General features: G+C 49.9%; 4 long non-coding RNA genes across 4 annotated transcripts; 1 reads left to right on the forward strand and 3 right to left on the reverse strand.

Annotated features, from left to right (window-relative positions):
• Positions 1-1629: 1629 nt before the first annotated feature.
• On the forward strand, positions 1630-5999 carry LOC126042049 (uncharacterized). The gene is made up of 3 exons (XR_007507050.1): positions 1630-1892; positions 3916-4016; positions 5880-5999. It is a non-coding gene; the product is annotated as an uncharacterized LOC126042049 (long non-coding RNA).
• A 28442-nt stretch (positions 6000-34441) lies between these two features.
• On the reverse strand, positions 34442-36510 carry LOC126042048 (uncharacterized). The gene is made up of 3 exons (XR_007507049.1): positions 36442-36510; positions 35456-35591; positions 34442-34618 (listed from the first exon to the last, which is right to left on the reverse strand). It is a non-coding gene; the product is annotated as an uncharacterized LOC126042048 (long non-coding RNA).
• A 1689-nt stretch (positions 36511-38199) lies between these two features.
• LOC126042046 (uncharacterized) lies at positions 38200-47418 on the reverse strand. The gene is made up of 4 exons (XR_007507047.1): positions 47353-47418; positions 46367-46502; positions 45375-45542; positions 38200-38354 (listed from the first exon to the last, which is right to left on the reverse strand). It is a non-coding gene; the product is annotated as an uncharacterized LOC126042046 (long non-coding RNA).
• A 920-nt stretch (positions 47419-48338) lies between these two features.
• Positions 48339-60123, reverse strand: LOC126042047 (uncharacterized). Its single transcript, XR_007507048.1, has 4 exons — positions 60075-60123; positions 59089-59224; positions 58096-58263; positions 48339-49278 (listed from the first exon to the last, which is right to left on the reverse strand). It is a non-coding gene; the product is annotated as an uncharacterized LOC126042047 (long non-coding RNA).
• Positions 60124-60948: the final 825 nt, after the last annotated feature.

Below are 60948 nucleotides of genomic sequence, written 5' to 3' on the forward strand. Positions count from 1 at the left end.
GTTCCCCCGAGGAAGGGGATTACGTACCCAACAATCTGATAAATTTAGTGTTGGAGCAGCGGAGGAATGCACATAAGTCGACCCAATATGAGTGATAGAAGTGATTCAACTTTATTTGCACGGATAGCTCATATTTATACAGTTTGCGATAATTATGCCTACTAGTCCTAATATGATTGGTACATTGCTAATGTTTATTCATTACTAAAACACACCCACTTGTGATTTGCAGCTATGCGTGTTCCGTAACTTTCTCATAGGAACTTCTTCAAAAGTTACTTATGAAGTTATGCCAAGGTCATACCGTCCCTGTCTTTCTCCTGATAACAGTGAGACCAGCTGTTGTTTTTCTCCTGATATCAGCAAAGCCAGCTATTTTCGGCCAAGGCCTAGTCTTGCTGCTCAAACTGACATTCTTTCACACAGAACTCTGCTTGCACAACTTTTCTATAGACCCATGTCCATCTTCATCAAGCGAATTCCCAACAATTCCCCCTTTTTCTTTTTGTGCGATTAGAGCTTGGTGTGTCAGCCTTGAGACTCCTCTCATCATGTACCCATACGCAATCCTGACTATTAGTCAGATTAATATCAATATACCTAACCATCGTAAGGCTTCCTTAATCCATGCCATTAGCCATGGTGTTATCCCGCCGAATATTGACTGTAACACCCCATCAAACCAACTAGTTTCTTGCTGGATCTTTTGTGTATGTTTTTTCAGCCAATCTATTTGTTTGTGTATAGATTGAGGTAAAATTTTAACACCTGCTGTATTGCGCTTTGCAAAGATCTATGAGCACAATTAATTAAACACAGTAAAACCAACATTATACCTAATAAAATACATAAGAATAAAAGACTGTTCAGGTAATGCCAATGACACAAAAAAAGAGATTTGATTAATAGCTTTAGCTAGTGACACACAAACATTCTTACTGTCCCACGGCATTAACCGATGTAGATCAATCACCGGTGTCACTGTCATGCTGCTTACTACAATCAGTGTGTTCCATATCAATCTCAGCATAAGGTTTCAAATTTATGGGTAAATCAGGAACGTATCTGCCAGACATGGATGATGTGATTTTTTTTTTTGTCCAATTGCTGCCAAGGCTTGCCGTCCCGGTGCACTTAGTTGTCTTGTAGAAGTCAAGCTATCGCTGCCCCGCGATAAATCCAGCAGCGTGTTGGGAAGTGGCTTGCTGAAAAAGGACATGGGCCTGTGGAAAAGTTGTGCGAGCAGAGTTCTGTGTGAAAGAATGTCAGTTTGAGCAGCAAGACTAGGCCTTGGCCAAAAATAGCTGGCTTTGCTGATATCAGGAGAAAAACAACAGCTGGTCTTGCTGTTATCAGGAGAAAGACAGGGACGGTGTGACCTTGGCATAACTTCACAAGTAACTTTTGAAGAAGTTCCCATGAGAAAGTTACGGAACACGCATAGCTGCAAATCACAAGTGGGTGTGTTTTAGTAATGAATAAACATTAGCAATGTACCAATCATATTAGGACTAGTAGGCATAATTATCGCAAACTGTATAAATATGAGCTATCCGTGCAAATTAAGTTGAATCACTTCTATCACTCATATTGGGTCGACTTATGTGCATTCCTCTGCCGCTCCAACAAATGGCGCCCGAACGGGGACCGAAGAAAGGGGAATTGGAGCGACGGACACTGAGAAGCACCGGTAGCAGCAACCGGGGGGCAAAAGATTAACCGAACGCTGATCGTCTTGGTTGGTGTGTTAACTCTCATGCCTGGACCGTCCAAAAGGGGTTCGCCGTCAGTGAGGGCTACTGGAAAAAGGCTGCAAAGACTTTTTAACCGAGGTGCCTTAATCAAGGTAGCACCCAGGAGTATCAAGAAGCCGGCCGGCAATGGATCAAGAGGTAGCCCTAAAATTATTACTGTGCTTTTTAGAAAAGCGGGGGGTAAATTGCGTTAAGCAAGTTTTGGGATTAGTTGCTTTAGGTCGTGTTAAGGGGTGCTTTAAGAATCCGGATTTATTATTTGAGGAGAGTGAATGGTGTAGATTAGGAGACGTATCATGGGATATGGTAATTGACGATGATAAATCAGCTAAAAAACTATGAAGCAAGGACAGAAACCTTTCAATTAGTGTGGGTTCAGCTTTTGAGCTTAGTACCTGGAATGCTATCGGAACCTCCCTATGGGATGAAATTAGTGACGGGTCCAAAGAAGTTAAAGGTCTTGCAACTTTATGGAAATTGATTAAGACAACTCTGTAAGAAATGAAAGCAGATCGTAAAGCGTCTGCGTCTGCTTTTGCTGCTCGCTCTCTCCAACCGCAAGCGAAAGGGAAAAGCGGGGAGAAAAACATAATGCAGCGAGAGAGACTTTTTGGAGCTTGTTCGCCTGCTCTTGTGCCCTTGACTTCTGCTCCACTCCCTGGGACTGCCGATATTAATCAGCCATCCGACAGTTCCCAAGCCTCCCTAACCGTACGATTAAAGGAAACCCTACAGAATCAGGGAGTGAGTAAAAATCTGCCTACGAAAACACAGCCCCCAGATACCACCGTTCAACATGAACAAATTATACCTAGCATACACCCTGATTCAAATAATGCAAACAAGGACTTGGCTACTCTAATAATAGAACAAAAAGAGACAATGTTAGAATTGTTAAAGGAAATGTGGAAAAGAGACGGGGAAACCAACCGCGCCCGTGATAGACACGGAGCCGCTTGTAATAGCCGCTGCAGAAGAAAGGCAGAGACATTGGAGGGATGTAATAAAAGATGCCATTATAGAAGGGACTATGCTCCAAGCATTCCCAGTTATTGCATCAAATGGACAGAAAAAATGGGAGGCGTTTGACTGGAAGGTTATTGAGAAATTAAGGAATGCTGTGAGTCAGTACGGAATCAAATCTGCGTTAACTCACCAAATACTGCAATTCATTTTTTCTGCTGATACGCTGATACCTCAAGATATTAAACAGCTAGCACAATTGATTTTGACACCCGCCCAAATGTTAGTGTTTTTCCGGCAGTGGGAGACGTTCTGTGATAGGGAACAAGCAACATCACGACAACAAACAGATCCCCTATGGGGAGTAACCACGCAGATGCCGATGGGTACTGGACCCTTCGCATCAGGGAACGCTCAGTTACAATGTATCACTGAGGTTCATCATCTATCACAGATCTTGGCGTATCAAGCTTTTCTTACCGTACCAGACAATATGTACAGCCATGCTTTTACCCAGGTGAAACAGGAGAATACAATTTACGACCACCCTGACATGAACGAGGGCATAAAAGAAAACATGTTCAAAATATTCAGCTTTTGAAAATGCTGCTGAAAAGACACACAAAGCATTGTGTAATTTGCCGAAAAATGCAGACGTCGTTGATATGATAGAATACGTGGATCGATCAGTGGACTCACAGAAAGTAGCCTACGCTGCCACAGCTCTCCAAGGAACTACAAAGAAACACGAGGCCAGTAAGACACCCTTGGTCAAGTGTTCTAACTGTGGCAAACGTGGACACATTAGGAGCAAATGTACAGGTACTGTTAACAGTAAGCGCTGCAACAAGTGTAAGAAAGATAACCATACCACCAAGAATAGAGGAAGAAGGGAAACTTTACACCGACCGCGGAGACCCCTCGCGCGACGACACGAATGCAAGGGGCTTGAGCTGCCAGCCCTCAGGCAGCCTCGCAACCACCAGATCCGCCACCGCAGGAAGCTCTGGAGTGGATGTGGAAACCGCAGTCAACATAAAGGGACCATTGGGGTTTGGACTTAGTGCATTTTTAATGGGGCAATCTTCAACAGCTCTAGAAGGAATTCTGGTGCTCCCAGGGCTTATGGATGCAGATTATTGTGGGACTGTGAAAATTATGATTCATGTTGTAATCCCTCCTGTTTCTATTCCTAAAGGTACCAGAATAGCACAATTAGTTCCATTCAGGTCGTGCGTTCCGAACCCAGGTGAAGTACAACGTGGAGATGGTGGATTCGGCTCCACAGGGAAACCGCAGGTATACTTTGCCATGGATACAACAAGAGGTAAACCAGAAAAGGTAGTGCAATTGGAAGGGCCCGATGGAGTTGTCGTCAAGAAACCGATGACAATCAATACAGGAGCTGATGTTACGATTATTTCACGATGCATTTGGCCTCCATCATGGCCATCGATCAATCCAAATTTTGGTATTGCTGGGATAGGGGGCACACAAGCCACCTTAGTAAGTCAGCTACTGATTACATTTGTGTTCCCCGATGGTGAACACATTACGACGTGTCCGTATGTCATGACTACCCCAACTGAATTGTTTGGCCTCGTAGGCCGTGATTTATTGAGCCAAATGAAGGCAATGTTAGTGACGCATCCTTTTTAGGAGTGGTCACTGAGGGGTAGCCAATCCTGAAAATTAGCTGGAAAACAGATGAGCCTGTTTGGATTGATCAGTAGCCGCTAAATTCTGAAAGGCTGCTAAAAATACAAGGGTTAGTTGAGGACCAATTGAGAGCGGGACATGTTGTTCCTTCTACTAGTCCATGGAATACATCAATATTTACCATTCCCAAGAAAAGTGGGAAATGGAGACTGTTACATGATCTCAGAGCTGTGAATGCGGTGATGGACAGTATGGGAGCCCTGCAGCCAGGTTTGCCTTCTCCAGTTATGCTTCCAGAAGAATGGGATTTGTTAATTAAAAATCTAAAAGATTGCACCCAGATGGCGCTGAACGGTTCGCCTTTCCGGTACCATCGATTAACAAGGCAGAACCCTATAAGAGATACCATTGGGTCGTGTTACCGCAATGAATGCGCAATTCCCCCACGATGTGTCAGGTGTATGTGGCCTGGGCATCAGAGCCTGTAAGAAAGCAGTTTCCTCAGTAACTTGCACAGGATGAAATTTTAACTTAATTGCAGGACATCTTTAGCCATCACGGAGTAATAATCACTCCTGAAAAGGTGCAAAAGGCAGCACCTTGGAAGTATTTGGGGTGGCACATAGATGCTAGCAATGTTAAACCTCAGAAGGTTCAAATAACATGAGAAATTTCAACGTTACATGATGTCCAGAAGCTTGTGGGAGATATCCAGTGGGTGCGGAATCTTTGCGGTATCACTAATGGCAATATGACTCCTCTGGTAGAACTCTTGGGTATGAGAACACTGTGCAGATGAGAAACGGGAAATGACAGAGCTGACCAATTGGTTGCAGCGCCATGGGAGCCTCCTCCAGGGAATCGTTTTCAACAAAGCACAGCAATCATATGCGTTCTTGCACCAATCCTCTAGGATGTTAGCAAAGCAATTTGACTTACCGCTTACTGATGCCCAAGGTATCTTTAAAGCATGCCCTGATCGTCAAAAGGAGGGGCTCGGCTTGGGCTGTGGGGTTAACCGACAAGGTCTTTTGCCATTGCAGTTGTGGCAAATGGATTTCACCCATGTCACGTGGTTTGGTGCAAAGCGTTCTGTGCATGTGTGTATTGATACCTATCCTGCTGCCATGTGGGCCACGGCCCGAACTGGAGAAAAGGCCTTACATATTGAATGACATCTTCATGCTTCTTTTGCAGTACTGGGTGTGCCTAAAGAAATTAAGACGGACAACGGCCCAGCCTATGGTTCTACACGATTTGCTCAATTTTGTAATTTGTGGGGAATTCACCGTGGTACCGGTATTCCACATCTTCCCACAGGACAGGCTATTGTCGAACGGGCCAACCAAACCCTAAAAGAACATGCTGCAAAAACAAAAGGGGGGAACCCAGGGCTTACTCCCAGAGGAACGATTGGCCAAAGCCTTATTTGTGCTAAATTATCTTAGATTGACAGGTGATCACAAAGACCCACCAATGGTAGTGCATCATGTTCTTTTACAGGCAGAAAGGACGCAACAAAGTACAGGAATCATGGTAATGTGTAAGGACCCAGAATCCGGGAAATGGTGCGGATCAGCAGAAGTAAAACTTACCGGGAGATCCCGGCTAAGTGGGTCAAGCCATGGCTTCGCATTGACGCTGGACCCGGAATTGTCCCAATGGCAACTGGCACGGCACTGGCAGGTGCTGAAGCCACTGATCCGACAGATTCTAACTAATAGAGTATTACTAGCGGACACTGAGTCCTTCAGACAGGTTTTTAGAACAGCGTGCCTTATTGTATATAGAACTTGCTTTAGGTAAAAAGTGTGTAAAGCATAATTTGATTAAACATAGTGTGATTACGGGAAGACAGTGTGGGGTAAATGTAAAAGTTAGTTAAAGCCAAAATTAGGGGTAAGGTCTATTTCCATTAATAACCTGGGAACGAGGTTGATTGTGTTTCCACAGATACAGGCCCACGACGGACTCCTGTTCGATTTGCACGACCATCATCATCTGGAGCATCATAGATGATGTGACAATATGAATACTACCTCAGCCAAAAACTAATGTATAGGTCACCTTGGCTAACATAACAGGTCAAGATTCTCTGTGCATTGCAACTGTATCATAAAGCCCACGAACCAATAGACAAGATGGCTATGACTCCTGCAGCGCGCCTGGCCAGCGAGCGCATGTGTCATAGATTGCAACAGAGGCGGACTTTTGGCACCCGCTGGCCATGTGTGCTAAAACCCGTTCCTCTGCAAATGTATAAATACCAGGATTTTCCGAAGAGCATCGGGCTGGTGTACGGTGAGGCCATCGTTGCCTCTGTGGGGATGCCCACGGAAAGCTGGCACCTACTGATTGCTGGGCTGAGTTCGTGGAGCAAGATGGCACAAGAATGTATGGATGGTTCATTTTCCTCATAGTCCTCATGGTCTGGGTCATTAGGGGTAACAGGTTGGCTCAAAGAATTATGGGCATTATTGTAGTTACTGTGATTTTAGCTATTGTAATAGTTTTACCTTGTTCAGCTTATTAAGGAAAATGGCATCCCAAGTTATTAAGCAAGCCTGGATTGCTCAAAAACAAAAAGAGGGAGAAAGATTTAAATGGAGACCTACAGTGGATTCGACCTTGTTGTGGTATTACAAATACAGACTTACAGCCGCTGCTGTTGGAGCGGCGGAGGAATGCACATAAGTCGACTCAATATGAGTGATAGAAGTGATTCAACTTTATTTGCACGGATAGCTCATATTTATACAGTTTGCGATAATTATGCCTACTAGTCCTAATATGATTGGTACATTGCTAATGTTTATTCATTACTAAAACACACCCACTTGTGATTTGCAGCTATGCGTGTTCCGTAACTTTCTCATGGGAACTTCTTCAAAAGTTACTTATGAAGTTATGCCAAGGTCACACCGTCCCTGTCTTTCTCCTGATAACAGCAAGACCAGCTGTTGTTTTTCTCCTGATATCAGCAAAGCCAGCTATTTTCGGCCAAGGCCTAGTCTTGCTGCTCAAACTGACATTCTTTCACACAGAACTCTGCTCGCACAACTTTTCTATAGACCCGTGTCCTTCTTCATCAAGCCAATTCCCAACAGCTTAGTACCATCAAGATACTCTCTGTCATATTTAAACAAGTATTTCGATCCCAAGCCTGCCCCTTGCACAAGGTCCAACTCGGGAACGTAACAATCAACGTCTCACCAATTTGAGCGTCAAAGGTCCTTTTTCTTGTGAAGTCCATTGTCCTTTGGGTGCCTTCTTCACCCTAGCGTGATGGATCCAGGCGTTCCGTTCCTTGATCGTAATCGTGGTGAAGGAGGCAAGTAGTACTTGAAATGGTCCTTCCCATGGCAGCTCCAGAGTTTTTTCTGTAAGAGACTTTATATACACATAATCTCCTGGCTGTATATTATGCACAGGCCCATCCAAACCTCTCCCTCGAGACCCTACCGCATGCTTCCTGATTTTATTAAGTTGCTTACCTAACGCCACCATGTAAGAAGTCATAATTTCATCCCCCGCTTGTACAGACACCCCTCTCTGTATCCCATAGGGTTGTCCATACAGAATTTCAAAGGGGCTCAGTCCTCCTTTCGCCCTTGGTCTCGTTCGTATACGCAGAAGGGCTTAAAGGGAGAGACTGAGGCCATGTCAAATTTGCTTCTCGTCCTAATTTCACAATTTGCGGTTTGATTAAGGGGCTCATTTTTTCCACTTGACCGCTCGACTGGGGGTGATATGGAGTATGAAGCTGCCAACCTATACCCAAGTGGCGGCTAATTTGTTGTACTATTTTTGAGACAAAATGTGGTCCTCTGTCAGAGGATACGGTTGCTGGAACCCCAAAACGTGGTATTATCTCTTGTACCGGTATTTTAGTTACCTCCCGAGCTTTAGCCGTTCTTGTTGGGAATGCTTCTGGCCAACCTGAAAAGGTATCAGTTAATACCAATAGATATCGATACCCCCCCTTTTCTTGGAAGGTCTGTAAAATCAATTTGCCATTGTTGTCCAGGCCCATTGCCTTTTACAATCTGGCCCATTTCCAGCTTGGGGGTGCTCTTAGGATTAGTCTGGAGGCAAAGATCACACTGTCGTGTGATCACGCTGTCTCACTGTGGTGTATAAATTCCTAGCCACAATTTCTCCTATCAAATGATTATACAGAGCTTCTGTTCCCCAATGTCTTTCCCTATGTTCCTCCCGTATCAAATGCCATACTAAGCAAGAGGGAACGATTAGCTTTCCCTGTGGGGTATGAGCCCACCCCTCTTCATTATATGACCCTTCTAAACCTGTAATGAGCTTTCGATCTTCCTTAGTGTATTCTGGCTTACCTTCTAGGGAAATCCGCCTATCAGGAATTAAGGCCCCTTCTGTTTTTACCTGTGTTTTGGCCACTTGTTTTGCCTCTCTGTCCGCCAGCTCATTCCCTTTTTCCAAATCTGAGCTCGCTTTCTGGTGTGCCTTAATATGGAAAATTGCCACTTTCTTAGGGAGCTGGACAGCTTCCAGTAACTTCAGAATTTCTTCTGCGTGTTTGATATTTTTCCCTTGACAACTCACTAGTCCTCTCTCCTTCCAAATTGCTCCATGTGCGTGTACAACTCCAAAGGCATATTTTGAGTCTGTATAAATGTTCACAACTTTGCCCTGGGCCAATTCCAGGGTGCGGGTTAGAGCAATTATTTCTGCCTTCTGTGCGGAGGTGTTCGCGGGCAAAGCCCCCGATTCTATTACCTCTTGGCTGGCGGTGACGGCGTATCCCGCGTGTCGATTACCGTTTAGGACGTAACTGCTTCCGTCTGTGAAGCGAGTTTCCCCGTTTTCCATGGGGCCGTCTTTCAGGTCTGGGCGACTGGCGTGTTGCTTCGATGGATTCCAAACAGTCACGATGTACCGGTTCTCCTGTGTTCCTGCTGAGAAAAGAAGCTGGGTTGACAATGTTAGCGACTACAATCTCCACGTCATCCTGCTCTACCAATATAGCTTGATATCTCAGGAATCTCTGTGGAGAGAGCCAGTGTCTGCCTTTTGCTTCCAGTACTGTTGATACTGCGTGAGACACCAGAACAGTCATCTTCTGGCCCAGAGTAAACTTTCGGGCTTCCTTTGTATTTAGTATCACAGCCGCAACCGCCCGCAGGCATCCAGGCCAACCTTTTGCAGTCGTGTCTAACTGCTTAGAGAGATAGGCAACTGCCCGTCGAGACGGGCCCAGGTTTTGTGCTAATATTCCCAGGGCAATGCCCTGCTTCTCATGGGAGTAAAGAAGAAACGGCTTACTCGCATCTCGGAGTCCTAAGGCCGGGGCCGACATCAAAGCCTTTTTCAGTAGCTCAAAGGCTCGTTCGGTCTCCTTATTCCACTCAAGGTGTTTCTGCTCAGTGGCTGTCAACGCATACAGTGGTTTAACAAGCAATCCATAATTATCGATCCACGATCGGCACCACCCTGTCATTCCCAGAAAAGTCCATAACTCTTCTACTGTCTGAGGTCTCCCAGTTTGACATATTGCCTCTTTACGGGCCTGTCCCGAAGTTCTTTGTCCCGCACTAATTTCATAGCCCAAATAATTCACTTTGCCTTGCATTACCTGTGCCTTTTTCTTGGATACCCGGTACCCCTGAAGTCCCAGGAAATTCAACAGACTCGCCGCCCACGTCATACAATCTTTCTCTGTTTTGGTGGTGATCGGGATATCATCCACATACTGCAACAGCTTCCCCTCCTCAGACGGGGCTTCCCAGGATTCCAAGTCTTTTGCAAACCGATTGCCAAAAACGGTAGGCCTATTCTTAAATCCTTGTGGAAAGGCCGTCCAAGTGAGCTGGGTCTTTCGACCGCTCTTGGGGTTTTCCCATTCAAACGCAAGTAAGTTTTGCCTGGCTTCATGGAGAGGGAGGCAAACGAAAGCATCCTTCAAATCTAAAACACTAAACCAAGTCAATTCAGGTGTTAGTACGCTTAACAGGGTATATGGGTTGGCCGCTACCGGGTAAAGATCTTCAGTTATCTTATTCACTGCCCGTAAGTCTTGGGCCACCCGATATGACCCATCGGGCTTCCAAACAGGTAATATAGGGGGATTGAATTCAGACTCACACTCTTTTAATAGTCTCAACTACAAAAATTTTTCTATCACCGGCCGGATTCCTTCTCTGTCTTCCTTCTTTAGGAGATATTGTTTAATTCTTACCGGCTTTTGGCCTTCCTTGATCCTAACTTCAACAGGTGGAGCACTTTTTGCTCTTCCAGGTGCATCGGTAGGCCATACCCCCAGGTACACTTGCTTTAAGATGTCCTCATTAATGCTTTCTTCTAGGGGGAGACTGGTTAAGGTTAGGCTCAATATTTGAATATTTTGCTGATCTTTTACCTCCAGAGTAATTTCTCCCTTCTTGAACACAATTTTTGCTCCCAATGGTTCCAACAAGTCCCTTCCCAAAAGTGCCTTTGGGGAGTTGGGCATATATAAAAATTTATGAATGCCCCACTGTTTTCCTAATTTATATTCTAAAGGTTTACAAAATTATGCCTTTTCACTTTGGCCAGTCGCTCCTTTTGCCGTGACATAATCATTTCCCAGGGGCATCAAAGCCTGATTCAAAACCGAGTATGTTGCTCCTGTATCTACCAAAAATTCTACCTCTTGGTGTGTTTTCCCTAGCTTAATTATAACCAGTGGATCCGCTAGGGTAGATTCCCCAGGTTCTCGTCAGTCTCCCTTCACAGAGGCTACCGTTCTTCCTGTTTGAGCCCTCTGATGCTCCTTGTTCCTTGGGCATTCCCTTTTCCAATGACTGAATTTCTTACACAAAGCGCATTGATCCTTGCCCAGTCGGGGCAAGTCTCGTCTAGGCCCTCTTCCTCTTTCTTCCCGAATAACAGCCATTAATTTCCTTTGCCCTTGCCTATATCCTTCTTCTCTGTTACTAAACACCCTCTGTGCTTTTGTGGTACAGAAGAGAGATGTAGCAAGAAAGGAAAAAAAGGAAGGGAGGGAGAACAAAGGGAGAGAGACACAAAGACTGGAAGAAGAACAAAGGGATGACAGAGGAAAAAAAATAATGATAGGCTACAGGACAGAGATGGAGGAGTTCAACGAAGACACAGGGAGCATGACAGAACGAGAGTGAGAAACAAGGGACAGAACAGGACAGCACTGGAGGAAAAAACAACTGTGATTGACAGGCTGTGAGAGAGATATGGAGGAAGAGAGAAAAGAGAAGGGACAGCTAGCTGGAGAGGGGGATACAGTTAGAAAGGATGGAAGAGGGAAGGGAACAGAGAGAAATACAGAAAAGATCGCAAGAGGAAGCCGGGCAGAAGGACAGCAATAGAAGAAAAGAGGGACAGGGATCTGGACAGATGGAGAAAAAAGCAAGAGGAACAGATACAACATGATACGATGGGACAGGAAATAACACAGAGCAACAGATGATAATAATGACAAGAGATAGAGAGAGACTATGGAAAACACAGGAGGATGGGCAGGGGGGAGAGAGAGATTAGGACCCCTGCAGAGAGAGAGAAGGCATGAATGAAAAGAGTAGGGAGCACCACAAAGGGTCAGAGAAAGAGAAGAACAGGAAGGACAATGGGGACAGTGAGATACCGAATAAACCCCACACACACATATTATAAACATCTTATCCAGTAATCAAGCCCATTTCAGAGTTATACAGTACCTCAGCCACTTTGAGAAAAGTAACACATTGACCGAGCCCTATTCGGCAGCACACAGAACCCGAGCAAATTTCAAACTTACACGATGCCCAAGCACATTTCGGCGCCACACCGCACCCAAGCCCCTATCACAGTTATAGATCTACAGAACCAATTTCAAAGTTGTGCAATCACTAGAGCCAGGAATGCACCCCCTTTCCATTAACTCAGCAGCAACTACATTTACCTCAAGGTATCTACAACTCGCCCTTGGATGCCTAATTCCAACAGACACTTTCACTTACTTCAACAGCTAAGTTTACCTATGGACACATGCTTCGCTCTGCACTTGCCTTTCTGATTGCCATTAGTACTGTGATTCTCACAGCGAGACCTAACTACCTTTTTTTCATTTTTGTTGTTAGTGCTTCATTTGGTCCATTACTCATTCCACATACTTTCAGCTATGTCAGTATTTAAAGTCCAATTCTACAACCTTCTTTTTCTACAATATATAGAAAAGACTTTACGGCCTCACTCGTCAAATATTTGACACTATTAGTTCTAGTCGTCTTCTAATCCTTATTTTTACAAATACATGTAAACTCCAAAAATCTAGCATTACCTTAAGAAGAAATGCTGCTATTCAGTACCTGCAATTCTCTACGGAGTGGTCTTTTCCACATTCCTTGTTCCCATTACATCCATCGCTGCACATCCAGAAGCTTTACTCCCTGAGGTGATATTAGCTGCACGATCCCCGTTCCCGGGCAGCAAACAAGGGAGCTCTGCTCATCTTGACAGACCGTCCACTTCCACACTTCGACAGAAAACCAGAAATTGAAAAATATCATTACATCACAAGCTACAAAGAGCAACCAAATATTTTACAAACCTACCACAGACAAATACAATCACACTCACGCACTTCACAACCCTGGCCTACTCCACGCTGGCCATCTAGTCCAACTCCCCCCACCCTTCGCCCACAAAATCCTCAACTGTCTTCCAAACACCGTCCACCGAACAACATATTTCCCTGTGCTGACTGGCAATTACCAGGTTCCAGGGGAGCATTCCAGAGGAACGCCACTCCTGGGAGCCTTGGAAAAAATCACCCTGCCTGTGAAAACCCAGGCCCGAGCCGAACCCCTGTCCAAACATTGGCGATCAACATTGCCTCATGGAGCAGCTGGGACCAGGGAAAAAAAACACTCCGGGGCAGGGGAGGACACACCAAAAACCAACCCAGATCCCAGCTAGGCTTTTTTATTCTAAGTTTTGGGGTTTTTTTCCTAATTCCCTGAAAAACATCTCAGCTCTACATCCTGAAAGGAAAAAAAAACCCAAAATGTATAAGCCACAGAACCCTACAAGGTTAGACACATTCACAACACACCACTCATTCAGACGACATGCATGCCAGCCCTCACTCTCAACTCATCCATCCTACCGCCCACGGGCCTCGAGAGGACGACACCCCGTGCCTGCGGCAGCAGAGGCCTCAAAAATTGCCCTACCTGCAGAAACCCAGGCCCCAGCCCAACCTCCTTCCAACCTCCCCACAAACTGCCCTTCCGTTACACCAATGTTTCAACACGCACCATCATCTCCACCATCCACTCATGTTCAACCCGATACTGAGCTTTCACAGTACCACATGTCACAGTCCAACCTCCGTAGCAGCCATGTCACCTAAATGCAAGGTTCCTTCAAGCACCTCTCGTGCCCTGTCATCACCTGCAAAAACAACACACAAAGCTTGTCAACAGACACTTCATCCTCGAGAGAGAAGTTAAGTCCTCCACCGCTCCCCTACCCTGCTTCCCACCTATTCCAAAAATAACACATCCTCACAGCCAGTGTCCTCCATGGCACTTGAAAAAAAAAAACAGAGCATCACAAACACAGAGCTCTCCCAAAGTTACCGATCGCTCCAAGACCCATCACGCTGCTACTCAGACCTCAAGGCCTTGACCAGTTCTAGAGACTTGCCACAAAGCGTCCGCATAAACAAGATGAACACCATTGCCCAGTTCCTGCCTTACTCAATGCTAGTTCACAGTCCAATTGCGATCCCCTCAACTCTTTGCATGCAAAGAGCCCAAAGTCATTAAACATTCTATGCTGCCTCTACAATGCCATACAAGACACACACGAACGTAGAGCCATGTAATTCACATGCAAATGTAATGCCATACAAGGCAGTACTCTTACCTCGGTCAAGGCAAAACAACTCAGAGCACTGCCATACCAGACAAAACGGAACAGGGCCAATGCAAGAGACTCTCACGTGACAGTCAATACAAGTACAAACCAAAACAATACAAAACCAATACAGAACCGCAGAAGGCAAGGCAGTCTCAGGTGGCAATCCATACAAGTACAGAGCACTGCAATACAAAACACAATGCAGGGCCAGGCAATGCGAGACAGTCTCACATGACAGTCAATACAAATACACAACAAAACAACACAAGGCAAAGGCAAATACAGACCAATACAATGCAAGAAAACTGCAAAACACAGCAAAGCAAAGCAGTCTCATAGAGCCACCGGACGCATCTTCCTTCCAACTCCACTCACGGACCCACCTCCTTACAGCGCTCTGCTGCCTTTCCCCATCGCTCTGTGGGACGCATCCTGTCCCTCCACATCTGAAAAACAAACACCCCACAAACATATTGAACGAGTCACCTGGATGCAGAGCAAGAGCTTCACAACTCCAGAGGTCTTGATTCCATCTACAAAGTCCATCTGGAGTCCAGCTACAGCCTGTCATTTAAAAAAAAAACCAAAACAAAACAAAGAAACAAAAACAACAAAAAAAAAACACTCCCCCCCCACGCCCCCACTGTAGGGTTCAATTATATGGAACTTAGTTACTGGACCTGAAAGTAGCTCATGGTTGCAAGAGCGTTCCAGACACCTTTGGAAGGCCCTGAACAGAACAAACAAGAAGATAGAAGAAGAAAGATCCCAATTAGAAAAACACAGGTGCACATTCCACGATAAAGGGAACTTGGCACAACTGACCTCAATTCAGGGGCTTATCTCGACCGATTGGATTAAGACAAGTTTTGCATGCTCTAACATCGCCAATTATATCCTGTGTGTATGTGCATGTACAGAGCGAGTATAACTAACTGTATCTTAGGTTTATACGTGTGGACAGTATCGATGTAACCAATCACCGCTTACGCTTGTGCGCGTGGACACAACATGCTTGCGTGCAGCAGCCAATCAAAGCTTCTAAACAACTCAGAGAATTGTATAAGAATGATCAGCTAAGCTCAATAAAGGGGCGACTTTAATCATCATACGGGTGTTCTATCGTCCGGGCCCCGCATGGAGTAACCCTAAATCCTACATCCCACCAACCAGAAAAAAAAAAACCCAGAGCCAAACTTGGAGCCCATCACGTGCAAGTCTTAACACCTTGGAGAGTCAAATCCGCTTCACTGCCCCTCAACAGCCCCTGCCACACGGCTCCAATCGTCGCCGTGAAACACTATCGGCACGGCTGTCCGCGCAGCCCGCTGATGGCTACTCGAGCCCAGATGACTGTACAACCCTCGCCTAAACGGTCTAGGCACATCAACGTTTCACCCGTAGACTCTTATCGCTGTTCCACCTACCCCTGACTCTACATCCCCGGGCAGAGCAGCTCCAAGCCAAGCACACCGTGTGCAGAACGTCACCATGCGGAACGCTACCAACGAGGTGATTCAAAGAGAGAGAAAACTCTCGGCAAGAAGAATGACCCCCGGGCGGGAGGCGCCGTCAGGCAAGATGACCTACGGGGCCGCAACCGCGAGGCCAGGAGGCTCCACGGCAGACCCAGAGAAGTCAAACGGAACGGCCCGTTACAAGACAGCACTGTCAAAGCCCAGACGACAGATGTGCCAGAAGCCTGGCATCGAGACCTAAGGATGTCAGGATGCGGGGAAGAAGTCCCAGTCCGAGAAAACGGACGGCTAGAGAGCAGAGCTGCCGATGCAGCCCGAAAAAATGCTGCCATAGAGCACCGACCGGAACCCGCCGAGACCGATCCATGCTTTAGAGCTCCGAGCACAAGAAAAGAAGCACCCGATTGGCACCGGGCCCATGAGCAAGAGCATTCGAAACCCTAGGGACAGCACCCGAAGCGCATGCCTCGCTCCTCTGGCGCAAAGCGCGACAAGGACATCGAGACCCGAGGAAGGTCTAGGCGCACAAGACAGACTACACAAACTACACGCCACCACGGACACGGGCTGGAACTGCCCGGTCCGGCACACACGGGTCTCGTGCTGAAAAGCAACCCGCCCCCTTCGCCTGCGCAAAGGCGACTGCTTTGGGACAGCCCTCTCTCCTGCACTAACTTGAAAACTCCTCCCTGCAAGTCCCAGCTTTGTCCCTTCCTCCCAGCCTGGTCCCTCAACTTAGCTTTCAGAGGGCCGAGGGTCCAAATCCATCCTCCACAAAACCACACGGGCTAACTGGGATGTGCCTCAAGGGGACACATTGCTCTTCAACATCTGCAATGAAAAAAACACAAACAAAACAGAAACGGGAGTAGGCATCCCGCTGGCCAACGCCAACTACTTCCCCAACTCCCCCCTCCTCACGAGTGCCACTGTGTTCGCTTCCCCGCTCATTCCAGACTCAGACCCTGCAGCCGTCGTCACTCGTGGTACCTAAGGTACTGAGAGAAACCACGTTAGCGTGGCACTCATGAGAAGCCATCGGTCCCACGCTCCTCCTCGCTAATCCACAGCTCACCTCAAACGCTCATCCAGTTCAAAGACAGCCCACACAGCACCTCCACAACAGAAGGTAAACGCTGAACCGAGCAGCCCCATAATACTTTGCTATTCAACACCGACCCGGCCGATGACCGCCTCACCTTCTCGGACCGCTCACCGGCCTGCAGCTTTTCGGGAGACCTTATAGCAGACTTCACAGTGCGTAAAGGGTGCCTATAAGAAACCTGTAGAGGGACTTTTTACAAGGGTGTACAGCCATAGGACAAGGCGGTAACAGCTTTAGTCCTAAAGAGGGTACGTTTAGTTTAGGCATTAGGAAGACGTTTCTCACTAGGGGTGGCGAGGCACTGGAACGTGTTGCCCAGAGAACCTGCGGATGCTCCCTCCCTGGAAGCATTCAAGGCCAAGTCAAATGGGGCTTTAAGCAACCTGGTCTCGCAGAAGGTGTCTCTGGGGGACTTGGAACTAGAGGATCTTTATGGTGCCTTCCAACCCAAACCATTCTATGATGCTATGACATTCAAATCCAACTGCAAAACTCCTCTGAGAAGGGCTGGTGAACCCTCCTCCCTTTCTCCAGCAGTCCCAAAACTTAAGAAACCCCTTTTCTTCTCCTCAACTGTCAGGAAAGGAACCCCACTGCTTCCTGACACCTCCTGCCCTCAATTTGCAACCCTGAACCCCCTTCAGTGGCTACTCCTCAGGAGCCGCTCTTCTGAGCCACATCCCAAATTCTGGGGGCACCACCTAACCTACAGCTCCCCGGAGACTCCGAGCTCTGCTCCATGCCCACAAAATAAAGTCAAGTCCCAAGGCTTGTAATCTACGAGGGGCCTGCCACAAGCTGCAAAGACTCTAGGGACAACGTGGCATTCTGTGGGCAATGAGGAAAGGCATCCCAAACCCTGAAGGGCACTGTGCCTCACGGCCCTTCTGCTTTCTTCAGAAATACTAAAACTCCATATACAAATACATACAAGATGCTCACCCTAACCCCTGCTAAACAATATCACCATCGGTCTCGTTAAGAGAGATATCAACAACTTAGCAGAATTGGTGAAAAAAACAACGTTCCTTCTTCAATAAAGTTGGGAATTTGAGGAAAACACAATGCATGAAGAATAAAAAAAAAAACAAACACCACACCAAAAAAAAAAACCCAAAAACCAAAACCAATGCATACTATTAAACCATCTTTCTCCCCCTGAACTGATGCAGAGACTGACACTAGGCCTAGTAGATGTAGAAATAGAACGTATGTTTAGACTCAGTGTGTTGCTAAATAAAAGACTCAGGAATTTGTTAGAAGGTTAACAACTGCCTCCGTAAGTTGATTTACGTAGACAAGCCAAGGACATAAAGCACAGGATTCCTGTGTCTGTAATGTAAGACAAAATAACATGCCCTCTTTGAGGAGGTATTCTGTTTGATAAGAAAATATGTTGTCTCTTGTGATGACTGAGCCAAAAGCTAGGTGATAAGCAGAGAAGTTGTTTGTGGGGCCCAGAAGGGGATCGTACTGCGCAAACTCATACAACAAAGTCCAAACAGCGGACAAGTGAGGAAGACTATGGAAGACCACCAGAGGACTCCAGAAGACCACCGAAGACCTTCAACACGCATGCGTAAAGGACATTTACATATGCTAATGACTTCTCCGAAAAATCAATGAATATGTATATTATTTCTCAATAATTTTATGAATATGTAAGACATGTATTTAACCTATAGAATTAGTCCCAGCCAGGAAGCACGTTTGGAGGAGCGATCCCCCGTGCTTCCAGCACTACAATAAAGAATACTTAACTCCATCGCCGAATCCTCATTTCGAGAAACAGAACACTCAAAACAAAATTACTGACCTGAAAAAAAGAAAGTTGGGGGGGGAAAGGCTGCATACAAGTGTGTCGTGGTTTCAGCCCAGCCAGTAACAAAGGACCAAGCAGCCGCTCGCTCACTCCTGCCCCCCTCCGGTGGGATAGGGAGGAGACAGAGGGGAGAAAAGGGAAAAAAAAAAAAAATGGAGCCTTGAGGGTTGAGATAAAGACAGTTTACTGGGACAACACAAAACAAAATTGCAACAACAACAACAACAACAACAACAACAACGGTACTAACGAAAGACTAAACAAAAAGAGTGATGCACAGTGCAACTGCTCACCACCCGGAACCCGACGCTCCGCCACTTCCCCCACCGAAAGTCGAGCGCTCCACCCGGCCCGCTCCCCATTTCTATGCTGAGCATGATGTCACATGGTATGGAATAGCTCCTTGGCTAGTTCAGGTCAGCTGCCCCAGCTATGCCCCCCACATCCCAGGTTCCTGTAAAAATTAACTCTATCCCAGCTGAATCCAGGACAAAGTGTTACTTTCTACCACACATGCTGCTGAACCTTGACTGGTCCTGAAGCTCTTACCTCAGGCAGACACCTCTTCCCCAAAGGGCTGAGCCAGCTCAAAAGCTGCAAAGCACTCAAGGAAGAGCTGAGCACCAACACCAGAGAAACCTAGGAGCACAATGAGCTCCCTCAGCAGAGGCTGTGGCTCAAATAGCCCCGAGCCTCTGCCCACCACCCTTAGCACAATCCCCTGGGAAAGGGGAAGGGCAAACCACCAGCAGTTATAAAGTCAGCTGGAGGAGCAGCAGAGCAGCAGCACTGTCCTCACCTGCTTTAAATTTACAGCAAATAAGACCCTGAACAGAGAAAGTAACCCACCCACCCACCCCCCCCAGAAATGACACTACTTGCTCCTGTGCTACAGCTACACCTACACCTATTGCATCAGCAATGGGACCAGGTAGGGAATTCAACTTAATTTGTCTGGGGTGTAGACAGAAAATGATAGATGCCCTTCCAAACTAGGTAGGAAACTCGCTCATTAAATGCAATGACATTGTTGTTATCAAAATTGATGGGCTTCAGTTTCCTATAAAAAAGCCAAAACGCTCTGGGGTTACGCTTCATTTCTAGCAAGGCTGTGCATACCACCTTACTTCTACCAGAACTACCTTCTGGACAGGAATGAATCAAAGAGCAGAATTCGATCCCTTAAGAATTCCATCTCCAAAATATCTCTGGGTTGCAAAACAAATTCTTTACTGTGAATAAGCAATGATGCAATGTCCCTCTGAGCATGTCTCCAGCTGACTCCCTTAACAGAGGTATGTCCTGGGTTCAGCTAGGATAGAGTTAATTTTTACAGGAACCTGGGAGGTGGGGGCATAGCCAGGGCAGCTGATCTGACCTGGCCAAGGAGCTATTCCATACCATGTGACATCATGCTCAGTATAGAAATGGGGAGTGGGCCAGAGGGTGCTCTCTCTTTTTGGTGGGGGAAGTGGCAGAGTGTCAGGTGCCGGGTGGTGAGCAGTTGCACTGTGCATCACTCTTTTTGTATACTTTTTCATTAGTACCGTTGTTGTTGTTGTAATTTTTTCTTTGTGTTTGTCCCAGTAAACTGCCTTTATCTCAACCCTCGAGGTTCCAGTTTCTTTTTCTTTTCTCTCCTCCGTCTCCTCCCCATCCCACAGGAGGGGGGCGGAGGAGTGAGCGAGCGGCTGCGTGGTCCTTTGTTACCGGCTGGGCTGAAACCACGACAGTCCTTTTTTGGCGCCCAACGTGGGGCACGAAGGGTTGAGATAACGACAGATCTGGCCAGAGCGTGTTGAAACAAATTTGCCAAACGCATTTCTTAGATAAATAGATGTTAGTCACAATGTTGTTTCATTTGTTTACATGGTGGCATTTTGTAAGCTCTTATATGCTCTATGTATTGCCTGTAGTTGCGTATCTCATCTCTGGGAGAGTGATTGGGATTATCATTTTGCTGTACTGGGCAATGTCGACTTATGAAATGATTACATCACTGGTCATGAGGTTAAGCTGGTATCTGTATGAGGCAGTGATATCATTTCCATACTTCGGGCACATTCTGTTGGATTTTATTGGTAATTACACCCAATCCATGGGGAAATTAGGGGGGGATACCTCCCCCCGTCCGTTCACCTCCCTTTTCTCCTTCCGACTAATTACAACAGCTTTTGAGAATTTTGAATATCCTTGGGATGCGCAAGCCAGCGTGCTGTTAGTGCTATGCCTCCTGAATATGTTTCATGTCTTCTTTAGGGCTACAAAAAGGCTCTTTAAGAGTACCACTCTGAGATCTCCCCCAAAGCTGGATACTCATGGGTGGCACGGCATGTGGGAGGATGTGGGCAGTTACCTAGAGAACTTCTCACCGCCAGTGACTTGGAAGTTCACTCCCGAACAACTACAGAACCCTCATGAAGTGATAGAATATTTGAAAGAAAAATGCTGTGGCTATCCCAGAGACGCACAACTCACTACATTGTGCTGGGCCCTGGCCAGTATCTACCAAACACTGCTTGATACTAGGCAGCACCCTCAGGGAGAAAAGATGGAAAACAGGACAACAGGCACCGTGGCTACCCCAACCCCGACAACAGGCACCGCGGCTAAACCAGAGAACCAACCTGTGCCAGTATCAGTCGCCCCTGTACAGAAAAAGAAACACACAAAGACATCAGTTCGCTTAGCGAAAGATGAAGATGAACCAGGGTCATCGCGAGAACAGGAGGAAGAGGCAGAACCTGAAATAATTACCCCATCTCTATCCATGAGTGAGTTGCGTGACATGCGAAAAGATTTTAGCCGCCACCCAGGTGAGCGCATTGTTACCTGGCTGCTCCGATGCTGGGATAGTGGGGCTAGTAGTGTGGAATTAGAGGGTAAGGAAGCTAAGCAGTTGGGATCTCTGTCTAGGGAAGGAGGCATCGACAAGGCAATTGGGAGAAAAACACAAGTCCTCAGCCTCTGGAGGCGACTTCTGTTAGGTGTAAAGGAAAGATACCCCTTCAGGGATGAAGTTACATGTCACCAAGGCAAGTGGACCACCATGGAGAGAGATATCCAGTACCTGAGAGAATTAGCCGTGCTGGAGGTGATTTATAATGATCCAGAAAATGCGCAGTCACCCACAGGTCCAGATGAAGTCCAATGCACACAACCCATGTGGCAGAAGTTTCTACGAAGTGCACCACCAACCTATGCCAACTCATTGGCAGTAATGTCCTGGAAAGAAGGCTATGGACAAACGGTGGATGAATTGGCTGTCCAACTCCGGCAATACAAAGGAAGTCTCTCTTCCTCCCTATGGGCCTGTGTCTCAGCTGTAGAGGGGTTGTCCCGAGAGTTCCAGCAATTCAAAGTGGATCTGTCCTCCTCCTCACCTGTACAGGCCCACATCACAGTTATTGGGAGTAAGCATTCCTCTGCCCAAGAGAGAGGAGAGAGAAAGTACACACGACGGGCTAACCTGTGGTTTTACCTGCGTGACAATGGAGAGGACATGAGGAAGTGGGATGGAAAACCTACCTCAGTCTTGGATGCACGGGTACAGGAGTTGCGAGAAAAAGCAACCAGAAAAGAGAATTCTTCTTGGAAAACTGCTGCTCCAGTTTCCTGTGAGCAGTCCCCCAGACACAGCAGACGGGCTGATCTCATTTCTGATCCCCTTGTAGGGATTTCTGATTCACGTGTGCAGAAAGTAACAGATATTCTAACCAGGATTAGAGGGGCCCTGCCTCCAGCCAGGTGGAGGAGAGGGACAACCGAGTCTACTGGACAGTGTGGATTCGATGGCCCGGCACATCAGACCCACAGGAATATAAGGCTCTAGTGGACACTGGTGCACAATGTACCCTAATGCCATCGAGTTATAAAGGGGCAGAACCCATCTGTATCTCTGGTGTGACAGGGGGATCCCAAGAGCTAACCATATTGGAAGCTGAAATGAGTCTAACCGGGAATGAGTGGCATAAACACCCCATTGCGACTGGCCTGGAGGCCCCGTGCATCCTTGGTATAGATTATCTCAGGAGGGGGTATTTCAAGGACCCAAAAGGGTACCATTGGGCCTTTGGTATAGCTGCATTGGAGACGGAGGAGATTGAACAGCTGTCTACCCTGCCGGGTCTCTCCCAAGACCCTTCGGTTGTGGGGTTGCTGAAGGTTGAAGAACAACAGGTGCCAATTGCTACCACGATGGTGCACCGATGGCAATATCGCACCAACCGAGACTCCCTGATCCCCATCCATAAGCTGATTTGCCAATTGGAGAGCCAAGGAGTGATCAGCAAGACTCACTCACCCTTTAGTAGTCCCATATGGCCCGTTCGGAAATCCAGTGGGGAATGGAGACTAACAGTAGATTATCGTGGGCTGAATGAAGTCACGCCACCGCTGAGCGCTGCTGTACCAGATATGTTAGAGCTTCAATATGGACTGGAATCAAAGGCAGCTAAGTGGTATGCCACAATTGACATTGCTAATGCATTTTTCTCCATTCCTTTGGCAGCGGAGTGCAGGCCTCAGTTTGCTTTCACTTGGAGGGGCGTCCAGTACACCTGGAATCGACTGCCCCAGGGGTGGAAACACAGCCCCACCATTTGCCATGGACTGATCCAGGCTGCACTAGAAAAAGGTGAAGCTCCAGAGTACCTGCAATATATTGATGACATCATCGTATGGGGCAACACGGCAGAAGAAGTTTTTGAGAAAGGGAAGAAAATAATCCAAATCCTTTTGAAAGCTGGTTTTGCCATAAAAGAAAGTAAGGTCAAGGGACTTGCACAGGAAATCCAGTTCTTAGGAGTGAAATGGCAAGATGGGCATCGTCAGATCCCTGCAGACGTGATCAACAAAATAGCAGCTATGTCCTCACCGACTAACAAAAAGTAAACACAGGCTTTCTTAGGTGTTGTGGGCTTTTGGAGAATGCATATTCCAAATTACAGTCAAATTGTAAGCCCTCTCTACCAAGTTACTCGGAAGAAGAACGATTTTAAATGGGGGCCTGAGCAACGACAAGCCTTTGAACAGATTAAGCAGGAGATTGTTCACGTGGTAGCTCTTGGGCCAGTCCGGACAGGACAAGGTATTAAAAATATGCTCTACACTGCAGCTGGTGAGAATGGCCCTACCTGAAGCCTTTGGCAGAAAGCACCTGGGGAGACCCGAGGCCGACCTCTGGGGTTTTGGAGTCAGGGATATCGAGGATCCGAGGCTCGCTATACTCCAACTGAAAAAGAGATCTTGGCAGCATATGAAGGAGTTCGAGCCGCCTCAGAAGTGGTTGGTACTGAAACACAGCTCTTCTTAGCACCCCGACTGCCAGTGCTGGGCTGGATGTTCAAAGGGAAAGTTTCCTCTACACATCACGCGACTGACGCCACGTGGAGTAAGTGGATTGCACTGATCACACAGCGGGCTCGCATAGGAAACCCCAGTCGCCCAGGAATGTTAGAAGTGATCACGGACTGGCCAGAAGGCAAAGATTTTGGAATGTCGCCAGAGGAAGAGGTGACACGGGCTGAAGAGGCCCCGCTGTATAATAAACTGCCAGAAAATGAGAGGCAATATGCCCTGTTCATTGATGGGTCTTGTCGCATTGTGGGAAAACATTGGAGGTGGAAGGCTGCTGTATGGAGTCCTACACGACTAGTCGCAGAAACTGCTGAAGGAGAAGGTGAATCGAGTCAGTCTGCAGAGGTGAAAGCCATCCAGCTAGCATTAGACATTGCTGAAAGCAAAAAGTGGCCAGTGCTCTATCTCTATACTGACTCATGGATGGTGGCAAATGCCCTATGGGGGCGGCTACAGCAATGGAAGAAGAGCAACCGGCAGCGCAAAGGTAAACCCATCTGGGCTGCCGCACTGTGGCAAGATATTGCTGTTTGGATAGAGAAGCTAGTGGTAAAAGTACATCACGTAGATGCTCATGTACCCAAGAGTCGAGCCACTGAAGAACATCAAAACAGTCAGCAGGCAGATCAGGCTGCCAAGATTGAAGTGTCTCACGTAGACCTGGACTGGCAACGTAGGGGTGAGCTATTTATGGCTCGGTGGGCCCACGATACCTCAGGCCATCAGGGAAGAGATGCTACATATAGATGGGCTCGAGATCGAGGGGTGGACTTGACCATGGACACTATCGCACAGGTCATCCGTGAATGTGAAACACGTGCTGCAATTAAGCAAGCCAAGCGGCAAAAACCCCTGGCGCATGGAGGGCAATGGCTGAAATATAAACAGTGGGAGGCCTGGCAGACTGACTATATCACACTCCCATGAACACGCCAAGGCAAGTGCCATGTGCTTACAATGGTGGAAGCAACCACTGGATGGCTGGAGACATACCCTGTGTCCCATGCCACTGCCCAGAACACTATCCTGGGCCTTGAAGAGAAAATTTTATGGCAACACGGCACCCCAGAAAGAATCGAGTCGGACAACGGGACTCACTTCCGAAACAACCTCGTAGACACCTGGGCCAAAGAACATGGCAGTGAGTGGGTGTATCACATCCCTTATCACGCACCGGCCTCTGGAAAAATCGAACGATACAATGGACTGCTGAAAACTACATTGAGAGCGATGGGGGGTGGAACTTTCAAGCATTGGGATACACATTTAACAAAAGCCACCTGGTTAGTTAATACTAGAGGATCCTCCAATCGGGCTGGCCCCGCCCAACCAAGAGTTCCACATACTGTAGAAGGGGATAAAGTCCCTGTAGTGCGCATGAGGAGTATGTTAGGAAAGACAGTCTGGGTTAGTCCTCCCTCAAGCAGAGGCAAACCCATTCAAGGGGTTGTTTTTGCTTAAGGACCTGGGTACACCTGGTGGGTGATGCAGAAGGATGGGGAAGTTCGATGTGTACCTCAGGGAGATTTGATTTTGGGAGAGAATAGCCAGTGAATTGGGCTGTATGATATTTAACTGCTAAATAACCTGCCAATGCATGTCATTGTATCTATAGTGTCTATATGCCATATCAAGGGTATTATTGTGAGAATTATCCAAATGACTACAGAATGGACTTTTGAAACTGAGCCAAGTACAACAGCGATAGAACTTGAACTGGCACCCAGCAATTTCCTCAAGATCAACATCTTTGACCTGCAGACCAAGGGCGTGAGTTGCACCAACTATAATAGCCACAAGTTCCAGAGACAACATACAACGACCCAACATCTCACCATCTCTCTCTTATCCTGAAGAACTGTTAAAACAGACAGAGCCCCAAGATCGATGGACACATTAGAGGGATAGCCCATAGGCTAAAAGAACACCATGTCTGTGTGTGTGCAAGGTCGGAGCGGGGGGGAGTCCATATACTTATATATAAGACAAGGAAAGGAGTAGTGGTTGATTGGGAAAAAATGTAAGATCTGGGCATGATGTAGATGGTATAGAATAAGGGGTGGATAATGTCCTGGGTTCAGCTGGGATAGAGTTAATTTTTACAGGAACCTGGGAGGTGGGGGCATAGCCGGGGCAGCTGACCTGAACTGGCCAAGGAGCTATTCCATACCATATGACATCATGCTCAGTATATAAATGGGGAGCGGGCCAGCGGGTGCCCTCTCTTTTCAGTGGGGGAAGTGGCGGAGTGTAAGGTCCCGGGTGGTGAGCAGTTGCACTGTGCATCACTCTTTTTGTATACTTTTTCATTAGTACCGTCGTTGTTGTTGTAATTTTTTCTTTGTGTTTGTCCCAGTAAACTGCCTTTATCTCAACCCTCGAGGTTCCAGCTTCTTTTTCTTTTCTCTCCTCCGTCTCCTCCCCATCCCACCGGAGGGGGGCGGAGGAGTGAGCGAGCGGCTGCGTGGTCCTTTGTTACCGGCTGGGCTGAAACCACGACAAGGTACAAGAGCCCCAAAGCACAAAAGACACCACACGACCCCCATGGAAATACATGGGGGGGACCAGGCAGCAGCCATGCCCTACAAGGACAGGGCAGGGGGGCAACGACACCCCCTGCAGTCATGCAGGAAAGGGTCAGCAGAAGCCACACCCCTGTGGGTCGGGGGGCGTCGGGGCAGCCACAAATGACACCAAGAAAACATGGAACTTCGGGGATACACGGCCAGTGGGGGGAAGGGGGTGACGCCCCCACCAATCGGCATGGGAAAAAACTCACAGGGAAGGTGGGTTAGATGGATAATTTGCGGTGGTAAGCTACGTGCGCAAGAACATGCACAGGCTGAGGGGGTCATGCATAAGGTTTACCTTCACCAGGGGCTCCAACTAGGTAATCCAGAGCAGGTAAACTCATCTGGGATCATCTGCAACAGCAATTCCACTCTGGGGGAACCTCCTAACCTACAGCTCCCCAGAGACTTTGAGCTCTGCTACATGCCCACAAAATAAAGTCCAGTCCCAAGGCTTGTAATCTACGAGGGGCCTGCCACAAGCTGCAAAGATTCTAGGGACAACGTGGCATTCTGTGGGCAATGAGGAAAGGCATCCCAAACCCTGAAGGGCACTGTGCCTCACGGCCCTTCTGCTTTCTTCAGAAATACTAAAACTCCATATACAATTACATACAAGATGCTCACCCTAACCCCTGCTAAACAACATCACCATCAGTCCCGTTAAGAGGTATCAGCAATGTACAGAGCATACAGCAGAACTCGTGAAGAAAACAAGGTTCCTTTTTCGATAAAGTTGGGAATTCCAAAAAAACACATTGCATGAAGAATTAAAAACAAACAAACAATGCCTACTATTAAACCATCTTTCTACCCCTGAACACTCAAAACAAAACTACGGACCTGAAGAAAAAGAAGGGGCCGGGGGGAAGCAGCTGCATACAAGTGTTACTTTCTACCACACATGCTGCAGAACCTTGACTGGTCCTGAAGCTCTTACCTCAGGCAGACACCTCTTCCCCAAAGGGCTGAGCCAGCTCAAAAGCTGCAAAGCACTCAAGGAAGAGCTGAGCACCAACACCAGAGAAACCCAGGAGCACAATGAGCTCCCTCAGCAGAGGCTGTGGCTCAAATACCCCCAAGCCCCCGCCCACCACCCTTAGCACAATCCCCTGGGAAAGGGGAAGGGCAAACCACCAGCAGTTATAAAGTCAGCTGGAGGAGCAGCAGGAGTGTTCTCACCTGCCTTAAATTTACAGCAAATGAGACCCTGAACAGAGAAGGTAACCCCCCAGGAAATGACACTACTTGCGCCTGTACTACAGCTACAACTATTGCATCGGCAATGTGACCAGGTAAGGAGTTAATCTTAATTTTTCTGAGGCGCAGACAGAAAAAGACATTTGTGTCTCTAAACTAGGTAGGAAATTAGCTCGTTAAATGCAATGACAATGTAGTTATTAAAATCACAGTGGTCACTGGCGAGGCCAGCAGACGCAATGATAAGTTGGTGGCTAAGCGCTAGATTGAGGCGGACCAGGAGGTTCCCGAGGCCCAGGAGCCCTGGGGAAGAGCAGAGGAACCGTGCAGAGCAGGCAGCTCTCGCGAGAGAGGCTGACGCGGCGTGGGCTTTGCCAGGGGCAACCGTGGGAGATTTAAATGGCCCTGAGGAGCGCCAGCGACCGGGAGCTTGGCAAGCAGGGCGTGGTGCGTCAGAAAGGCATGCCGTGGTGTGTCGGGGGATGCAATGAGTCTACGGAATTCCTGACAGTTCAAGAACAGCGCGACCTTGAGCAGCTTGTAGTATATCCTTAAGAAGTCTGGAAAGATCCGAGAAGACCAGTACGAAAACAAGACAGTGATAAGAAGAACCGTCCTGACAAACTCACCAATCATGAATTGTTAGTTACTAACTAAGCCAATCATATACTAACACATACTCTGAAGAAGGGGATAAAAAGGTGCGTTAGAACAATAAAGTAGCCATTTTGCGTGATCCATCACTTGTCGTGTCCGTCTCTACCGCGACAGTGGTGCGGCACTTTGCGTGGCAGTTCGTGCAGGCAGGGCGCAGCCCCCCCCCCTTCCCAGCTCAAGCAGGCTACTGAAGCGGTGGGCATCGTCCTCAGAAGGGGACCCCAGTATGGCTGCCACTGAGATGAAAGCCATCGCTAGGAAAAACGTGGTGACGCGGGCTGAGCTCCCATGTAAACGTGCAGCTGTCCGGGTATCTGGCTGAGGGGAGTGCCTGAGTCTATCACTGATGCTGGAGGGCAGCAGGGACACCTCTTGTGTGAGATGTGACCAGGTAGATGATCTGCTCAGCCTGGTGGCAGAGCTGAAGGAGGAAGTGGAAAGGTTGAGGAGTATCAAGGAGCATGAGAGGGAGATAGATTGGTGGACCCACACCCTACCATCCCTGGGGCAGAGGCAGCAGATGGAGGCTCCGCGAGAAGCGGAGGTTCCCCTGCCCCCTCGCCACCAGGCAGGAGGGGACCTAAGAGATGCAGGGGAATGGATACAGGTCCCTGCTCGGGGAGGCAGGCGAGTCCCCTCCCGGTCTCCCTCACCTTCCCAGTTGCCCCTACGCAACAGGAGCGTAGCTCTGGAACTTGAGGACCAGGTCAATGAAGATCAGGGTGTAGGCGAAGCCCTATCCAGGGAGGCGCCTAGGCTCAGTCGGGCAGCCCCACGCGTTCCCAAAGCCCACCAAAAAAAGAAAAAGGAGGGTAATTGTCATAGGCGACTCCCTTCGGAGGGGGACAGAGAGCCCAATATGCAGTCCTGACCCATCCCACAGGATGAGGAGGAGAGGGAAGGCCGATAAGGCAGATATTGTGCTGAGAGTCTGTAATAGACTGCCTGACCGGGTTGAAGAGACGGATGAACCATTCTACAAGCGGCTGGCAGGGCACTAGGGCGATCAGTGGAAGGAGCACAGGTAGTGTTTTCCTCAATCTCTCAGTGGCAGGGAAATATACTGAAAGGAACAGGAAACCACACCTGGTGATTACGTGGCTCAGAGGCTGGTGGCATCAGTGGCGTTTGGGGTTTTTTGATCACGGGGAGGTTTACACGGCACCGGGCTTGCTAGCAACAGATGGTATTCGGCTATCTCAAAGGGGTAAAAGAATCCTCGCTTGTGAGATAGCGGGGCTCATAGAGAGGGCTTTAAACTAGGGTTGAAGGGGGTAAGGGATAAGACTAGGTGCACCAGAGATGAGCCTGGGGGCAGCGTGTGCCGACGTTAGGGGTGGATTCGATAGGCCAGCTCGAATGCATCTATGCCAACGCACGCAGCACGGGCGATAAACGGGAGGAGCTGGAAGCCATCACGCTGCAGGATACATATGACTTAATCCCCATCACAGAAACACAGTGGGATGACTCCCGTGAATGGAGTGTTGCGACGGATGGCTACGAGCTCCTCAGAAGGGATAGGCAAGGTAGAAGAGGTGTTGGGGTGGCTCTCTATGTTATGCAGGGTTTGGACCATACAGAGCTACCCGAGTGCGATGACAAGGTGGAGCGCTTATGGGTGAGGATGAGAGGGAAGGCCGATAAGGCAGATATTGTGCTGGGAGTCTGTTACAGACCGCCCGACCGGGTCGAAGTGACGGATGAATCGTTCTACAAGCGGCTGGCAGTAGTCTTAGAATCGCGTGCCCTTGTTCTCGTGGGGGACTTCAAGCGTCCAGACACCTGCTGGAAATATGCCACAGCAGAGAGTAAACAGTCTAGGAGGTTCCTGGAGCGTGTGGTAGATAACTTCCCGACACAGGCGGTAGGTGAGCCGACCAGGGGAGGAGCCTTGCTAGATCTATTGTTTACGAACAGGGAAGGACTGGTGGGAGGTGTGATGGTCACAGGCTGTCTTGGGCTTAGCGACCATGAAATGACAGAATTCTCAATTCTTGGTGAGGCAAGGAAGGGGGTTAGCAAAACCAGCGCTCTGGACTTCCAGAGGGCAAACTTTGGCCTCTTTGAGGCACTGGTTGAGAGAGTCCCTTGGGAGACGGTCCTGAAGGGCAAAGGGATCCAGGAAGGACGGACGTTCTTTAAGAAGGAAATCTTACTAGCTCGGGACCAGGCTATTCCCCCGTGCCGCAAGTCGAATCGCCGAGGAAAAAGACCGGCCTGGCTGAACGGGGAACTTTTGCTAGGAGTCAGGAAACAAAAGGAGAATCTATCATCTCTGGAAGAAAGGGCGGGCAACCTGGGAGGAGTGCAGGCATCTTGTTAGGTCATAGAGAAAGGAAATTAGAAAGACAAAAGCTCAGCTAGAAGGAAATCTGTCCGCTGTCATAAGAGACGACAAAAAATGTTTTTACAAATACGTTAACGGTCAAAAGAATCCCAAGGAACATATCTATCCTTTAAGGGATACAGAAGGAAACATTGCCACCAGAGATGAGGAAAAGGCCGAGGTACTTAATGCCTTCTTTGCCTTAGTCTTTAATAGGGAGACCAGTTGTCCTCAGGGTACTCTGCCTCCTGAGCTAGAAGCTGAGGATGAAGAGCAGAATATATCCCCCAGGAAGAAGTAGTTAGTGACCTACTACGCCATCTGGATGCTCACAAATCTATGGGACCAGATGGAATCCATCCAAGAGGGCAGAGGGAACTGGCAGAGGTGCTTCCCTAGCTGCTCTCCATCATCTATTGGCGATCCTGGTCAACGGGGGAGGTCCCAGAGGACTGGAGACTTGCCGGTGTGACGCCCATTTACGAGAAGGGTCGGAGGGAGCATCCGGGGAACTACGGGCCTGTCAGCCTGACCTCGGTACCGAGGAAGATTATGGAACGGTTTGCCTTGAGAGCGCTCACGTGGCAAGTCTGGGACAAGCAGGGGATTGGGCCTGGTCAGCGTGGGTTTATGAAAGACAGGTTCTGCTTGACCAACCCGATCTCCTTCTGTGACCAGGTGACCCACCTAGTGGATGAGGGAAAGGCTGTGGATGATACCTACCTTGACTGCAGCAAGGCCTTTGATACCATCTCTCATGGCATACTCCTTGAGAAGCTGTCATGTCCTGTCTCAGACAAGTGTACTCTTTGCTGGGTGAAAAACTGGCAGGATGGACGAGCCCAGAGGGTTGTGGTGAATGGGGTTAAATCCGGTTGGCGGCGGGTCACTAGTGGTGTTCCCCAGGGCTCGGTGTTGGGCCCGGTTCTGCTTAACGCCTTTATCGACGATTTGGACGAGGAGATCGAGTGCCTCCTCAGCAAGTTTGCAAACGACACCAACTTGAGAGGCAGGGTCGATCTCCTTGAGGGTAGGAAGGCTCTACGCAGGTATCTGGACAGTCTGGATCGATGAGCCGAGGCCAACTGTATGAAATTCAGCGAGGCTGAGTGCTGGGTCCTACGCTTCAGTTGCGGCGCCCCCGTGCAGCGCTATGGGCTTGGGGAAGAGTGGCTGGAAAGCTGCCCGGCAGGGAAAGACCTGGGGATGCTGGTTGACAGCCGGTTGAATGTGAGCCAGCAGTGTGCCCAGGTGGCCAGGAAGGCCAGTGGCATCCTGGCCTGTATCGGAAATAGCGTAGCCGGCGGGAGCAGGGAGGTAATTGTTCCCCTGTATTCGGCACTAGTGAGGCCACACCTCGAGTACTGCGTTCAGTTTTGGGCCCCTTGCTACAGGAAAGACGTTGAGTTGCTGGAACGTGTCCGGAGAAGGGCAACCGAGTTGGCGAGGGGCCTGGAGCGTAACTCTGATGAGGAACGGCTGAGGGAACTGGGGTGGTTTAGTCTGGAGAAAAGGAGGCTGAGGGGAGACCTTATCGCTCTCTACAACTACCTGAAAGGAGATTGTAGCGAGGTGGGTACCGGTCTCTTCTATCAAGTAACTAGAAATAGGACGAGAGAAAATGGCCTGAAGTTGCGCCAGAGAAGGTTTAGATTGGATATCAGAAAAAAACCTATTTACTGAGAGGGTTGTCAGGCATTGGAACAGGCTGCCCAGGGTAGCGATGGAGTCACCATCCCTGGAGGTGCTCAAAACACACGTAGATGTGGCACTTCGGGACATGATTTAGCAGGCATGGTGCTGTTGGGTTGGTGGTTGGACTTAATGATCTTAGAAGTCCTTTCCAAATTTGACGATTTGATTCTATTCTAGGGAGCAGAACAGAAATGTAGCAAGAAAGGAAAAAAAAGGAAGGGAGGGAGAGCAAAGGGAGAGAGACACAAAGACTGGAAGAAGGACAAAGGGATGACAGAGGAAAAAAATAGCGATAGGCTGCAGGAGAGAGATGGAGGAGTTCAAAAAAGACACAGGGAGCATGACAGAACGAGAAAGAGAAACAAGGGACAGAGCAGGACAGCACTGGAGGAAAAAACAACTGTGATTGATAGGCTGTGAGAGAGATATGGAGGAAGAGAGAAAAGAGAAGGGACAGCTAGCTCGAGAGGGGGATGCAGTTAGAAAGGATGGAAGAGGGAAGGGAACAGAGAGAAATACAAAAAAGATCACAAGAGGAAGCAGGGCAGAGGGACAGCAATAGAAGAAAAAAGGGAGAGGGATCTGGACAGATGGAGAAAAAAGCAGGAGGAATAGATACAACGTGATACGACGGGACAGAAAGTAAGATAGCGCGACAGACGATAGTCATGACAAGAGATAGAGAGAGACTATGAAAAGCACAGGAGATTGGAGAGAGAAAGACAAGACATGAATAAAAAGAGTAGGGAGCACCACAAAGGGTCAGGGAAAGAAAAGAACAGGAAGGACAACAGGGACAGTGAAATACAGAATAAAAAAAACCCTCACATGTTACACGCATCTTATCCACTCATCAAGCCCATTTCAGAGTTACACAGTACCTCAGTCCCTTTAAGAAAAGTAGCACCGCGCCCGAGCCCATTTCGGCGGCGCACCGCGCCCGAGCCCATTTCGGCGGCGCACCGCGCCCGAGCCCAGTTCGGCGGCGCACCGCGCCCGAGCCCATTTCGGCGGCGCACCGCGCCCGAGCCCATTTCGGCGGCGCACCGCGCCCGAGCCCATTTCGGCGGCGCACCGCGCCCGAGCCCATTTCGGCGGCGCACCGCGCCCGAGCCCATTTCGGCGGCGCACCGCGCCCGAGCCCATTTCGGCGGCGCACCGCGCCCGAGCCCATTTCGGCGGCGCACCGCGCCCGAGCCCATTTCGGCGGCGCACCGCGCCCGAGCCCATTTCGGCGGCGCCCCGCGCCCGAGCCCATTTCGGCGGCGCACCGCGCCCGAGCCCATTTCGGCGGCGCACCGCGCCCGAGCCCATTTCGGCGGCGCACCGCGCCCGAGCCCATTTCGGCGCCGCACCGCGCCCGAGCCCATTTCGGCGCCGCACCGCGCCCGAGCCCATTTCGGCGGCGCACCGCGCCCGAGCCCATTTCGGCGCCGCACCGCGCCCGAGCCTGAGCCCATTTCACGGTTCTCTAGCTACAGCTCCGATTTCAGAGTTGTGCAATCACTAGAGCCAGGAATGCACCCCCTTTCCATTAACCCAGCAGCAGCTACATTTACCTCAAGGTATCTACAACTCGCCCTTGGATGCCTGATTCCAACAGACACTTTCACTCACTTCAACAGCTAAGTTTACCTATGGGCACATGCTTCGCTCTGCACTTGCCTTTGTGATTGCCATTAGTACTGTGATTCCCACAAGGACACCTAATTACCTGTCTTTCTTTCGTTTTGTTCTTAGTGCTTCATTTGGTCCATTACTCATTCCACATACTTTCAGCTATGTCAGTATTTAAAGTCCAATTCTACAACCTTCTTTTTCTACAATATATAGAAAAGACTTTACGGCCTCACTTGTCAAATATTTGACACTATTAGTTCTAGTCCTCTTTTAATCCTTATTTTTACAAATACATTTAAACTCCAAAAAATCTAGCATTGCCTGAAGAAGAAATGCCACTATTTAGTACCTGCAGTGCTCTACGGAGTGGTCTTTTCCACATTCCTCGCTCCCATTACATCCGTCGCTGCACATCCAGAAGCTTTACTCCCTGAGGTGACATTACCTGCATGATCCCCGTTCCCGGGCAGCAAACGAGGGAGCTCCGCTCATCTTGACAGACTGTCCACTTCCACACCTCGACACAAAACCAGAAATTGAAAAATATCATTACCTCACAAGCTACAAAGAGCAACCAAATATTTTACAAACCCACCACAGACAAATAGAGTTACGCTCACGCACTTCACAACCCTGGCCTACTCCATGCTGGCCATCTAGTCCAACTCCCCCCACCCTTCGCCCACAAAATCCTCAACTGTCTTCCAAGGACCATCCACCGAACAACATATTTCCCTGCGCTGACTGGCAATTACCAGGTTCCAGGGGAGCGCTCCACCGGAACGGCGTTCCCGGGAACCTTGGAAAAAAAAAAAAAAAAAAAAAAAAAAAAAAAAAAAAAAAAAAAAAAAAAATCGCCCTGCCTTTGAAAACCCGGGCCCGAGGCAGACCCCACTCCAAACACTGGCAATCAACATTGCCTCATGGAGCAGCTGGGACCAGGGAAAAGAAAAAAATTGGGGCAGGGGAGGACACACCAAAAACCAACCCAGATCCCAGCTGGGGTTTTTTATTCTAAGTTTTTGGGTTTTTTTCCCTAATTCCCTGAAAAACCATCTCAACTCTACATCCAACCTGAAAGGGAAAAAAAACCCAAAAAGTCTAAACCACATAACCCTACAAGGTTAGACACATTCACAACACACCACTCATTCAGACGACATGCACGCCAGCCCTCACTCTCACCTCATCTATCCTACCGCCCACAGGCCTGGAGAGGCCGTCACCCCGTGCCTGCGGCAGCGGGGGCCTCAAAAATCGCCCTACCTGCAAAAACCCAGGCCCCAGCCCAACCTCCTTCCAACCAACCTCCCCACAAACTGCCCTTCCGTTACACCAACATTTCAACACGCACCATCATCTCCACCATCCGTGCATGTTCAACCCGATACTGAGCTTTCACAGTGCCACGTGTCACAGTCCAACCTCCGTAGCAGCCATGTCACCTAAACGCAAGGTTCCTTCAAGCGCCTCTCGTGCCCTGTCATCACCTGCAAAAACAACACACAAAGCTTGTCAACAGACACTTCATCCTCGAGAGAGAAGTCAAGTCCTCCACTGCTCCCCTATCCTGCTTCCCACCTATTCCAAAAATAACACATCCTCACAGCCAGTGTCCTCCATGGCACTTGAAAAAAACAGAGCATCACAAACACAGAGCTCTCCCAAAGTTACCGATCGCTCCAAGACCCATCACGCTGCTACTCAGACCTCAAGGCCTTGACCAGTTCTAGAGACCTGCCACAAAGCATCTGCATAAACAAGATGAACACCATTGCCCAGTTCCTGCCTTACTCAATGCTAGTTCACAGTCCAATTGCGATCCCCTCAACTCTTTGCATGCAAAGAGCCCAAAGACATTAAACCTTCTATGCTGCCTCTACAATGCCATACAAGACACACACGAACGTAGAGCCATGTAATTCACGTGCAAATATAATGCCATACAAGGCAGTACTCTTACCTCGGTCAAGGCAAAACAACTCAGAGCACTGCCATACCAGTCAAAACGGAACAGGGCCAATGCAAGAGACTCTCACGTGACAGTCAATACAAGTACAGACCAAAACAATACAAAACCAATACAGAACCATAGAAGGCAAGGCAGTCTCAGGTGGCAATCCATACAAGTACAGAGCACTGCAATACAAAACACAATGAAGGGCCAGGCAATGCGAGACAGTCTCACATGACAGTCAATACAAATACACAACAAAACAACACAGGGCAAAGACAAATACAGACCAATACAATGCAAGAAAACTGCAAAACACAGCAAAGCAAAGCAGTCTCATAGAGCCACCGGACGCATCTTCCTTCAGAGTCCACTCACGGACTCACCTCCTTACAGCGCTCTGCTGCCTTCCCGCATCGCTCGGTGGGACGCATCCTGTTCCTCCACATCTGAAAACCCCCCCCCCACACATACTGAACGAGTCACCTGGATACACAGCAAGAGCTTCACAACTCCAGAGGTCTTGATTCCATCTACAAAGTCCATCTGGAGTCCAGCTACAGCCTGTCATTTAAAAACAAACAAAAAAAAAAAAAACAAAAAACAAACAAACAAAAAACCCACCCACCCCCCCCCTCCACTGTAGGGTTCAATTATATGGAACTTAGTTACTGGGCCTGAAAGTAGCTCATGGTTGCAAGAGCGTTCCAGACACCTTTGGAAGGCCCTGAACAGAACAAACAAGAAGATAGAAGAAGAAAGATCCCAATTAGAAAAACACAGGTGCACATTCCACGATAAAGGGAACTTGGCACAACCAACCTCAATTCAGGGGCTTATCTCAACCGATTGGACTAAGACAAGTTTTGCATGCTCTAACATAGCCAATTATATCCTGTGTGTATGTGCGTGTACAAAGCAAGTATAACTAACTGTATCTTAGGTTTATACGCATGGACAGTATCGATGTAACCAATCACCGCTTACGCTTGTGCGCGTGGACACCACATGCTTGCGTGCAGCAGCCAATCAAAGCTTTTAAACAACTTAGAGAATTGTATAAGAATGATCAGCTAAGCTCAATAAAGGGGCGACTTTAATCATCATACTGGTGTTCTATCGTCTGGGCCCCGCACGGAGTAACCCTAAACCCTACACCCCACCAACCAAAAAAAAAATCAGGGCCAAACTTGGAGCCCATCACGTGCAAGTCTTAACACCTTAGAGAGTCAAATCCGCTTCACTGCCCCTCAACAGCCCCTGCCACACGGCTCCAATCATCTCCATGAAACACTATCGGCACGGCTGTCGGCGCAGCCCACTGATGGCTACTCGAGCCGAGATGACTGCACAACCCTCACCTAAACGGTCTAGGCACATCAACGTTTCACCCGTAGACTCTTATCGCTGTTCCACCTACCCCTGACTCTACATCCCCGGGCAGAGCAGCTCCAAGCCAAGCACACCGTGTGCAGAACGTCACCACGCGGAACACTACCAACGAGGTGATTCAAAGAGAGAGAAAACTCTCGGCAAGAATGACCCCCAGACGGGAGGCGCCGTCGGGCAAGATGACCTACAGGGCCGCAACCGCGAGGTCAGGAGGCTCCACGGCAGACCCAGAGGAGTCAAACGGAACGGCCCGTTACAAGACAGCACTGTCAAAACCCAGACGACAGATGTGCCAGAAGCCTGGTGTCGAGACCTAAGGATGTCAGGATGCGGGGAAGAAGTCCCAGTCCGAGAAAACGGACGGCTAGAGAGCAGAGCTGTCGATGCAGCCCAAAAGAATGCTGCCAAAGAGCACCGACCGGAACCTGCCAAGATCAATCCATGCTTTAGAGCTCCGAGCACAAGAAAAGAAGCACCCGATTGGCACCGGGCCGATGAGTAAGAGCATTCGAAACCCTAGGGACAGCACCCGAAGCGCATGCCTCGCTCCTCCGGTGCAAAGCGCGACAAGGACATCGAGACCTGAGGAAGGTCTAAGCGCACAAGACAGACTACACAAACTACACGCCACCACGGACACGGGCTGGAACTGCCCTGCCCGGCACACACGGGTCTCGTGCTGAAAAGCAACCCGCTCCCTTCGCCTGCGCAAAGGCGACTGCTTTGGGACAGCCCTCTCTCGTGCGCTAACTTTAAAACTCCTCCCTGCAATTCCCAGCTTTGTCCCTTCCTCCCAGCCTGGTCCCTCAACTTAGCTTTCAGAGGGCCGAGGGTCCAAATCCATCCTCCACAAAACCACACGGGCTAACTGGGATGTTCCTCAAGGGGACACATTGCTCTTCAACATCTGCAATGAAAAAAACAAACACAAACAAATCAGAAAAGGGAGTAGGCATCCCGCTGGCCAACACCAACCCCTCCTCACGAGTGCCACCGTGTTCGCTTCCCCGCTCATTCCAGACTCAGACCCTGCAGCCGTCGTCACTCGTGGTACCTAAGGTACCGAGAGAAACGAAGTTAGCATGGCACACATGAGAAGACATCGGCCCCATGCTCCTACTCACTAATCCACAGCTCACCTCAAACGCTCATCCAATTCAAACATACCCACACAGCACCTCCACAACAGAAGGTAAATGCTGAACCAAGCAGCCCATAATACCTTGCTATTCAACACCGACCCGGCCGATGACCGCCTCACCTTCTCGGACCGGCATGCAGCTTTGCAGGAGACCTTATAGCGGACTTCACGGTACATAAAGGGTGCCTATAAGAAACCTGCAGAGGGACTTTTTACAAGGGAGCACAGCAATAGGACAAGGCGGTAACGGCTTTAGTCCTAAAGAGGGTACATTTCGTTTAGGTGTTAGGAAGACGTTTCTCACTAGGGGTGGCCAGGCACTGGAACGCGTTGCCCAGAAAACCTGCAGGTGCTCCCTCCCCGGAAGCTTTCAAGGCAAGGTCAAATGGGGATTTCAGCAACCTGGTCTCGCAGAAGGTCTCCCGGGAGGGGGGACGCGGGGGTTTGGAACTAGAGAATCTTTATGGTGCCTTCCAACCCAAACCATTCTACGATTCTATGACATCCAAATCCAACTGCAAAACTCATCTGAGAAGGGCTGGTGAACCCTCCTCCCTTTCTCCAGCAGTCTCAAAAATTTAGAAACCCCTTTTCTCCTCCTCAACTGTCAGGAAAGGAACCCCACTGCTTCCTGACACCTCCTGCCCTCAATTTGCAACCCTGAACCCCCTTCAGTGGCTACTCCTCAGGAGCCGCTCCTCTGAGCCACATCCCAAATTCTGGGGGCACCTCCTAACCTACAGCTCCCCGGAGACTCCGAGCTCTGCTCCATGCCCACAAAATAAAGTCAAGTCCCAAGGCTTGTAATCAACAAGAGGCCTGCCACCAGCTGCAAAGATTCTAGGGACAACGTGGCATTCTGTGGGCAATGAGGAAAGGTAACGATGCATCCCAGAACCTTAAGGGCACTGTGCCTCATGGCCCTTCTGCTTTCTTCAGAAATACTAAAACTCCATATACAAATACATACAAGACGCTCACCCTAACCCCTGCTAAAGAATGTCACCATCAGTCCTGTTAAGAGAGATATCATCAACTTATACAGCACACAGCAGAACTGGTGAAAAAAAAACCAAGGTTCCATTTTCAAAAAAGTTGGGAATTCCAGGGAAACACAACGCATGAAGAATTAAAAACAAACCAAAACAAACAATGCATACTATTAAACCATCTTTCTACCCCTGAACACTCAAAACAAAACTACTGACCTGAAAAAAAAGAAAGGAAAAAAAAAAAGCAGCTGTATACAAGTGTTACTTTCTACCACGCATGCTGCAGAACCTTGACTGGTCCTGAAGCTCTTACCTCAGGCAGACACCTCTTCCCAAAGGACTGAGCCAGCTCAAAAGCTGCAAAGCACTCAAGGAAGAGCTGAGCACCAACACCAGAGAAACCCAGGAGCACAATGAGCTCCCTCAGCAGAGGTTGTGGCTCAATTAGCCCGAGCCTCCGCCCACCACCCTTAGCACAATCCCCTGGGAAAGGGGAAGGGCAACCCACCAGCAGTTATAAAGTCAGCTGGAGGAGCAGCAGCACTGTCCTCACCTGCCTTAAATTTACAGCAAATGAGACCCTGAACAGAGAAAGCAACACTTACTGGCAACTACGGTACCTGCTCCTGTACTACAGCTACAGCATCGGCAACGTGACCAGCTAAAGAGTTAATCTTAATTTTTCTGAGGCATAGACAGAAAAAGACATTTGTGTCTCTAAACTAGGTGGGAAGTTAGCTAATTAAATGCAATAACAATGTAGTTATTAAAATCACATCAGTCAATGGCGAGGCCAGCAGACCCAATGGTAAGTTGGTGGCTAAGCGCTAGATTGAGGCGGACCAGGAGGTTCCTGAGGCCCAGGAGCCCCGGGGAAGAGCAGAGGGACCATGCAGAGCCGGCAGCTCTCGCGAGAGAGGCTGACGCAGAGTGGGCATTGCCAGGGGCAACCGTGGGAGATTTAAATGGCCCCGAGGAGCGCCAGCGACCGGGAGCGTGGCAAGCAGGGTGTGGTGCATCAGAAAGGTGTGCCATAGTGTGGCAGTTTGCGCGGGCAGGGCGCAGCCCCCCCCCTCCCAGCTCAAGCAGGCTACTGAAGCGGCAGGCATCGTCCTCAGGAGGAGACCCCGGTATCACTACCACTGAGGTGAAAGCCATCGCTAGGAAAAACGTGGTGACGCAGACTGAGCTCCCATGTAAACGTGCAGCTGTCCGGGTATCTGCCTGCGGGGAGTGCCTGAGTCTATCACTGATGCCGGAGGGCAGCGGGGACACCTCTTGTGTGAGATGCGACCAGGTAGATGATCTGCTCAGCCTGGTGGCAGAGCTGAAAGAGGAAGCGGAAAGGTTGAGGAGTATCAGGGAGTGCGAGAGGGAGATAGATTGGTGGACCCACACCCTACCATCCCTGGGGCAGAGACAGCAGATGGAGGCTCCGCGAGAAGCGGAGGTTCCCCTGCCCCATCGCCACCGGGCAGGAGGGGACCTAAGAGATGCAGGGGAATGGATACAGGTCCCTGCTCGGGGAGGCAGGCGAGTCCCTTCCCGGCCTCCCTCACCTTCCCAGTTTCCCCTACGCAACAGGAGCATGGCTCTGGAACTTGAGGGTCTTCTGGAACAATGAAGATCAGGGTGTAGGCGAAGCCCTATCCAGGGAGGTGCCTAGGCTCAGTCGGGCAGCCCCACGCGTTCCCAAAGCCCACCAAAAAAAGAAAAAGGAGGGTAATTGTCATAGGCAAGTCCCTTCTGAGGGGGACAGAGGGCCCAATATGCAGTCCTGACCCATCCCACAGGTTGAGGAGGAGAGGGAAGGCCGATAAGGCACATATTGTGCCGAGAGTCTGTAACAGACCGCCTGACCAGGTTGAAGAGACGGATGAATCATTCTACAAGCGGCTGGCAGGGCACTGGGGCGATTAGTGGAAGGAGCACAGGTAGTGTTTTCCTCAATCCCTTAGTGGCAGGGAAATACACTGAAAGGAACAGGAAACCACACCTGGTGATTATGTGGCTCAGAGGCTGGTGGCATCAGTGGCGTTTGGGGTTTTTTGATCACGTGGAGGTTTACACGGCACCGGGCTTGCTAGCAACAGATGATATCCAGCTATCTTAGAGGGGTAAAAGAATCCTCGCTCGTGAGATGGCGGGGCTCATAGAGAGGGCTTTAAACTAGGGTTGAAGGAGGTAAGGGATAAGACTAGGTGCACCAGAGATGAGCCTGGAGGCAGCATGTGCCAACGTTAGGGGTGGATTCGATAGGCCAGCTCGAATGCATCTATGCCAACGCACGCAGCACGGGCGATAAACGGGAGGAGCTGGAAGCCATCACACTGCAGGATACATATGACTTACTCCCCATCACGGAAACACAGTGGGACGACTCCTGTGAGCGGAGTGCTGCGACGGATGGCTACGAGCTCTTCAGAAGGGATAGGCAAGGTAGAAGAGGTGGTGGGGTGGCTCTCTATGTTAGGCAGGGTTTGGACTATACAGAGCTACCCGAGTGCGATGACAAGGCGGAGTGCTTATGGGTGAGAGGGAAGGCCGATAAGGCAGATATTGTGCTGGGAGTCTGTTACAGACCGCCCGACCGGGTCGAAGTGACGGATGAATCGTTCTACAAGCGGCTGGCAGTAGTCTTAGAATCGCGTGCCCTTGTTCTCGTGGGGGACTTCAAGCGTCCAGACACCTGCTGGAAATATGCCACAGCAGAGAGTAAACAGTCTAGGAGGTTCCTGTAGCGTGTGGAAGATAACTTCCCAACACAGGCGGTAGGTGAGCCGACCAGGGGAGGAGCCTTGCTAGATCTATTGTTTACGAACAGGGAAGGACTGGTGGGAGGTGTGATGGTCACAGGCCGTCTTGGGCTTAGCGACCGTGAAATGACAGAATTCTCAATTCTTGGTGAGGCAAGGAAGGGGGTTAGCAAAACCAGCGCTCTGGACTTCTAGAGGGCAAACTTTGGCCTCTTTGAGGCACTGGTTGAGAGAGTCCCTTGGGAGACAGTCCTGAAGGGCAAAGGGATCCAGGAAGGACGGACGTTCTTTAAGAAGGAAATCTTAACAGCTCGGGACCAGGCTATTCCCCCATGCCGCAATGTCAAATCGCTGAGGAAAACGACAGGCCTGGCTGAACAGGGGGCTTTTGCTAGGAGTCGGGAAACAAAAGGAGAGTTTATCATCTCTGGAAGAAAGGGCGGGCAACTTGGGAGGAGTGCAGGGATCCTGTTAGGTCATAGAGAAAGGAAATTAGAAAGACAAAAGCTCAGCTAGAAGGAAATCTGTCCGCTGTCATAAGAGACGACAAAAAATGTTTTTACAAATACGTTAACGGTCAAAAGAATCCCAAGGAACATATCTATCCTTTCAGGAATACAGAAGGGAACGTTGCCACCAGAGATGAGGAAAAGGCTGAGGTACTTAATGCCTTCTTTGCTTTAGTCTTTAAGAGGGAAACCAGTTGCCCTCAGGGTACTCTTGCCTCCTGAGCTGGAAGGGGAGGATGAAGAGCAGAATATATGCACACACACTCACGCACCCCTTAATCCATTAATCCGGGAGGAAACAGTTAGTGACCTACTACGCCATCTGGATGCTCACAAATCTATGGGACCAGATGGAATCCATCCAAGAGGGCAGAAGGAACTGGCAGAGGTGCTTCCCTAGCTGCTCTCCATCATCTATTGGCGATCCTGGTCAACGGGGGAGGTCCCAGAGGACTGGAGACTTGCCGGTGTGATGCCCATTTACGAGAAGGGTCGGAAGGAGCATCCGGGGAACTACGGGCCTGTCAGCCTGACCTCGGTACCAGGGAAGATTATGGAACAGATTGCCTTGAGAGTGCTCACGTGGCAAGTCTGGGGCAAGCAGGGGATTGGGCCTGGTCAGCGTGGGTTTATGAAAGATAGTTTCTGCTTGACGAACCCGATCTCCTTCTATTACCAGGTGACCCATCTAGTGGATGAGGGAAAGGCTGTGGATGTTACCTACCTTGACTGCAGCAAGGCCTTTCATACTGTATCTCATGGCATACTCCTCGAGAAGCTGTCATCTAGTGGCTTAGACAAGCGTACTCTTTGCTGGGTGAAAAACTGGCTGGATTTGATTCCATTTTAGGGAGCAGAACAGAAATGTAGCAAGAAAGGAAAAAAAGGAAGGGAGGGAGAGCAAAGGGAGAGAGACACAAAGACTGGAAGAAGGACAAAGGGATGACAGAGGAAAAAAATAGCGATAGGCTGCAGGAGAGAGATGGAGGAGTTCAAAAAAGACACAGGGAGCATGACAGAACGAGAAAGAGAAACAAGGGACAGAGCAGGACAGCACTGGAGGAAAAAACAACTGTGGTTGATAGGCTGTGAGAGAGATATGGAGGAAGAGAGAAAAGAGAAGGGACAGCTAGCTCGAGAGGGGGATGCAGTTAGAAAGGATGGAAGAGGGAAGGGAACAGAGAGAAATACAAAAAAGATCACAAGAGGAAGCAGGGCAGAGGGACAGCAATAGAAGAAAAAAGGGAGAGGGATCTGGACAGATGGAGAAAAAAGCAGGAGGAATAGATACAACGTGATACGACGGGACAGAAAGTAAGATAGCGCGACAGACGATAGTCATGACAAGAGATAGAGAGAGACTATGAAAAGCACAGGAGATTGGAGAGAGAAAGACAAGACATGAATAAAAAGAGTAGGGAGCACCACAAAGGGTCAGGGAAAGAAAAGAACAGGAAGGACAACAGGGACAGTGAAATACAGAATAAAAAAACCCCTCACATGTTACACGCATCTTATCCACTCATCAAGCCCATTTCAGAGTTACACAGTACCTCAGTCCCTTTAAGAAAAGTAGCACCGCGCCCGAGCCCATTTCGGCGGCGCACCGCGCCCGAGCCCATTTCGGCGGCGCACCGCGCCCGAGCCCATTTCGGCGGCGCACCGCGCCCGAGCCCATTTCGGCGGCGCACCGCGCCCGAGCCCATTTCGGCGCCGCACCGCGCCCGAGCCCATTTCGGCGCCGCACCGCGCCCGAGCCCATTTCGGCGCCGCACCGCGCCCGAGCCCATTTCGGCGCCGCACCGCGCCCGAGCCCATTTCGGCGCCGCACCGCGCCCGAGCCCATTTCGGCGCCGCACCGCGCCCGAGCCCATTTCGGCGCCGCACCGCGCCCGAGCCCATTTCGGCGGCGCACCGCGCCCGAGCCCATTTCGGCGGCGCACCGCGCCCGAGCCCATTTCGGCGGCGCACCGCGCCCGAGCCCATTTCGGCGCCGCACCGCGCCCGAGCCTGAGCCCATTTCACGGTTCTCTAGCTACAGCTCCGATTTCAGAGTTGTGCAATCACTAGAGCCAGGAATGCACCCCCTTTCCATTAACCCAGCAGCAGCTACATTTACCTCAAGGTATCTACAACTCGCCCTTGGATGCCTGATTCCAACAGACACTTTCACTCACTTCAACAGCTAAGTTTACCTATGGGCACATGCTTCGCTCTGCACTTGCCTTTGTGATTGCCATTAGTACTGTGATTCCCACAAGGACACCTAATTACCTGTCTTTCTTTCGTTTTGTTCTTAGTGCTTCATTTGGTCCATTACTCATTCCACATACTTTCAGCTATGTCAGTATTTAAAGTCCAATTCTACAACCTTCTTTTTCTACAATATATAGAAAAGACTTTACGGCCTCACTTGTCAAATATTTGACACTATTAGTTCTAGTCCTCTTTTAATCCTTATTTTTACAAATACATTTAAACTCCAAAAAATCTAGCATTGCCTGAAGAAGAAATGCCACTATTTAGTACCTGCAGTGCTCTACGGAGTGGTCTTTTCCACATTCCTCGCTCCCATTACATCCGTCGCTGCACATCCAGAAGCTTTACTCCCTGAGGTGACATTACCTGCATGATCCCCGTTCCCGGGCAGCAAACGAGGGAGCTCCGCTCATCTTGACAGACTGTCCACTTCCACACCTCGACACAAAACCAGAAATTGAAAAATATCATTACCTCACAAGCTACAAAGAGCAACCAAATATTTTACAAACCCACCACAGACAAATAGAGTTACGCTCACGCACTTCACAACCCTGGCCTACTCCATGCTGGCCATCTAGTCCAACTCCCCCCACCCTTCGCCCACAAAATCCTCAACTGTCTTCCAAGGACCATCCACCGAACAACATATTTCCCTGCGCTGACTGGCAATTACCAGGTTCCAGGGGAGCGCTCCACCGGAACGGCGTTCCCGGGAACCTTGGAAAAAAAAAAAAAAAAAAAAGAAAAAAAAAAAAAAAATCGCCCTGCCTTTGAAAACCCGGGCCCGAGGCAGACCCCACTCCAAACACTGGCAATCAACATTGCCTCATGGAGCAGCTGGGACCAGGGAAAAGAAAAAAATTGGGGCAGGGGAGGACACACCAAAAACCAACCCTGATCCCAGCTGGGGTTTTTTATTCTAAGTTTTTGGGGTTTTTTCCCTAATTCCCTGAAAAACCATCTCAACTCTACATCCAACCTGAAAGGGAAAAAAAACCCAAAAAGTCTAAACCACATAACCCTACAAGGTTAGACACATTCACAACACACCACTCATTCAGACGACATGCACGCCAGCCCTCACTCTCACCTCATCTATCCTACCGCCCACAGGCCTGGAGAGGCCGTCACCCCGTGCCTGCGGCAGCGGGGGCCTCAAAAATCGCCCTACCTGCAAAAACCCAGGCCCCAGCCCAACCTCCTTCCAACCAACCTCCCCACAAACTGCCCTTCCGTTACACCAACATTTCAACACGCACCATCATCTCCACCATCCGTGCATGTTCAACCCGATACTGAGCTTTCACAGTGCCACGTGTCACAGTCCAACCTCCGTAGCAGCCATGTCACCTAAACGCAAGGTTCCTTCAAGCGCCTCTCGTGCCCTGTCATCACCTGCAAAAACAACACACAAAGCTTGTCAACAGACACTTCATCCTCGAGAGAGAAGTCAAGTCCTCCACTGCTCCCCTACCCTGCTTCCCACCTATTCCAAAAATAACACATCCTCACAGCCAGTGTCCTCCATGGCACTTGAAAAAAACAGAGCATCACAAACACAGAGCTCTCCCAAAGTTACCGATCGCTCCAAGACCCATCACGCTGCTACTCAGACCTCAAGGCCTTGACCAGTTCTAGAGACCTGCCACAAAGCATCTGCATAAACAAGATGAACACCATTGCCCAGTTCCTGCCTTACTCAATGCTAGTTCACAGTCCAATTGCGATCCCCTCAACTCTTTGCATGCAAAGAGCCCAAAGACATTAAACCTTCTATGCTGCCTCTACAATGCCATACAAGACACACACGAACGTAGAGCCATGTAATTCACGTGCAAATATAATGCCATACAAGGCAGTACTCTTACCTCGGTCAAGGCAAAACAACTCAGAGCACTGCCATACCAGTCAAAACGGAACAGGGCCAATGCAAGAGACTCTCACGTGACAGTCAATACAAGTACAGACCAAAACAATACAAAACCAATACAGAACCATAGAAGGCAAGGCAGTCTCAGGTGGCAATCCATACAAGTACAGAGCACTGCAATACAAAACACAATGAAGGGCCAGGCAATGCGAGACAGTCTCACATGACAGTCAATACAAATACACAACAAAACAACACAGGGCAAAGGCAAATACAGACCAATACAATGCAAGAAAACTGCAAAACACAGCAAAGCAAAGCAGTCTCATAGAGCCACCGGACGCATCTTCCTTCAGAGTCCACTCACGGACTCACCTCCTTACAGCGCTCTGCTGCCTTCCCGCATCGCTCGGTGGGACGCATCCTGTTCCTCCACATCTGAACCCCCCCCCCCCCCCCCCATACTGAACGAGTCACCTGGATACACAGCAAGAGCTTCACAACTCCAGAGGTCTTGATTCCATCTACAAAGTCCATCTGGAGTCCAGCTACAGCCTGTCATTTAAAAAAAAAAAAACAAACAAAACAAAGAAACAAAAACAACAACAAAAAAACACTCCCCCCCCACGCCCCCACTGTAGGGTTCAATTATATGGAACTTAGTTACTGGACCTGAAAGTAGCTCATGGTTGCAAGAGCGTTCCAGACACCTTTGGAAGGCCCTGAACAGAACAAACAAGAAGATAGAAGAAGAAAGATCCCAATTAGAAAAACACAGGTGCACATTCCACGATAAAGGGAACTTGGCACAACCAACCTCAATTCAGGGGCTTATCTCAACCGATTGGACTAAGACAAATTTTGCATGCTCTAACATCGCCAATTATATCCTGTGTGTATGTGCGTGTACAGAGCGAGTATAACTAACTGTATCTTAGGTTTATACGCGTGGACAGTATCGACGTAACCAATCACCACTTACGCTTGTGCGCGTGGACACCACATGCTTGCGTGCAGCAGCCAATCAAAGCTTCTAAACAACTTAGAGAATTGTATAAGAACGATCAGCTAAGCTCAATAAAGGGGCGACTTTAATCATCATACTGGTGTTCTATCATCCGGGTCCCACACGGAGTAACCCTAAACCCTACACCCCACCAACCAGAAAAAAAAAAACCCTGGGCCAAACTTGGAGCCCATCACGTGCAAGTCTTAACACCTTGGAGAGTCAAATCCGCTTCACTGCCCCTCAACAGCCCCTGCCACACGGCTCCAATCGTCTCCGTGAAACACTATCCGCACGGCTGTCCACGCAGCCCGCTGATGGCTACTCGAGCCCAGATGACTGTACAACCCTCGCCTAAACGGTCTAGGCACATCAACGTTTCACCCGTAGACTCTTATCGCTGTTCCACCTACCCCTGACTCTACATCCCCGGGCAGAGCAGCTCCAAGCCAAGCACACCGTGTGCAGAACGTCACCACGCGGAACACTACCAACGAGGTGATTCAAAGAGAGAGAAAACTCTCGGCAAGAAGAATGACCCCCGGACGGGAGGCGCCGTCGAGCAAGATGACCTACGGGGCCGCAACCGCGAGGCCAGGAGGCTCCACGGCAGACCCAGAGGAGTCAAACGGAATGGCCCGTTACAAGACAGCACTGTCAAAACCCAGACGACAGATGCGCCAGAAGCCTGGCGTCAAGACCTAAGGATGTCAGGATGCGGGGAAGAAGTCCCAGTCCGAGAAAACGGACGGCTAGAGAGCAGAGCTGCCGATGCAGCCCGAAAGAATGCTGCCATAGAGCACCGACCGGAACCTGCCAAGACCGATCCATGCTTTAGAGCTCCGAGTACAAGAAAAGAAGCACCCGACTGGCACCGGGCCGATGAGCAAGAGCATTCGAAACCCTAGGGACAGCACCCGAAGCGCATGCCTCGCTCCTCCGGCGCAAAGCGCGACAAGGACATCGAGACCCGAGGAAGGTCTAAGCGCACAAGACAGACTACACAAACTACACGCCACCGCGGACACGGGCTGGAACTGCCCTGCCCGGCACACACGGGTCTCGTGCTGAAAAGCAACCCGCCCCCTTCGCCTGCGCAAAGGCGACTGCTTTGGGACAGCCCTCTCTCCTGCGCTAACTTTAAAACTCCTCCCTGCAATTCCCAGCTTTGTCCCTTCCTCCCAGCCTGGTCCCTCAACTTAGCTTTCAGAGGGCCGAGGGTCCAAATCCATCCTCCACAAAACCACACGGGCTAACTGGGATGTTCCTCAAGGGGACACATTGCTCTTCAACATCTGCAATGAAAAACACAAACACAAACAAATCAGAAAAGGGAGTAGGCATCCCGCTGGCCAACACCAACAACTTCCCCAACTCTCCCCTCCTCACGAGTGCCACTGTGTTCGCTTCCCCGCTCGTTCCAGACTCAGACCCTGCAGCCGTCGTCACTCGTGGTACCTAAGGTACCAAGAGAAACCACGTTAGCGTGGCACTCATGAGAAGCCATCGGCCCCACGCTCCTCCTCGCTAATCCACAGCTCACCTCAAACGCTCATCCAATTCAAAGACAGCCCACACAGCACCTCCACAACAGAAGGTAAACGCTGAACCGAGCAGCCCCATAATACTTTGCCATTCAACACCGACCCGGCCGACGACCGCCTCACCTTCTCGGACCGCTCACCGGCACGCAGCTTTTCGGGAGACCTTATAGCAGACTTCACGGTACTTAAAGGGTGCCTATAAGAAACCTGCAGAGGGACTTTTTACAAGGGTGTACAGCCATAGGACAAGGCGGTAACGGCTTTAGTCCTAAAGAGGGTACATTTAGTTTAGGCGTTAGGAAGACGTTTCTCACTAGGGGTGGCGAGGCACTGGAACGCGTTGCCCAGAAAACCTGCGGATGCTCCCTGCCTGGAAGCATTCAAGGCCAAGTCAGATGGGGCTTTCAGCAACCTGGTCTCGCAGAAGGTGTCCCTGGGGGGCTTGGAACTAGAGGATCTTTATGGTGCTTTCCAACCCAAACCATTCTACGATTCTATGACATCCAAATCCAACTGCAAAACTCCTCTGAGAAGGGCTGGTGAACCCTCCTCCCTTTCTCCAGCAGTCCCAAAACTTAAGAAACCCCTTTTCTTCTCCTCAACTGTCAGGAAAGGAACCCCACTGCTTCCTGACACCTCCTGCCCTCAGTTTGCAACCCTGAACCCCCTTCAGTGGCTACTCCTCAGGAGCCGCTCTTCTGAGCCACATCCCAAATTCTGGGGGAACCTCCTAACCTACAGCTCCCCGGAGACTCCGAGCTCTGCTCCATGCCCACAAAATAAAGTCAAGTCCCAAGGCTTGTAATCTATGAGGGGCCTGCCACCAGCTGCAAAGTTTCTAAGGATAACGTGGCATTGTGTGGGCAATGAGGAAAGGCAACAAGGCATCCCAAACCCTGAAAGGTTGTACCTCACAGCCTTTCTACTTTCTTCAGAAATACTAAATCTCTATATACAAATACATACAAGACATTCACTGTAATCCCTGCTAAACAACGTCACCGTCAGTCCCGTTAAGAGAAATATCAGCAATGTAGACAGCATACAGCAGAACTGGTGAAGAAAACAAGGTTCCTTTTTCAATGAAGTTGGGAATTCCAGGGAAACACAACACATGAAGAATTAAGAAAAAAAACAAACAATGCATACTATTAAACCATCTTTCTACCCCTGAACACTCAAAACAAAATTACTGACCTGAAAAAAGGAAAAAAAAAAAAAAAAAAGCAGCTGTATACAAGTGTTACTTTCTACCACACATGCTGCTGAACCTTGACTGGTCCTGAAGCTCTTACCTCAGGCAGACACCTCTTCCCAAAGGACTGAGCCAGCTCAAAAGCTGCAAAGCACTCAAGGAAGAGCTGAGCACCAACACCAGAGAAACCCAGGAGCACAATGAGCTCCCTCAGCAGAGGCTGTGGCTCAAATAGCCCCGAGCCTCCGCCCACCACCCTTAGCACAATCCCCTGGGAAAGGGGAAGGGCAAACCACCAGCAGTTATAAAATCAGCTGGAGGAGCAGCAGGAGTGTTCTCACCTGCCTTAAATTTACAGCAAATGAGACCCTGAACAAAGAAGGTAACCCCCCCAGGAAATGACACTACTTGCGCCTGTACTACAGCTACAACTATTGCATCGGCAATGTGACCAGGTAAGGAGATAATCTTAATTTTTCTGAGGCGCAGACAGAAAAAGACATTTGTGTCTCTAAACTAGGTAGGAAATTAGCTCGTTAAATGCAATAACAATGTAGTTATTAAAATCACATCGGTCACCGGCGAGGCCAGCAGACGCAATGGCAAGTTGGCGGCTAAGCGCTAGATTGAGGCGGACCAGGAGGTTCCCGAGGCCCAGGAGCCCTGGGGAAGAGCAGAGGAACCGCGCAGAGCCGGCAGCTCTCGCGAGAGAGGCTGACGCGGCGTGGGCATTGCCAGGGGCAACCGTGGGAGATTTAAATGGCCCTGAGGAGCGCCAGCGACCGGGAACGTGGCAAGCAGGGCGTGGTGCGTCAGAAAGGCGTGCCGTGGTGTGTCAGGGGATGCAATGAGTCTACGGAATTCCTGACAGTTCAAGAACAGCGCGACCTTGAGCAGCTTGTAGTATATCCTTAAGAAGTCTGGAAAGATCCGAGAAGACCAGTACGAAAACAAGATAGTGATAAGAAGAACCGTCCTGACAAACTCACCAATCATGAATTGTTAGTTACTAACTAAGCCAATCATATACTAACACATACTCTGAAGAAGGGGATAAAAAGGTGTGTTAGAACAATAAAGTAGTCATTTTGCATGATCCATTACTTGTCGTGTCCGTCTCTACCGCGACAGTGGTACGGCACTTTGCGCGGCAGTTTGTGCAGGCAGGGCGCAGCCCCCCCATTCCCAGCTCAAGCAGGGTACTGAAGCGGTGGGCATCGTCCTCAGAAGGGGACCCCGGTATGGCTGCCACTGAGGTGAAAGCCATCGCTAGGAAAAACGTGGTGACGCGGGCTGAGCTCCCATGTAAACGTGCAGCTGTCCGGGTATCTGGCTGAGGAAAGTGCCTGAGTCTATCACTGATGCTGGAGGGCAGCGGGGACACCTCCTGTGTGAGATGTGACCAGGTAGATGATCTGCTCAGCCTGGTGGCAGAGCTGAAGGAGGAAGTGGAAAGGTTGAGGAGTATCAGGGAGCATGAGAGGGAGATAGATTGCTGGACCCACACCCTACCATCCCTGGGGCAGAGGCAGCAGATGGAGGCTCCGCGAGAAGCGGAGGTTCCCCTGCCCCATCGCCACCAGGCAGGAGGGGACCGAAGAGATGCAGGGGAATGGATACAGGTCCCTGCTCGGGGAGGCAGGCGAGTCCCTTCCCGGTCTCCCTCACCTTCCCAGTTTCCCCTACGCAACAGGAGCGTGGCTCTGGAACTTGAGGACCAGGTCAGTGAAGATCAGGGTGTAGGCAAAGCCCTATCCAGGGAGGCACCTAGGCTCAGTCGGGCAGCCCCACGCATTCCCAAAGCCTCTGAAAAAAAGAAAAAGGAGGGTAATTGTCATAGGCAACTCCCTTCTGAGGGCAACAGAGGGCCCAATATGCAGTCCTGACCCATCCCACAGGATGAGGAGGAGAGGGAAGGCCGATAAGGCAGATATTGTGCTAAGAGTCTGTAACAGACGGCCTGACCAGGTTGAAGAGACGGATGAATCATTCTAGAAGCGGCTGGCAGGGCACTGGGGCGATTAGTGGAAGGAGCACAGGTAGTGTTTTCCTCAATCCCTTAGTAGCAGAGAAATATACTGAAAGGAACAGGAAACCACACCTGGTGATTACGTGGCTCAGAAGCTGGTGGCATCAGTGGCGTTTGGGGTTTTTTGATCACGGGGAGGTTTACACGGCACCGGGCTTGCTAGCAACAGATGGTATTCGGCTATCTCAAAGGGGTAAAAGAATCCTCGCTTGTGAGATAGCGGGGCTCATAGAGAGGGCTTTAAACTAGGGTTGAAGGGGGTAAGGGATAAGACTAGGTGCACCAGAGATGAGCCTGGGGGCAGCGTGTGCCGACGTTAGGGGTGGATTCGATAGGCCAGCTCGAATGCATCTATGCCAACGCACGCAGCACGGGCGATAAACGGGAGGAGCTGGAAGCCATCACGCTGCAGGATACATATGACTTAATCCCCATCACAGAAACACAGTGGGATGACTCCCGTGAATGGAGTGTTGCAACGGATGGCTATGAGCTCCTCAGAAGGGATAGGCAAGGTAGAAGAGGTGTTGGGGTGGCTCTCTATGTTATGCAGGGTTTGGACCATACAGAGCTACCCGAGTGCGATGACAAGGTGGAGCGCTTATGGGTGAGGATGAGAGGGAAGGCCGATAAGGCAGATATTGTGCTGGGAGTCTGTTACAGACCGCCCGACCGGGTCGAAGTGACGGATGAATCGTTCTACAAGCGGCTGGCAGTAGTCTTAGAATCGCGTGCCCTTGTTCTCGTGGGGGACTTCAAGCGTCCAGACACCTGCTGGAAATATGCCACAGCAGAGAGTAAACAGTCTAGGAGGTTCCTGGAGCGTGTGGTAGATAACTTCCCGACACAGGCGGTAGGTGAGCCGACCAGAGGAGGAGCCTTGCTAGATCTATTGTTTACGAACAGGGAAGGACTGGTGGGAGGTGTGATGGTCACAGGCCGTCTTGGGCTTAGCGACCGTGAAATGACAGAATTCTCAATTCTTGGTGAGGCAAGGAAGGGGGTTAGCAAAACCAGCGCTCTGGACTTCCAGAGGGCAAACTTTGGCCTCTTTGAGGCACTGGTTGAGAGAGTCCCTTGGGAGACGGTCCTGAAGGGCAAAGGGATCCAGGAAGGACGGACGTTCTTTAAGAAGGAAATCTTACTAGCTCGGGACCAGGCTATTCCCCCGTGCCGCAAGTCGAATCGCCGAGGAAAACGACCGGCCTGGCTGAACGGGGAACTTTTGCTAGGAGTCAGGAAACAAAAGGAGAATCTATCATCTCTGGAAGAAAGGGCGGGCAACCTGGGAGGAGTGCAGGCATCTTGTTAGGTCATAGAGAAAGGAAATTAGAAAGACAAAAGCTCAGCTAGAAGGAAATCTGTCCGCTGTCATAAGAGACGACAAAAAATGTTTTTACAAATACATTAACGGTCAAAAGAATCCCAAGGAACATATCTATCCTTTAAGGGATACAGAAGGAAACGTTGCCACCAGAGATGAGGAAAAGGCCGAGGTACTTAATGCCTTCTTTGCCTTAGTCTTTAATAGGGAGACCAGTTGTCCTCAGGGTACTCTGCCTCCTGAGCTAGAAGCTGAGGATGAAGAGCAGAATATATCCCCCAGGAAGAAGTAGTTAGTGACCTACTACGCCATCTGGATGCTCACAAATCTATGGGACCAGATGGAATCCATCCAAGAGGGCAGAGGGAACTGGCAGAGGTGCTTCCCTAGCTGCTCTCCATCATCTATTGGCGATCCTGGTCAACGGGGGAGGTCCCAGAGGACTGGAGACTTGCCGGTGTGACGCCCATTTACGAGAAGGGTCGGAGGGAGCATCCGGGGAACTACGGGCCTGTCAGCCTGACCTCGGTACCGAGGAAGATTATGGAACGGTTTGCCTTGAGAGCGCTCACGTGGCAAGTCTGGGACAAGCAGGGGATTGGGCCTGGTCAGCGTGGGTTTATGAAAGACAGGTTCTGCTTGACCAACCCGATCTCCTTCTGTGACCAGGTGACCCACCTAGTGGACGAGGGAAAGGCTGTGGATGATACCTACCTTGACTGCAGCAAGGCCTTTGATACCATCTCTCATGGCATACTCCTTGAGAAGCTGTCATGTCCTGTCTCAGACAAGTGTACTCTTTGCTGGGTGAAAAACTGGCAGGATGGACGAGCCCAGAGGGTTGTGGTGAATGGGGTTAAATCCGGTTGGCGGCGGGTCACTAGTGGTGTTCCCCAGGGCTCGGTGTTGGGCCCGGTTCTGCTTAACGCCTTTATCGACGATTTGGACGAGGAGATCGAGTGCCTCCTCAGCAAGTTTGCAAACGACACCAACTTGAGAGGCAGGGTCGATCTCCTTGAGGGTAGGAAGGCTCTACGCAGGTATCTGGACAGTCTGGATCGATGAGCCGAGGCCAACTGTATGAAATTCAGCGAGGCTGAGTGCTGGGTCCTACGCTTCAGTTGCGGCGCCCCCGTGCAGCGCTATGGGCTTGGGGAAGAGTGGCTGGAAAGCTGCCCGGCAGGGAAAGACCTGGGGATGCTGGTTGACAGCCGGTTGAATGTGAGCCAGCAGTGTGCCCAGGTGGCCAGGAAGGCCAGTGGCATCCTGGCCTGTATCGGAAATAGCGTAGCCGGCGGGAGCAGGGAGGTAATTGTTCCCCTGTATTCGGCACTAGTGAGGCCACACCTCGAGTACTGCGTTCAGTTTTGGGCCCCTTGCTACAGGAAAGACGTTGAGTTGCTGGAACGTGTCCGGAGAAGGGCAACCGAGTTGGCGAGGGGCCTGGAGCGTAACTCTGATGAGGAACGGCTGAGGGAACTGGGGTGGTTTAGTCTGGAGAAAAGGAGGCTGAGGGGAGACCTTATCGCTCTCTACAACTACCTGAAAGGAGATTGTAGCGAGGTGGGTACCGGTCTCTTCTATCAAGTAACTAGAAATAGGACGAGAGAAAATGGCCTGAAGTTGCGCCAGAGAAGGTTTAGATTGGATATCAGAAAAAAACCTATTTACTGAGAGGGTTGTCAGGCATTGGAACAGGCTGCCCAGGGTAGCGATGGAGTCACCATCCCTGGAGGTGCTCAAAACACACGTAGATGTGGCACTTCGGGACATGATTTAGCAGGCATGGTGCTGTTGGGTTGGTGGTTGGACTTAATGATCTTAGAAGTCCTTTCCAAATTTGACGATTTGATTCTATTCTAGGGAGCAGAACAGAAATGTAGCAAGAAAGGAAAAAAAAGGAAGGGAGGGAGAACAAAGGGAGAGAGACACAAAGACTGGAAGAAGGACAAAGGGATGACAGAGGAAAAAAATAGCGATAGGCTGCAGGAGAGAGATGGAGGAGTTCAAAAAAGACACAGGGAGCATGACAGAACGAGAAAGAGAAACAAGGGACAGAGCAGGACAGCACTGGAGGAAAAAACAACTGTGATTGATAGGCTGTGAGAGAGATATGGAGGAAGAGAGAAAAGAGAAGGGACAGCTAGCTCGAGAGGGGGATGCAGTTAGAAAGGATGGAAGAGGGAAGGGAACAGAGAGAAATACAAAAAAGATCACAAGAGGAAGCAGGGCAGAGGGACAGCAATAGAAGAAAAAAGGGAGAGGGATCTGGACAGATGGAGAAAAAAGCAGGAGGAATAGATACAACGTGATACGACGGGACAGAAAGTAAGATAGCGCGACAGACGATAGTCATGACAAGAGATAGAGAGAGACTATGAAAAGCACAGGAGATTGGAGAGAGAAAGACAAGACATGAATAAAAAGAGTAGGGAGCACCACAAAGGGTCAGGGAAAGAAAAGAACAGGAAGGACAACAGGGACAGTGAAATACAGAATAAAAAAAACCCTCACATGTTACACGCATCTTATCCACTCATCAAGCCCATTTCAGAGTTACACAGTACCTCAGTCCCTTTAAGAAAAGTAGCACCGCGCCCGCGCCCATTTCGGCGCCGCACCGCGCCCGAGCCCATTTCGGCGCCGCACCGCGCCCGAGCCCATTTCGGCGCCGCACCGCGCCCGAGCCCATTTCGGCGGCGCACCGCGCCCGAGCCCATTTCGGCGGCGCACCGCGCCCGAGCCCATTTCGGCGGCGCACCGCGCCCGAGCCCATTTCGGCGGCGCACCGCGCCCGAGCCCATTTCGGCGGCGCACCGCGCCCGAGCCCATTTCGGCGCCGCACCGCGCCCGAGCCCATTTCGGCGGCGCACCGCGCCCGAGCCCATTTCGGCGGCGCACCGCGCCCGAGCCCATTTCGGCGCCGCACCGCGCCCGAGCCCATTTCGGCGCCGCACCGCGCCCGAGCCCATTTCGGCGCCGCACCGCGCCCGAGCCCATTTCGGCGCCGCACCGCGCCCGAGCCCATTTCGGCGCCGCACCGCGCCCGAGCCCATTTCGGCGCCGCACCGCGCCCGAGCCCATTTCGGCGCCGCACCGCGCCCGAGCCCATTTCGGCGCCGCACCGCGCCCGAGCCCATTTCGGCGCCGCACCGCGCCCGAGCCCATTTCGGCGCCGCACCGCGCCCGAGCCCATTTCGGCGCCGCACCGCGCCCGAGCCCATTTCGGCGCCGCACCGCGCCCGAGCCCATTTCGGCGCCGCACCGCGCCCGAGCCCATTTCGGCGCCGCACCGCGCCCGAGCCCATTTCGGCGCCGCACCGCGCCCGAGCCCATTTCGGCGCCGCACCGCGCCCGAGCCCATTTCGGCGCCGCACCGCGCCCGAGCCCATTTCGGCGCCGCACCGCGCCCGAGCCCATTTCGGCGCCGCACCGCGCCCGAGCCCATTTCGGCGCCGCACCGCGCCCGAGCCCATTTCGGCGCCGCACCGCGCCCGAGCCTGAGCCCATTTCACGGTTCTCTAGCTACAGCTCCGATTTCAGAGTTGTGCAATCACTAGAGCCAGGAATGCACCCCCCTTTCCATTAACCCAGCAGCAGCTACATTTACCTCAAGGTATCTACAACTCGCCCTTGGATGCCTGATTCCAACAGACACTTTCACTCACTTCAACAGCTAAGTTTACCTATGGGCACATGCTTCGCTCTGCACTTGCCTTTGTGATTGCCATTAGTACTGTGATTCCCACAAGGACACCTAATTACCTGTCTTTCTTTCGTTTTGTTCTTAGTGCTTCATTTGGTCCATTACTCATTCCACATACTTTCAGCTATGTCAGTATTTAAAGTCCAATTCTACAACCTTCTTTTTCTACAATATATAGAAAAGACTTTACGGCCTCACTTGTCAAATATTTGACACTATTAGTTCTAGTCCTCTTTTAATCCTTATTTTTACAAATACATTTAAACTCCAAAAAATCTAGCATTGCCTGAAGAAGAAATGCCACTATTTAGTACCTGCAGTGCTCTACGGAGTGGTCTTTTCCACATTCCTCGCTCCCATTACATCCGTCGCTGCACATCCAGAAGCTTTACTCCCTGAGGTGACATTACCTGCATGATCCCCGTTCCCGGGCAGCAAACGAGGGAGCTCCGCTCATCTTGACAGACTGTCCACTTCCACACCTCGACACAAAACCAGAAATTGAAAAATATCATTACCTCACAAGCTACAAAGAGCAACCAAATATTTTACAAACCCACCACAGACAAATAGAGTTACGCTCACGCACTTCACAACCCTGGCCTACTCCATGCTGGCCATCTAGTCCAACTCCCCCCACCCTTTGCCCACAAAATCCTCAACTGTCTTCCAAGGACCATCCACCGAACAACATATTTCCCTGCGCTGACTGGCAATTACCAGGTTCCAGGGGAGCGCTCCACCGGAACGGCGTTCCCGGGAACCTTGGAAAAAAAAAAAAAAAAAAAAAGAAAAAAAAAAAAAAAATCGCCCTGCCTTTGAAAACCCGGGCCCGAGGCAGACCCCACTCCAAACACTGGCAATCAACATTGCCTCATGGAGCAGCTGGGACCAGGGAAAAGAAAAAAATTGGGGCAGGGGAGGACACACCAAAAACCAACCCTGATCCCAGCTGGGGTTTTTTATTCTAAGTTTTTGGGGTTTTTTCCCTAATTCCCTGAAAAACCATCTCAACTCTACATCCAACCTGAAAGGGAAAAAAAACCCAAAAAGTCTAAACCACATAACCCTACAAGGTTAGACACATTCACAACACACCACTCATTCAGACGACATGCACGCCAGCCCTCACTCTCACCTCATCTATCCTACCGCCCACAGGCCTGGAGAGGCCGTCACCCCGTGCCTGCGGCAGCGGGGGCCTCAAAAATCGCCCTACCTGCAAAAACCCAGGCCCCAGCCCAACCTCCTTCCAACCAACCTCCCCACAAACTGCCCTTCCGTTACACCAACATTTCAACACGCACCATCATCTCCACCATCCGTGCATGTTCAACCCGATACTGAGCTTTCACAGTGCCACGTGTCACAGTCCAACCTCCGTAGCAGCCATGTCACCTAAACGCAAGGTTCCTTCAAGCGCCTCTCGTGCCCTGTCATCACCTGCAAAAACAACACACAAAGCTTGTCAACAGACACTTCATTCTTGAGAGAGAAGTCAAGTCCTCCACTGCTCCCCTACCCTGCTTCCCACCTATTCCAAAAATAACACATCCTCACAGCCAGTGTCCTCCATGGCACTTGAAAAAAACAGAGCATCACAAACACAGAGCTCTCCCAAAGTTACCGATCGCTCCAAGACCCATCACGCTGCTACTCAGACCTCAAGGCCTTGACCAGTTCTAGAGACCTGCCACAAAGCATCTGCATAAACAAGATGAACACCATTGCCCAGTTCCTGCCTTACTCAATGCTAGTTCACAGTCCAATTGCGATCCCCTCAACTCTTTGCATGCAAAGAGCCCAAAGACATTAAACCTTCTATGCTGCCTCTACAATGCCATACAAGACACACACGAAAGTAGAGCCATGTAATTCACGTGCAAATATAATGCCATACAAGGCAGTACTCTTACCTCGGTCAAGGCAAAACAACTCAGAGCACTGCCATACCAGTCAAAACGGAACAGGGCCAATGCAAGAGACTCTCACGTGACAGTCAATACAAGTACAGACCAAAACAATACAAAACCAATACAGAACCATAGAAGGCAAGGCAGTCTCAGGTGGCAATCCATACAAGTACAGAGCACTGCAATACAAAACACAATGAAGGGCCAGGCAATGCGAGACAGTCTCACATGACAGTCAATACAAATACACAACAAAACAACACAGGGCAAAGGCAAATACAGACCAATACAATGCAAGAAAACTGCAAAACACAGCAAAGCAAAGCAGTCTCATAGAGCCACCGGACGCATCTTCCTTCAGAGTCCACTCACGGACTCACCTCCTTACAGCGCTCTGCTGCCTTCCCGCATCGCTCGGTGGGACGCATCCTGTTCCTCCACATCTGAACCCCCCCCCCCCCCCCCCCATACTGAACGAGTCACCTGGATACACAGCAAGAGCTTCACAACTCCAGAGGTCTTGATTCCATCTACAAAGTCCATCTGGAGTCCAGCTACAGCCTGTCATTTAAAAAAAAAAAAACAAACAAAACAAAGAAACAAAAACAACAACAAAAAAACACTCCCCCCCCACGCCCCCACTGTAGGGTTCAATTATATGGAACTTAGTTACTGGACCTGAAAGTAGCTCATGGTTGCAAGAGCGTTCCAGACACCTTTGGAAGGCCCTGAACAGAACAAACAAGAAGATAGAAGAAGAAAGATCCCAATTAGAAAAACACAGGTGCACATTCCACGATAAAGGGAACTTGGCACAACCAACCTCAATTCAGGGGCTTATCTCAACCGATTGGACTAAGACAAATTTTGCATGCTCTAACATCGCCAATTATATCCTGTGTGTATGTGCGTGTACAGAGCGAGTATAACTAACTGTATCTTAGGTTTATACGCGTGGACAGTATCGACGTAACCAATCACCACTTACGCTTGTGCGCGTGGACACCACATGCTTGCGTGCAGCAGCCAATCAAAGCTTCTAAACAACTTAGAGAATTGTATAAGAATGATCAGCTAAGCTCAATAAAGGGGCGACTTTAATCATCATACTGGTGTTCTATCATCCGGGTCCCACACGGAGTAACCCTAAACCCTACACCCCACCAACCAGAAAAAAAAAAACCCTGGGCCAAACTTGGAGCCCATCACGTGCAAGTCTTAACACCTTGGAGAGTCAAATCCGCTTCACTGCCC

Source organism: Accipiter gentilis, chromosome 8 (genome assembly GCF_929443795.1).
Source record: "Accipiter gentilis chromosome 8, bAccGen1.1, whole genome shotgun sequence".
Taxonomy (NCBI): Eukaryota; Metazoa; Chordata; class Aves; order Accipitriformes; family Accipitridae; genus Astur; species Astur gentilis.